Source organism: Lytechinus variegatus, chromosome 13, assembly GCF_018143015.1.
Source record: "Lytechinus variegatus isolate NC3 chromosome 13, Lvar_3.0, whole genome shotgun sequence".
Taxonomy (NCBI): domain Eukaryota; kingdom Metazoa; phylum Echinodermata; class Echinoidea; order Temnopleuroida; family Toxopneustidae; genus Lytechinus; species Lytechinus variegatus.
In genome coordinates this window covers 29,806,891-29,867,916 of record NC_054752.1, presented here as the reverse complement: position 1 = coordinate 29,867,916, position 61,026 = coordinate 29,806,891, and the positions used below count along the sequence as shown (strand labels likewise).

The following is a 61,026-nucleotide window of genomic DNA, read 5'->3' as shown; positions in this document are numbered from 1 at the left end:
TTCTAGATAATCGAAGTAGACCATATTTAGGCTTGGGATATAAAATGTGAATATAAAATGAATGGTATGAGAGAGAGTGTGTTCATTTTTCTTTTCTCTATTTTTTTTTTTGGGGGGGGGGTTGAGGTTCAGTGGTGGAGGAATGCTGTCATTTACTGAAGAAGCTATCAATTTGTTTCCATTTATGATGGAAAGTGAAAATCATCTAAAAATGCTAGCAAGAAAGTTCAATGACAATAAAAAGGACACCCCCCAAAAAATGGAAAGCGCATGGAATCCATCAAGGGTGATGTCCCAGTACAGTAACCCCTATTTCTGTCTCTTAATTTCTCTTTCCACGTCGTATTGTGACGTAATAAATTAATTAGGCCCTCGCTGGTCGATGTTTGGAACGGGTTTATTGTTGCGTCATTCATTGTTTACATTCGGCATACACGATGCGCGTTCGTTGATTGTTACGTCACGCATTAGACTTCGCGGACGTATATTGACGTCATTTATATGTTTACTCTGCTTTGACCTTTGTACATGTTGACCCATATTAATGCGTCATGATGTGGAAAGGAGTTCATTGTTGCGTCATTCATTGTTTACATTTAGTCAATGCGCGTAAGTGGCAGTGCGTTGATTGTTACGTCATGCATTGAAATCAAGGACATCAAATTGTGTTAGTGTATCAACAGTCCAACCGCAAACTGTACACCATTGATAGATGGATGCCGATATTTCCTGATCAAAGTTTTTCATCAATTATGATTAGATGCCTTTTCGAATAAGGTGGGTATATTTCGGCTGGTGGTAATTTCAAGAAATGTAGAATGTATTACTGAATATGAAAATAATTCTCTTGGTGAAATTCGGAAAATATATGTAGGATGTGGGGTTGGCCTTTTAAAATCGATTGTCCGGACACACAACAATTGGGTATATGATTAAATTTATACCCTTTACCCCCCCCCCCCACGGAAATCCTAAGAAAACTGGCATTAGGCTAGTACTTCTTTTAAATCAAAATACAAAGGCCGAATACCAAATGATATGCACTTTTTTATTTGTAAGTTTGAATCCCTACATTGCAAAGGAATTTCTTTGTATTACCAAACCGAGCAAGCCAATTAATTTTCACTGTTTTCTCTTGATTTTATATTTTGCTCACTCGTTTCGCTTTCTTACTATTCTCTGAAAAGAAAAATTACCACTTCTATTCCTAAAACATAACCGCCTCATTCTTATGCCCCATGATGTGAAAATTTTCAAAAAATAGTGCTAAGCTATCATGGAAACAATGTGAAAATTGATTTAGCGTTACATTTTTTAAACAACTTTATAAATTTACATTAGATTATCATGCATCTACCTATCACATACATGAAATGAAAAAAAAAATGGTAAGAGCACCATTGTAATATTTGCCACTTGTTATTCTCGGTGCTTAGTTTTTTCACTCCCCGGCCCCTTCACATGCCTGTCTCTACCGCCCGTAAGATTTGGTTACGATTATAACTCGGGAAGTGGATCTTAATTAGCTCTTTCTCATATATCTAGACACAGATTTCGAAAATGAAGAGCAATCAGGTGATATCTTTTTCTTATGGTGGTGTCACTGTGAGTGCCTCCGATATCAGCAAAGAACAAAATTCTGGGGTGAACACTTCACGCAACATCTCCTTTGATCGGAGGTCGGATCGTTTCCGAACGTCATCGGAAGGATTTCGGGTCCTGGGTGCGAATGACCGAACACTGTCGAAGAAATCCGATGTATCTGTGAATTCGTCAGTCTCTGTCAGGCGACCTCTTCCACCGTTGGTGAAGGTAGAGCGCCCTCTCTATTATTTAACCGACAAACTTATTTTAAACCAAAAAGGACGGGGATTTAATCGTTTCCGATTGCTAAATTCTGTTAATCATTGTTTATTCCAGTATTGCTGTAATTATATGTATAATTGCTTCTGGCCGAGAGTCTACAACAGTCTAAAGTTAGTTAGTATGTTGCAAAAAATGACACAAAAAATCGCCACCGATCAATGAGAAAGGCAAGATAAGGATTTCTCAACGGACTACCTTTTATCAAGACGCCATCAGTGATCAATAGTATAATGCATGTCATTATAGACTGAACTGAGTTCATTTCGTATTGCAATAAAAAAAAATAATAGTAAAACGTATATTTTTATGGTGTGTGTTGACTGTTATTTCTTAGAATTCATGAAAATAGTGTAAATCTCTGCATGTCTTTCAATCATCTTACTTCCATTTTTCGTATTTACAGAACAACACTTGCAAAAGATCAAGAAGAGAGTTGCCGTCATATTTCCCCCTCGTAGTACCAAAGCCTGTTCTGCCACCGATCAACCGAAAACACACGAACCTTTCTCGATTCGGGGAAGAGGATAATGGAAATGGTTTTCATTCTGAGGACAGCGAGCCTCAAAATCGACCAGTAACCATGGCAACCAAACCTATTCTCAATGACGACACAGGCGATGCATTGGACGGGGAGTGTTTTCTTCCCCAATGGGCTTCCACTCCTAAGAATTCTCAAACAACATTACGTTCTAAGAAAAGTCGGCCCCTTCCGACACCTATCGATGTGGTATTTCGGCAATCTTCGGGCACTTCCGATCAGGATACACATTCATCATCGTTTACGAAGGCACTGAGCACATGCGTAACATGCGACATCCATGACGAAGGAGTTCGGCCAACCGGGAAAAGGGAACGTCGAAGATTAGGCCGCGATAAAACTCAAGAGTGGTTAAAATCGTCGGATTTTGCATTGAAGACTGCAGACGACGAAGCACTGTCGTCGTTCGAGACCGGAAGCTTCCAGACACTATCGTCCGTCACATTCAGTGCCGATCGTCCACCGAAAGACTGCAATAAACCAAAGAGTACAGATCATCAGCTCAGAAAGATTGTTAGTAGCCTGAATGCACTGAAACCACCTCCTTTGCCGTTTCGGATCGTCGTCCACGAGCGCATCATCAAGTTCAGTGTCGATCTGCAGTTCCGCGTCCAGTTCATCAAAGATTGGTGGCGGGAAATCAGGTTTCCTCGGTTGCCAACGCCAAAGATAACCATCGACATCGACTTCGCCACGTTCACTCAGCTCAGAGAAACACTTAGGCAGTTTTGCGCTCGACTTCGAGAGAGTTTAAGATACCCCAAACCGATAATCCTCGACCCTCCGCCGAGGTATGTCCACATCCCGCCATCCGCAGTTAATCTTCACGACGCTGCGTTGATAACCGACGAACGCAAGAGACGCAAACTCATGCAGTCGCTCCTGCAATATGATGAAACACCCGGATGCTCTCCTCTCCGAGCTGACGTCACAATGGTTGATGATGATCTCGAGGACAAGGGGCCTCGATGCGTCCTCAAGGACAGGAATGAACGTTATGTTAAAACCGGTAAAGGGCTTCATGTTACTTTTGTAGACGAGCAGCAGGAAGATGATGAGGGTTCGTCACCACGCAAAGCCCCAAGAATTAAAGATGGGAAACCAATGCCTGTGACGAAAAATGAACAAGTATCGGAGGTAAATAGTTTCGAGCTTATTCTTTTGAGCATAATCATGAGGATAATATGAAAAGTAACCTATGACTTGGAAAAGGAATTTGATGATATATGTTAAATACAACAAATTACCATTTGATGTATTATAAAATGAATGAACCATTAACATGTTGATTTTATTTAAAAACTATATTCCTTTACTTTCTCGTCATGCCATGCAGAAACAATTCAACAGCGCGAGGAAAAGACTGGCAGCGATGTTGGAAAAGCTAGACGATCCTTCTTGGTATCAGTGAAACCTGGATTAAAGAAAACGGTACGTACGTTCATAATGAACAACCACAAAGATTACTATGTATAAGCATGATATGGTTGGCCATGTGTGGGGCGCCATCACCCCCTGCCTCCGGCATACACATTTTGAGAACCAAGCTTGCAAGTCCCATCAATCATTATTGCAGTGTGTATAACACACAAATATCCCTTTCACAAAATGCAAATTGCCACATCGCCATATTCCTGTCGCAGAAACATGGTCAGAAATTAAGAACCAACGATGCATTTTATGAACACCGTCCTAAAGTTTTGTTCTTTTCGTATTCTTTAAATGTCAAACAGATCAATTCGAGATGGAATTGAAAGGATTCAACCCAAAGAAGCTTGACCTCATTCGGGCGCTCATCTACGCGATCGAACACGAGCCTCGTCAGAGGTTCATGATCCATGGTAAAGGTCAAGACGTGGACAGTGACCACGGAGCGATTGCGAGACAGATGATGCGCGTACACCAGCAGTTCGCGCATCATCGCTTTGGAATGTCCCAAAGACAGGTATGCGTCCGATCTATGCTGATATTGCCTCGAATAAGATATGCTGAAATAGTTTGTTTGAAATCATGTGAACGATCTTGGTATTGTCAAAAACGTTTAATGCCATGGGTAGCGAGCGTTACCACTTGTCGGGGGGGGGGGGTTCTTTCTAATATCCCCTTACTCATGAGACGAGGCGCCGTGGCCTAGTGGTCTGATTAAGGCTCCTGACTTTACAAAGTGAATGTTCGGGGTTCTATCTTCGGCCGCGGCACCTATCCTAATTCATTCAGATAAATGTAAATGCTATAATAATTCTTCAAGTGTGAACTTGTTTAAAAGAAAAGAAAAAAACAAAACAGATGAGTTTCAGGAAATGAAAAAAAGGCAACACTAACCCTGCAATGGATAAAGAACCCCGGCCATTGGTATCATTGTCAAGATTATCACAGCAATTGCATAAGTTGAAAAGTGTTATTAACAACCACTTCATGAACCATTTTACTCATGAGTGGAGAGAAGCAGATCTGACTAGATACATGGTCCATAATAGGCATTAGAACCGCGGAAAAAAACAACATTCCAAGTCTTATGATTGAAGTGGCTACCCTGGGTAAATAAAACATTATTATATTATTATTAGTAGTAGTAGTAGTATAGAAGTATACTTAGTATTTTTCAGGGTTGGCTACATTTTGCAATAAATAAATGTAAATAAATTTTACAATGTTATGTCCATGGCATATCTTTCAAACCGGTAGTTGTTTAATTATGTATGCCGTATACCACTTCCATTTTTCATGTACACCTGCAACCCCACTGTCGTGACATTAAAGGCAATATGATTCTAATCGTTCTCGTATCGATCTGTCGAATATCTCGGGAACATAAAAAAAAGAATATTTCAGACCATGTTTACGATTTTCTCCCTTTTCACCCATTTCTTTCACCGCGTGAGTACAAGGTCAAAGGTCAATGGACTTTGGAACTTGCCCATGAACTAGCGGTGTCAAAATAAATTCATAACCCTGGCATTTCACCTTGCAATGTATATTTTGGCTCCACATGCAGTATAGTAGTACAGAAAATATTGTGAATTCTATAAACGTATAGTAGCGCTTTGTCTTTATTCATAATACTCGTCATGCTCGTCGGTTGAAAAGTTTGTGCCATATTATTATTGAATTGAATGGAATTGAAATGAATAAAAATGGTATACTATGAAACTTCTAAAGCAGCCATATACGCTGAACTGTGAAATATTTTACACAGTAAAATACTATCAATAATCATAACAATCACATGTGATAATAAAATAATGCTGAGATGTTACGTTTGGTAATGTGAAATAAAAAAAGAATAAGTTATAACAATTTCACACGAAACTATTAAATCATATTTACCATAATAATAATGATAATATAATCTCAATATGGGCAAGTCAACATTTTAAAATAGCAATGGACCGGTCAAACTGTGCACGTTAACAAATAGTAAATCATAACAATGCAATTGGAGATATGTCCTGAATATAGGAGGAATATATTAAGTTCGGGATTTGATCTCAGAGCAGCGTCGTCATCAATAGTTTGAGATCTTTTCAAAATGCACCTTTTCAGTGATTTCAATTTTCAATTTTTTTTTCAAATCTCATTTAAGGAAACATAAAAAGTGAGGGAGGGCAGAGAAAAAAAAGAGAGGCTGGCCTGGAGAGAGAGGGGGGTTGTGAACATGGTGAAGATTAGATTATGATAAAATTGGGAGAGTGGGGACCCGTAGTAAAGGGGGGGGGAAGTTTAGTATAACACCTTATGTCTATTGTTTACTATCTATACTGGAAAAGAAACAATCCATATTCACTGCAATCTCATCAAAATGATCAAGGACAAAATAAAATAAAGGGGTGAAAAGGATTTTTGAAAGCAGTTCACAATTATTCGACACTCTTGCCTCCCTTTTATCATGCCATCGCTATAATTTTCTTCCTGATCATCATCCTTATCAGTATAATCTTTTTATCGCCGCCGTCATCATCTCATCATCATCATCATCTTCATCATCATCATCATCATCACCATTATCATCACCACCATCATCACCATCATCATCATCATCATCATCATCATCATCATTATCTTCATCATCATCTTATCATCATCATCTTCTCATCATCATCTTATCATCATCATGATCATCATCATCTTCTGATCATCATCATGATCATCATCATCAACAGCACCGTCAAAATCATCATGATCATTATATGACCACAAGAACCATCATATATTCATCATCGTCACCATCATGCATTTTGCCAAATTCATTGTAATCTTCATGATCTTCGCCACCATAAAATAGTTTCATTTTTTTTGCTATTATCATTTTCCCATAGTTAATATTTTCCGTTTTGATTATATCCTTCTTGTATGCATTTTTTACTATGTCATTTTCCGGCGCCCTCAATATTTATAATACATTAAAAAATAATAATTTTCAAATGAAGTATTCAACACAGTAAGATGGTTTCAAACAATAAATAATTTTTTACTAAAATCAATCCCAAGATATTATCCCCCCCTTTTCCCTTTCTCTGAGAGAGTTTTATTTGTTTTTCAAAGGTTTTTTTTTTGGTTTCAATGAATAGCAGTGTCACTTTTTATTTCGACGAGAGATATGGAAAAGTTGAACTTTATAAGGATTTTTCATTATAATTTTCTTTAATCATTTTACCAAGGCAAAATCATTGTTTTTTTCACTAATAATGCTTATGGCACTGAAAACAAAAAAAAAGGTGGTTTTGGTCGGAAATCCCTGTTTTGACCAACATTGATAGTCAGTATTTAACATAAAGAAACAGTTGGTCTTAAAGGGTGGGGGGGTGTTCAATCACTAGCGTACACCATGGGAGGGGCCCTTGGGGACCATGGTCACCCAAATTTTTCACGAGAAAGAAAAAAGGGGAGAAAATGAAAGGAATTAAATGGGTGAATTATGACTACTATATTTTGAACTCTGTAAAAATCTATCACAACTGCTGATCGAAGCACCACTGAGAGATATAAAAATCGAAAGGTGAGCAAAACCTGAGCAGTTAGCCGAACAAAATAAAAATGTACTAAAATAAAAAAAAAATCAATGTTTTTTGGCAGTTCATTCCTATTATAATGACCTAATTACTGCACGAATATATCCGTGTATACCTCGTCCTATGTGCCTACTATTTAGAAAAGGTCTAATATTTATTTGTTCATGAAAAAGCAACAAAAAAAAATATAGAAGTATTAGAATGTATTAATGTCACCTTCGCTGGCCAGGAAATATTACGCAACATGCCATGTATAGTTGTATACCCGACTAGCAATACCATAAATACCTTCACGTAAAAAATAAACAACTCAATTGTTTTTTTTCTCGTGTTCCCCACAGCCAAGCACCGGTCTCGGTCCAGCCATGCACCCCGGAGCTACGGCTTATGGAAGCAAGGATGTGGGTTACTGCAGCGTGTCGACCCACATTATGTACACAGATGATCGTGCTGGCTGCCTAGCGTGTCGAGTCCTGAAGGCCGCCCGACGTTTCGGCTGCGAGGACCGTCTCGCATCGCTATTGGCTCGACCCAAGATTGGGGATTGCTTCTCGCGTGAAGGCGGAGCTGGGGGTGGCGTGACTCGAACTAACTGACTTTACAGATAAAAAATCATGTTACAATATATAATGCAGCTTTGAATATCAGCAGTATAGTAAACTGCTTATTACTACCTGTAACAGAATATAACTAAGGGGGAATGGCAGGGAAAAGGTAAGGGTCTACTCTGACACAGAAAGGCATTTACCTGCTTATACTATACAGGTGCAATAAGATGATGATGCAAGTTGTAGCAGTACTGGAATATTGAGTTGAGCCTCGATAGAAACGATAACTACCAGTGTTCTGATTTATTCAAGTCAGTCATCAAATTACCCTCATAAGGTGCTGAATTAATGTCATGTTTTAAAATGAAAACGTAGAACCGAAATAAATGAAATTAAATCAAATATAAAAATAATATTTTTTGTTGTTGTTATTTCCTCTTATGAATATGTGACCGGAAAAAAACCCAGTGAATTTAGTGTTTGAAAACAGATAATGGTAAAAAAAGAGAGATATATTGAAGCAGTTTGAGAGACCCCTCACTTAAAGAAACATAGGCCTATAATTCTTACTGAGAATTTACATACAGTTCCTCAATGGGGAGCACTGTTTTCAATTACTGAATGAAATATGGGGAATTATGCAGGGCCTAGTGTTTATTAGAAAAGAGCTCTTCATAATTTTGTATAGGGTCTATCACATGCCTGCATGCCTGCATAGGAGTAAGAAATTGTTTTGTGGGGGGGGGGGGTAGTACGTCTACATTGTGTTCAATCGATGCATTTCTTTATTTCTCTACTTTCTTTATTTCATCAATTTCTTTATTTTCTGTAATATATATCCTAAATTTCTCTCAGTCAATGGACCAGTTTACTAATTTCATAGATTTATGTTTATGTTTATGAATTACTTATTTTACTGGTACCTTCATGAATTATTTACGAAGCTTTTTGTAAGTTTGCTTTAATTTGAACATGTAACACCGATCCTACGTAGTCTCATTGGCATGATTGGCTTGCGATAAAGGCTCGCATTTTGTTTGAAGTCCTAGCTCTTTTTCAGAAGTGCGTTAGTGGGAATGCGCCTGCTTACCTCTGCATGTGATTTAATTCAGAAATATCAACCCAGTCGAAATCTTCCTTCACAATCAAAAGATCTCTCTGAATTAAATACGAGTAAAGTCCAAGACTTTTGGTGATAGAGCTTTTTGGGAAAATGGCACCAAAATTGTGGAACAATCTGCCTCATAATATACGATCAATAACATATTTCAATAGATTCAAATCTGTGTTAAAGCAAACAAACAAAATATTTGGTATCTTTTTACCCAACAAACATAGTGCATGTTCCCATTTTACCCAATATTGGGTAAACTTTATTTTAGAGTGTGACGAGATATTGAAATAACGCTTAATTACAATATGTCTATATTATCGCGGGTTTACCCGGTCCGTTCATTAATTGAACACAAGTTTGTTCCTGTCCCACAAATCATACCCGTTTTTTTTTAATTCGCTGCTGTTGATTTTACCTAATACGATGTTTGTCTCTCGAAATGTCATTTTATTTCGAATTTGAATTGCAAAATGTTCGAATGAATCTCACACACATATACCTAAAATATTGCATTGGAAATATTGCTTTGCGACTGGGGTAGAAATCGAAGGCGCAAAATTAGTCGTACTGATAATGTCACATATAAAATGTCAAGTGGTAAAATGGCACAAAAAAATGACAGCTACAGTGGAAAATGACAAACATGACAAAGGTAAGGGTTAAAAAGTGCCAGAGGTTAAAGTGGCAGAGGTAAAACATCAGTTCTAAAAAAAGCCAGAGTGAAAAAAATGGCAGAGGTGAAAAAAAAACACTAAAAAAAGGACCGAGGTAATCATGGTAATAATAGTTCGAAAAAGCGGAGGTGAAAGCAGCAGTTATAAAATATGTCAGGGGTAAAAATAGCAGTTATAAAAATGGCAGAGGAGATAAAAGCACTTAAAAAAGGGACAGATGTAAAAATTGCAGAGGTAATAGCAGTTCTACAAAAAAAGCAGAGGTGAAAATGGCATTTCTAAAATAATGTCAGGGGGGAAAATAGTTCTAAAAATGGCAAAATTAAAAACAGCAGTACCAAAAAATGGCACAGGTGAAAAGGTCAGTAGTATAATGGCAGATAAGAGGTAGAAATCGGAGAAGTGTAAATGAGGTACTAAACTTTGTGACATTACGGAGGTAAAATGACAATGGTATAAAGCGAAAATGATAGAGGCAAAATGTCAGACTCGGAGGTAAAAAAATGTCAGGAAAATATAGAAGAGGTAAAAATGGCAAAGGTTAAATGGCAGATGGCAGGTAGAATCGCAGAGCAGGGGTGAAAATAAGGGGCCCGTTGCATAAAACTTTTTACCTGAGAAAACTCGGGTTTGTTTTAACCGGAGTTTTTGCCCTGTGTTAAAGTCAATGGCAGAAATAAGACTAACCTTAGTTTTCAGTTTTTAACAGTTTTCTCAAGTAAAAGGTTTTATGCAACAGGCCCAAGTTCAAATGGCTTTTGTAACATCACAGAGGTAAAATGACAGAGAGGTAAAAACATGACAAAGTTAAAATAGCATGGGTGAAAAAATAATAAGTCAAAACTGGCAGAAGTCAAAGTAGCAAAGGTAAATGGGAGTGGTAAGTTGGTAACAATAGCAGAGGCGATGGCAGCGTGAAATGGCATTGGTACAAATACCAGATGTAAAATGGCAGATGTAAAACGGCAGGATGGCAGAGGTAAAATGGCATGCAGATATAAAAATAGCACAGGAGAACAATGAAAGAGGTCATTTGTTCCGCGCACAATTTTTCTAAACCATGCTTTTTTAGTTTTGTTGTACAATTGAATTTTGTCTCCATTGTGTAGGTGAATTGTTCATCTGCAGGCAACAGTAGGCTTTATTACATACATAATGCCACTGGCGTACAGAGGGAGGGAGGGGGGGGGCTCGAGGGCCATGGAACCCCACAATTTTTTTAATTTTACGACCAAGAAAAAAAAAAGAAAAAGAAAAAACAATCGTGAAATATGATACTTTTTTCTAAATATATCTAAATCTGTCACAAAATTTGAATTTTATATGATAAAAGTATAAAACAAATCGCTCGCTCGCTTCACTCCCTCGCAACGTTTCAGGATTCTTCTCCTTAATGGGGCCTTCGGCGTGAGTCCCTTTATTTCATTTTTTTGGGCTCATATAACGCCTCTGTATAGTGCTAACCTATATGTTGTCAACGCTAATGCACATGTAGGCCTGGCCAAGGGGTCGTGGAAAACCGTGTGCAAAACGTAAAAATGACCATATGATTGTAATTTTTGCATGGTCAGCCTCCCCCCCCCCCACTTTGAAAGCCGTTCCGCGGCCCCCGTGGCATGTAACTCTAATTTATCCTAGGTCAAAGTGACCCGGATATCTGGTCATTTGTGACACTCCCTGATCAACATTGATCCAGGTAAAATTGACCCGGAATAACGTTCGCACACAGCAAAAACTGTGGTGTTAACCGGTGTACATAGAGGACCACACCAGTTATTTTACACAGGTGTAAAATTGGTGGTGTTAGTTTTACACCTATAGGTGTTATTACAACACCTTTTGTTGTTACATTTACACTCTTTGGTGTTATGTTTAATCTCTAGGGTGTAATTTTAACAAGTCAGGGTGTGGTCCTCTATTAACACCAATTGGTGTCAGTTTTAACACCGCAATTTTTACAGTGCATAATGGGACATTCATATTCCATGTACACAGAAAATATGCTCCTCGATCGCAGTCCTGTGTCTCTTCACAGCTGTATAGTATTTGCACAAAGATCATTATTGAGTTTGTAATAATATGGGTTATTGTTGAACCAACGTAACCCCAACACTCTTTTGAAAGTAACTCGGCACAGGGTTCATGAACAGGTCAGATTAGAATTTCCATTCCAGTTTCAAGCCACATATCAGTATGTACATGTATGTCTGTCTGTCTGTCTGTCCATTCGTATGTCTCTGTCATATGGCTACTGGACATTTCTCCATTCTTTCGGTTCCGAATGAACCCCGTCTCAAAACTGCATCGTCACTTTCAAGTTGATTTTCCAATTCGCTCCTTATACGAAATCATGACGATGTTAAAAAGCACATAGCCAATAATTTGATCCCACGTTCGCTATTCCCTCCATCCACCTATATATCTCTCTCATAATTAATTTCCGTTTTACTATCGTATTTGCCGTGATTTTTGACAGCTATATACTACAGCCACCCTGGCGAAACCAGCTTAAGTCTTTAGACGGAATAAATATTTCACGATATCAGACCATTGGCAGGTTGGGTTTGGAGTCACTTTCGGTTGTGTAAATGTCAGTCGTTACGATTGCATTAAGCATAATGCACATCAGTTACGCAAAAAATATTCCTTTCTTATATATTTGATACATATTTTGCAACAGACTTCTATTTACAACTTTTAAAATGATACTTATTTCGTATGGTCGTTATGCAGGGGAGGACAATATTTCTGTGTTTTTCCAACTACCATCGTTATGACGTATATCATGATTTAACGGACAGGTCTATCCAACGATGTGAGCTATAGGGTTATATTATAAGATACCAGAAAAGTTACAAATCAAACTAATAAAGGTACACTGAAAATGTCATGAAATCAGATGTAAAAAATAGTGACATTTGAAATTTTTGCTTGATTTCTTGAAAAATCCGTAGAAACACAGTTTATAGGCCTATACACGAAACGGCGATATGAAATAGCAGAGCAATTAGTTTTATGATTAGGAATATGAAATATTCTAAATCTCTTCCCTAATGTAGAATATGGTTTGCCAGTTCTGCGAGAACATGTGATGTCAGAATAATCATGCTTATTCAGTTATTGTTAGTTACAACAAGTCAATAACGATCTAATTTGTAATTTAAAAAAGTTAGAATATGTCACCGAATGTGCATAATTTATGTTCATCATCAGTGCTGTGCAAATTTTTTTTTGGTTGAAGATGAAGTTTTACATCGTATATTTTTCATTTTACGCAAGCCAACCTGCTGTATCTTAAGTTCTAATCTAACAAATTTCAAAAACTTAAAACATTAAATTTTGCTGTTTTGTACCAAGAAATCACCAAATGATAATGAAAACAAAATCACGTGATTTGCTTTTATTACTATTTTTTCGTCAATAACCTTGCAGGGATGTCTGAAAATCGCTTAGATTTCAACAGGGGCGGATCCAGGATTTTCCGGGGGGGGGGGGTAAATTTTTCAGAGGAATAAGGAAAAAAAAGGTCTTCAACCACAAATAAAGGATATTTCGAACCCGAAAAAAAATGACAAGGAAAAAAAAGAAAAAGAAGCAGAATTTAGGGTATTTCGTACCCCCAAAAAATTACAAGCAAAAAAAGAGGTCTTCAAGGGGAACACTTCTGTTTTCATGGCATTTTTACATTACAAATTTTTAATTTTGCTTCTCAAGGGGGGGGGGCACGTGCCCCTGTACCCCCTGGATCCGCGCCTGCATTTCAACAAGTGTACAGCAAATGAAAGATGCGCATGTCATATGATGCTTTATTGCAGTACGTTCCCATTAATTTTAAATAAATTATTAAAACTACTTTGCCATAAAGTTTTTTTTTACTCCCATACGATTTTGATGAAATTACAAATGTTACGTTTATTCATTTTTTCTCTTATTTGTTGAAATTACCATTTTTTCGTAATTTACTTTTTCATTCATTTATTTATTCATCCATATGTTCATCTATTCATTGTTAGTTCGTTTATTCATTGATTCGTTTTTCAATCCATTAACCAATTCGTTTATCCATTTGCTTACTGACTTGTTGTTATTATCATTATTATTATTATTATTATTGTTATTATTATCATTATTATTATTATTATCATTATTATTATTATTATTGTTATTATTATTATTATTATATTTAGGGGGAGGTAGACATTGTCTCCGAAACATTTTGGGTTGTGTGTACAACACAGAAGTTCAAAGTAGAAATCTGGATAACTGTGTTTATTGTTCAGATTTATATTGCAAATGTTATTTCTCCAACAATGAAATTGAAATGTGTGAAAAAAAAAGGAAAATCCAGGCACACTTTGTAAAAACTGTATAGAGATATTGGATTTTCGTCCCTTGTGAAGATTCTATTCGTTTCTTGAGACGCAGTGAACCTTGAACTGCCCTGTGGGACATCTATTGTCGGTTTGGACGTTTGGTTGGTAGTTACCCACGACTGCATTTAAATACAAACAGAACAAAAACGACCTCTAAGAAACACCAAATGACAACAACCCAAAACCAATGAAAAAGCCATTGATTCATCACGGGGAACTAAAGTTTGGTCACATGAAAATGGTCCCATTGAAAACAATTCAAATTGACCTGCATCCGAACAGTTGCGAATCAGACCAATTTAATACTGATTTGAATTGGGCCTATTATGTATTCATGTGACCACTTCCCTAAGGCCACCAATTCACGTCAAATTTGTATGTTTGAGGCAGGGGCGGATCCAGGATTTTCCAAAGAGGGGGGGGGGCGCATTTCAGGAAAAAAATGTCAAGCAAAAAGAAAGAAAGAAAAGGTTTTTAACCAAAGTTAAGGACATTTGTCCAAGAAAAAGTTTGACAAGCAAAACATTTTAAGGGGGGGGGGGGTTCTATTTTAACGGCATTTTGAAGGACTTTTATTAAAGTTATATGGTGAAAATGGCACCCATCTGCAAAAAAAAACATGAACATGAAATTCAAACAAATCGACAATTTTGAGTCTTGGGTTGATTCCCTATATGCATGCCGTTTGCTGTTTGTTAATACCACAGTTCGTTGACCCTAAATGACATCTGACCTTAGTCATGTGACCTGAAACTCGCACAGGATATTCAGGGATACACGGTTGCTCTTATGTCTAAGTTTCATGAACTAGATCCATGAACTTTTAAAGTTATGATGACAATTTTACAAATACCCCCAATGGTCAAAGTTCGTTGACCCCAAGTGACTTCTGACCTGACCTTGATCATGATACCTGAAACTCATGCAGGATCTTCAGTGATACACCATTACCATTATGTCTAAGTTCCATGAACTAGGTCCATATACTTTCTAAGTTATTATGGAATTTCAAAAACTTAACTTAGGTTCAGATTTCGATATCGATTCCCCAACATTGTGTAAGTTCATTGACCCTAAATGACATTTGACCTTGGCCATGTGACCCTAAACTCAGACAGGATGTTCAGTAATACTTGAATATCCTAATATGTCTAAGTTTTATGAACCAGGTCCATATACTTTTGATGTTATGATTTAATTAAAAAATAACCTTGGTTAAGACCGGGGTTAAGATTGTTGACGACGCCGCCGCCGCCGTCGGAAAAGCGGCGCCTGTCCTGCTCAGCTGTGCAGGCGAGACCAAAATACCACACCCACCTACCCTATAAACAATCTTACTTTCTTGTATTACACTTAGGGGAGAGGCAGGGTCGGCAGCATTTTCAAGGGGATCGATCGACACAGCTCTTTAGTGGACCCAAACCATTTCAATATGCTTCAATTAATGCTTTATTTCATATTACGTTTTTTTTTCAATATGTCACTCCTTAAATTTTATATCATGTTTGAGTGCATGGAAATGAAATAAAGAATAATTTAATTAAATTGAATCAATTTAATTTCTTCCAAAACTATAGTTCTGTTTATAAGTAGGCACATATTATTGGCTTTAGCAGTGCAGCTGTTACGCGCGCTGCGTTTCAAGGAATAAATTCCTGCCAGGTACCCATTTACCTCACCTGGGTTGAGTGCAGCACATTGTGGATCAATTTCTTGCTGAAGGAAATTACGCCATGGTTGGGATTCGAACCCACGACCCTCTGTTTCAGAGTCCGGAGACTATATGGTAATTATGCTGCATATACTCTAGAGCGTTTAGAGAAAGTAAGTGTTAAGCGCTATATAAGCAAGTATAATTATTATATTGTAAGGTCACCCCCTGTGAATCTGTGTTTGTAAAGTCCAATAACATCTGAGCCCTGCCAGCAGTAAAAAAAACACTCCATATATCACATTTTTAGTGTTTCTCTACAAGTTCAAGATCAAATTTGCCCAACTGTATACCCAAGTATACATAGGCCCAACAGGCGTGACATGGCTGTTCATGGTCCGAACTAGGCGTGACAGAATGAGGAATGAGAAGGAAGAAAAAAGTCGCCTTGTATGGGCAAAATCTGCTTGATCATTGTATAAATCCATGTGAAAATAAATATATATTTCTGCATTGCATGAATACTCCATGAATGGCCACATAGTCTTCCAAATCATAAGTTACATTATAGACAATGAAGTAGAATTTTCACACATTATTTAAAAAAAAAGTGAAAGTGTGTATCGTCTCGGTATTAGTCCATGAAAAAGGGGCGTGTCAGCTAAAAGGATGAGGGCCATAAATTTAATGAATTTTCCTTTTCAAACAAAGCATGGCGCACAGTACATGCACACATCTCGCTCAAATTGACTCAAAATGCATGCTTCTCATTCTCAGTGCTTTTCCCATTCACTATACATGCACTGTGGGTGGACGTAGAGAACACGCAGGCACTTTTCCCGTCGTGCGTTTATTTTCCTGTAAGAATTCGAGAGCGGGAACAAATTTCGAGCTCGAGGAAGATTGCATTTGCAAATCACAGTTAAAAATATTGGTATAGAATTATGACGCTCGCACATCATGATATTTTTTTCGCGTTCTCTTGCTATAAGGGGGAAAAAACTCGTATCTGGGAAACACGCACCTATAAGAGTTGAAGATTATTCAACAGGAGTGACGGACCAGTTTGACGCTGGAAAATTTCTGACCCTGCATGGCAGCTAGCGTGATTTGGAAAAGGTAAGAGAGAAGTTTATTTCTATAAAGAATTCAGTTTTGATTTTGTTTAATATTAGGCCTATACATTTTCATACCAATTTCTATTAACTTTTGTTTAGATTAATTATTGTTGGGTCCTAATATTATATATTATTTGCCCTATGTGTAAAACAGATTTATGAAGATCATTATCTCAATAAGAATTCCCTGATTATGGTTTTGAATACTGGTGGTAAAAAAAAAAGCACAGTGGCTGCCAATTGCGTAATGCACTTAGAATAATGTACATTGCAGAACATGATGTGTATTGAATTTGTCCCTTAAAAATAATTTAGTTTCAATCGTGTGTATTTTATTGCGGTTTCTTTCAAATAGACCCTTTTGCATGTCGTGTTGTCCTTGGCCTGCGAATCGGGCTCGGGAATCGGGTCAGAAATTGGATTCTAAAAACATGCTTGAAAACAAACTTAATGTGAAATGAAGGCCTATTGTTTGTTTTCCTGTTTTATTTTAGATCTGGATCGAACGACAAACCTCACTTCGTAATACGCGGACTTAAACTGGAATCATGAAAAATAATTTGGGCGCCAGGATGGACGCAAGTCACGTCAAACTCAACGGAATTCGACTCGACATACTGTTAATGCAAGCAAAAAATGGCGGCAAACACGTAAAAATGTACGTCTTGAAACAAGTATTTGAAGCCTTTCAAAAGGAGAAAAATTCAATTCCGAGGACTACGTTCCATAAACGCTTGAGCAGGCTACACATCGACCGAAAACCGTGCAAATTAAAAGAGATTCATCGCCTAAAATGGCTGAAAGCAGTTCCGAATCGTACCAGTAAATGTTGTCTAATTTCTCATGCAGATTTGCTAAAGCTTTGTCGGTCGTGTGGTGTAGAAACGGAGGCGTTGGAAAGCAAAAGTAACGTCAAAACAAACATCAAATTAAAACGCAAGAAACGCAAGAAAAATGCCAAGAAACGAGAGAGGGATATAGACAGAAAATGTAAAGATGCAAATGAGTATGATTTAGAATATTCAACGTGCTCAGAAAGAATTATTGACTGTCATAACTCGAGTGGTACAGATTATCCGAATGCTTCAAAATCCGACATAATTTTTACCCACGGTAACTCAGTGGACAGTGATTTCCGTACACAACATGTGCGTAGCGGCAATGCCATGCACGGAGAGGCTACATGTAAACAAATGCTGAATGGCCGCGGCATTGAGTATGGCAGTAGCAGCTCCATTAAAAAATCGGTGGAATTTTCGTTTTCTGAGCCTCGCTTTGGATTTCGAAAATGTGAGAGGAGAACTGTGACATTTGACATTCATTCCCAAGCATTTTCTACAGGAGACAGCTCTTTATTTGACGCCAAACGACCAAAGAACATGCGCGGAGAAGCCGAATTTGATTGTCGAGAAACAGGCGCAAACATGGATGATAATAATACAGTAGACACATGCATTGCTATTGAATCAAATGCTAACGTAAACTGTGAGGATATTATACACAGTGAAACTAAAACGGCCGCCTCGAAAGAAAAGGAATATTTTGGATTTACTGGACAGGAGAAAGAGGATAATTCTTGGAAATCGTTTGGCAATGTACCCGACCAAGATGCGGCCGCCATATTGGAGAATACCGAGGAAAGTAATGATGGAGAAATACGTTTTGTGAATGGATTTCAATTTGCCGTCGCAGCTCAACAGATTCGCGTGGGGTGCAATGATTTGGAGAGCGGCAGTGATCAAGAAAGTGAATTGTCGAACTTGGAAATCAACTCGAATCTGTCTGATTTATCGGAGTTATCAGTGTCCAGTGAGTCGTTGAATTCGGAGTCAAGCAGAGACATGGGCGCTGGGGAGATTGGTAGGGGTCGGTGGCGGGCCAGGGTCGGGTCAAATTCAGACGGTGAGTCGGAATGCTCACCGAACTTGAGAAACAGTCCAGTGAACTTTTATCATGGAGCGAATCCAGGTCATAGTATATCGCGTGGGGCTAGCTGCGGTCTACCAAGTTTACATTCGTCACTGTGTAACCCCAGTACATTATGGTCGCATCATTCGGCAATGTATGCAAAGAAAATAAGCGACTCTATGCGAGCCAAGAATGATAAATCCTTGATAATGCAGGGGCGCCATAACAATTGCATTAGGAACATTCAGCAGAAAGCTCGTGAAAATCATGAAAACGAGCGGACCACTGAACACGAGTGCGGCCGAAACTGTAGGGAGGTTACCGCTGCTGAGTCGGGGGAACACCAAGACACTGTAACAGGTGCATCGGGACTGGTGTTGAAAAAGAGCCAGAAATCGTGGCATGTCTCGCCACAAAAAGAAGGGGAGGAGACCTTAAATGGGGAGATCAAACTCGGAGAAAAAAGGAAATCGGGCGTACGGACAGAAGAATGCACAGAAAGTAAATCCCTGCCTCACAAGAAAAATCACAAGAAAAAGAAAAAGAGAAAGAAGAAAAATACACGATGTAACTTTGACGGGGAAGGTGTAGAAAAATGTGATGTGAATGGGAATTTCGTGAAACGGGCCAAAGGTTCGGGTACGCGTCTTGCATCAGAAAACAAGCCAGAAATTTGCCATAAGAAAAAACGACACAATGAGGAACGGGAACCAAAGAAAGTGGCGGAATTAAAGCGAAAACTGGAAGCCATTTCTAACGAATTAGAACGCCTTCAGAAAAGCAAGGCGAAGAAATCGATCGGTAAGGGGGTCAATTGTAAGCAAGACAAGACACGGCGATTGAAACCGCAAGAAACCAAAAGAAAGCCAAGGGGGAAGCGGAAGAACAGCGGACCCGACCCCAAGATAGCTACTTTCAAGATGTCCGAGTATCTGTTATTACCCCCTTCTTTGGTTGTTGGTGATGGGGACTTGAAACCTGCCTGCAGCATGGCTGTTCCAAAGGGTGTCAACCCTCCCAAATGTCACCCTGTTTGGAGATGGAAAATTGGCGGTACACCCCTTCCAAGACCGAAAAATAGGCATAAGCCTATACCACATGGTGCTATTACTACTAGGTGAACAAAAATGTTTTCCATCTTGAAATTATATGTTCTATTTGAAATGTATTTTCAGCTAAAGATATGGGTTCATGAACTATTCAGTGACTGCCATTTCAATTTTTTATTGTACAAACATTGCAAATCATGTAATGGCAAAATCGTTTAAAATAACCAGAATAATGTGTCTTTAACATGTTCATCAAGAATTGATATAGTATGCACTGGTCAATTGCAAAGATTTGATGCAATTGTCTCCAAAAATATTTTTTTAAGTTTACATTATTGCATTGCAAGTTTATACCAAAGAGAGTTTGAATCACGGAATGAAACTCGCCATTTACATATTTTGTTTGTATTCCATTTACATTAAACAATTATGAATACATGTAAATGGTAATCTCGATAAAATTCTTGTCAAATATGGGTTTGAATTAAAAGAGCCGAGACGCTAGTGGAACTGGAAGTTATGTTGGAAAGTGTGAAACGGCAATGTTATTTTGGTTTTACATTATGTGTAGTGATATTCCACATGCGTACATGACTTACCACACACATCTGCGTGTATGGGAAAAAGTTTAAATTGTGTTGAAATTACTTTATGACAGAGAAGGTCTGTATTTATCAGTTTGCTTACATGAATGATCTAAATCGGTATCGTATAGTTATAGAATTTTATGGACACAGGGAGAACTTCCATTTTTAGGATTATTCCATTATGTACAAAGCTTGTGATGAGATATGCAAAGAAGTGTTTTTTTTATGAATGACGGTTATTTGAAGAATCTCATGATCCTAGCCATTTTGTTATATGAGCAGAGAATCAGCGAAATTTGTTTTCCTACTGTATTTTTTGCAGGGATCATTTTTTCTTTCTTCCTGCTTATTAACATATTCCGATCGCTCTATTTCAGAGAATTACGAAAAATCAGGACTTGTATTGAATATTGCAAGAATGTTGCAACATTATATTGACATGAAAGCCAATACAACGAGCATTATTCTCTGCCCCTTGTTTGTTTCACATGTAATCATTTCTCATGAAAATGTCACCTTACATCATGGGCGTAGAGATGGGGGGGGGGTGTTTTGCCCTCCAAATTTTCACAACCAAGAAAGAAAAGAGAGAAAAGGAAAGGGATAAGGGTGAAACATGATATCATTTTCCAAATATTATGTCAAACTCTATATCATAAACTTGACTTGTTGAAATTTTTGCTGCCCGCAATATCCTATTAATTTTATGCGATACCCTATGGCGAGCCCCCTCAATATTTTTTGGCTCAATAATACGCCACTGCCTTACATGTACACTTCCTGGCCCATTTGGCAAACTTCATGCAGGCGCGGGCAAGTCTTATTGTTTTGTATACATGTACCAGTCATCTATGCTCGTCTGCGTAAAATTGCGCAGGAAATATTTTTTGCAATGTTTTCAGGACCATCAAAATGTATTTTGTTAAATCAAAAATTTATGTGGAGCTGGATTACACATTGAAGAATAGTATAACACAGAATATCTGCATTAGGAGAGAATTGAATTATCTTTTTATATCAGATCTCCATATTTTTTTGCTGATAAATGGTTACCGATGTAAAGTTACGCTGAATTGTACATCTTCAAGTGTAAAATTGAAATTACACGTATTTAAAAAAAACAACAAATTGTTTGAGCCATCTTTACGAACTGTGTATTAGTTATAAGGATAAACGTAACAATACGTGTTATATAAGCTCTGAACCTCTTTCTGGCCTATATCTCTTCTACCTCATCAGTCTTCTTTCTAATCCAAAATCTCTCTCTCCTTTCCTCATGTACGTGTTCATTTGCTTTGAAAAAAAGATATTGTAAAGCAATCCATTGCGTTGGTGAATATTGTGCCACCAAATTATTGGTAAACATGGTAGTCTTGGTAGAGATTGACAGACATCTATTATTGTTATTGGTTAAACCTACCGAATTTTGGTTGGTTTCTATCATGTTTTTGTCGGACATAACTTATACAGAAGTTTACTGGACTTTTGGACAGAACTTGATTAACCAACTCAAACGTTAGTTGAGTCGACCAACTGTTAGATTAAAAAAGAAGAATCATAATTCTTTTTGCATGCAATTAAAACGCTGTTTGAAATTTCTATACAATTCTGTTTACTACATCTTACACCATGTTGCTTACATCTGCCTCAACAACCATGCTTAATTCATTTAGAATTCAATATCAGAAATTTAACTTTGTTGTTTAAGATTTTAAACACGAAAATTTATTACTCTGTTTAAACAACTTCTGTAAGGTTCATATATAAACACTTTAACAGCGTTGTGGGTAGGTTCATGTTTGAACCAACTTACAAGGTTGGTTTAACTTGTCTGAGATTATAGTGATACAACTGCTTCACAAATCGCAGATGTTTGATTGGTTAACGTGAAATAATAATATTGACGATGCTACATGTAGTTATGTTTTTTTTTAATTACCTACCGTGGACGATTTTTCACACGATTATTTCAATTTATTTTGGATGATTTTACACTTTCATGTTGCATTGATAGGCCAATGTATACACGATATATATATATTTGTTTTTACTTCGAAAATGACATTCCTAAAATCTTCTATATGCAGCATGCACGCAACCTGTCTATAGAGTTTAGATGATTTAGTACCGTTAACCTAAGTTTGTTACTTAATAAATGACTTGATATTGGACGTAAGGCTATCCATGTTTATGATGTTGTTATGAATAATCCTTCTTTCCGACGAGCCTTCCATTATTTTACAAAGAATATAAACTGTCATTCACATGCATGCATTTGACATTTTGATGCATTAAGACCAGTTTATGGCTGTATAGTGAATAGCGGGTTCCCATATTACATGTAGATGTATCGTTCACTGCCATTACTTAGTGTAAATATATAAGTAATTTTGAAAACTCAGTAAACGAAGTCGCTTCGACTATACCATCCCCGAAAAAAAAACAATCTGCTTGGCCCCTCCCTTCCGCCACTGGAAAAATAAGAAGTGTGGAAAGAATAGCAGCTTGTGATATCAAAATTTTACATTTCTTGGTTACATCAGGAACATTTTGATAATTTTTATTGATATTTTATTATTGTCAACCTCTTTTAGCACCAACAAAAATGTACATTAATTCGAGTACCTTGTCATTAAAGGATGTTTGAAAATGTAACAGCTGGATTATCCATGTTTCTCATGAACATTATTTTCGAGTGTTTCCTTATTGTCGATTTTTCATTATTTCTTCAGGATCGCATTTACACAAATGTACATTGTAAATTCTCAGGGACTTCACGAGGACAGCAAACCTTAGATATCTGTATCTGTTATGTAAACCTCTAGCAGTTGGTTGGGACATGCAGTCATAAGATCAGTTATCGTGATTTACAAATTTAAGATTTAACCAGCAAAGTCCAGCATGGTTTTTTTTTTGCATTCTATCAAACTTCATGGCATATATAAAAAAGAGAATCAATGACAAACAAAAATATAGGAATGTTATGAGTTATAACTCATTTTTTTTAAAGAATTACATGTTTTTTTTTCTCTTAAAAATACTCCAGGGGGAAAAAATAAATTTCAAGACCGGATGTGATGACGATATAGCACATATGCAATTATTTTTTTACTTTGTCATTAATTGTAGATATTGTGATTTATCATGATTGTTTTTCAATAAAACAAAATAATATATATATATATATATATATTGACTCAGTCAGGTTCAATATTTCATCTAGTATCACAAAATGATGCATCACACCATGTTCATCACGTTTTTATCTGGTAGTGATCACCGTAACGGATTCACGTTATAGATTTGTAATACATGTAATGGGGAGACATTCACTTTTGGAGAATTTACCAAAACTTGTTTGACAAAACGAAACGCCGGCCGAATTACACCCAAGCTTATCAAAAACAGAGTTTATTTTATTTTTTTATATTATTTGTTTGGGAGTGACGTAAGACGTAGTCAGATCTACCATAATAAACAGTTGAGTTGGAAATAAAATGCAAAAACAAAACGAGCACTGAAAAGAATAATTGTTATCCAATTCTTATTTGGAATTGAATTTACTTAGTGATAAAAAATGGGAGGTGTAATGTATGCACAAGAGGGAGTCAACAAAATATTCCTCCAATGATATTGGAAGAATATCCTCGTGGATATATATATATATTTGAAAAAAAAGAACATGAAAATCATGGGCTTGTTATTTTGCTGTTCGAAAACTCGCATTGCTTGCATGATTACCCCCGCGCGGCAATTTGCATGTACAAAATTGGTAGAGTAACAAGATTGAGAAATAAAGAAGGTTAATAAATATTCATGGCCAAGGCAATAAATAAAAGAAAATAACTGAATGTGAGTACGAGTCCTCAAAGTAAACACTCGACACTGAATTGCAGTCATGATGATTGCAGACAGTGATCTTATTACCTTAAACAGGGAGGAAATGTTATTGGAAACCAATACACATGTTCATTTAGAACTGTATCTTTCTGTGTAGGGCTGACATATGCTCGTGAACATGGCCGACATACTCTTCGCGTATACCACACCACACTGTGACTGCCTACTCGAGTTATGTATAGGGCCTTTAATTTAGTGAGTGTAAACGAACACAAAATTCGTAGTTGTAACTACCGATTCAACATAGGCCTACAGTAGGCCTACATTTATCATTTTCTTCATCAAATATATCAGTTGGTGACCGGTCAATTTTAAGATAACGATTCCGTCTGTGTACATGTATGTATCTTTTGAAACAGCACGCAAACATGGCCGACGTGCCACTGCTCAAATCCTTCATTGAAATAATCAGCGGCTTGGATGGCTTCATTCATTCCGGCATTCATTTTACCCCACTGGTGAACTCTTGTAAACCCGCTGAAATTAGTCACAATCTACCGAACCTGAAAAAAAAAATCAATGAAATGTTGTTTGACATTTTCCAATACAGGTGTTTCGTTCTACATTTGGGTTTATCTGCCATTTTTGAAGTTACATTTTCATGGACGTACTATCTAACAGATTCGTTTCTTCTGCGCACAGTCTTTGTGTTATAATTGACCTTCCACAATAAACATGGTAAATGGTTTCTTTTTTCTGTTGTGATATACAATAACGAGAATTCAATTCCAATACCAGTATTATACACGTAGGCATACACAATGGTAAACGTACACCAGGATCGCAAATCACAACCCTATTCTTGCACTGGTATTTTTAAGGCATGCTTTATACCGGCTTTATATAGGTTTCTCTGTGCTTTCTCGAAATATTATTTTCATTAGAAAGTATACAAATCTGAGAACGTGCAACTTATATTTTCACAACAGAGGAATCCTTTTTTTTCAATCACGGGTTTTATTTGTTTTGCAATCACAAACATAATCACAATATTTACATATCATTGGTATAAATAATGGGAAAAACAAGGTAATAATGATAAGCAAGAAAATAGCAAAAAGTGACAAGAACAAAATACATTTCGAAGAAAAGAAAAAAAATCAGCCAGCCATATCGCAGATTATCCAGCATAGAAACACAAAACACTAACTTCTACTTAAATTATTGAAAGATAAAAAAAAACACCTTTTTTCAAACTTTCATTGGGGGCAATTGCCCCATGTCCCCATTGATGAGTGGAAATAATTATGATTCCCATCTGACCGGAAACCGACTCCAATACGACCGATGGTATTACATATATTCAAATGCTTTGACAGGCCCGGATTCGGTTTGTTTGGTAAAGCTTATTGCGATATACCAGTCACATGAAATGTTCCATTTTCCTGATAATTCAGGATTCCTTCAACTATTTAATTTGTGAATCAATTTAGCATAGAACGAAATATACCGATGCACTGGGGATGCATTCACGAAAGGATGGTGGGGGAGGGGGAGGGTATGATGTAAGCAAGACAGCTTGAGATGAACACGAGAAAAAAAAAGAATTATAAATACAAGAAGCTAGAAATACTTAAACAACATACGTGATGCATTGGAACTATATCGTATTTTACTAAAAGGTATTCCTTATCTTTTGATGTACAGTATGAAATGACATGTACATACTCTAATTTTCTGAGTACAGAGATGACGATTGATGTTATATTAAAAAGGGCCTTTCAAGTATTGTTGCCTGATTTTTTTATCCTGAGCCTATTAAATTGTGTTTAAACGAAATATAAAAGTTATGATGTGGATGCATGATGTTTTTTTTTTAGGAGAAGTATACCCAATATTATCAATGAAGGGCGGTACGGAGGTGGAGGCGGGGGGGGGGGTGGGTGACCCAATACAAAAGTGACTTGAACTTATGTTTTTTAAAATTTAATTCAATAATCAATGTAAAGGTATTGCTAAGTTACACAACCAAACCAATCGTATCCTGTCTTTCCTCTTTGAGAATCATTCTTCTCTTTCTTCGCCCTCCATAATCATAAATATTCATAAAATCACGACTCCGCGCCCCCTGTTGAACCGCCCCCGAATGTGCGTTTTAATGATGATGCAAGTACAATAATTACGATTTTATTTCAAGGAAGTGTGAAGGAGAGATGTGAAGGGGGGGGGGGTAAAGATGTATGAATGACGAGACGGAGTGGAGGGAAAGAGACAATATATTCTTTTGTAGTGGGTGTCAATTTAAAGCCTTCTCCTTTATCTAGAAAACCACACAAATTCAAAATTCTCGTGATTTAAATTCATTTTGTCGTTGACATTATTTTATTTTAATTTCACCGACCGGTGAAAATATATCCCACTGTCTTCACGATGAAATTATATTTGTCCTTTCATAATTTTATGAACAATGCAAGAAGCTAAACCCACATAAATCGTCATGGAATGAGAAATATCTGCACTTAACAAGGGGGAGAGTTTCTTCTTTTATTCTGTTTTAGTACGTTGTGTGCTTGCATTTCATAAAGAAGAATGTAGTGTTTCAATCGATCTTTTCATGACTCTACGACTGAAAAAGAAATATGTTTCAGATAGAAATATAATAAAATGTAGGGGTTATGTTTGGAAGATTTTTTTTAGTTTATATTAGCTAATTTTTTCACACATCAATGTATCTTGAAATGAACCTCCACATTCTTGAGATTTTTTGTTTAATTATTATATCAAAAAGTAAAAACAAAGAAAAAAAAATTCTCATTCCCTATCACAATTTCATTCGGTTCATATTATCATTCAATTCTTATTATCATAGACCGGTGAGGGCGCCATATCAAAAGGGTGATTGCATGCGGATTGAATGATTCCTCACAACTTCAGCGGCATGCAAAATTTACGTTTGGGTAGTTCGTTATTCTCCATGTGATTATTGTAGTATTATATTGATCGATTGATTCAAAAATTAATGAATGAATAATTAATGATGCCGGTAGGCCCTAATGGTGTTAATAGGCATAGGCCTACACCGAAGAATGATTCTCTCCAAGCTCTTCCGCGTAGAATTGAAAAATAATAATACAATGACTTCATTTGGTTGCATATCTTTGGGTTGAATATGAACTTTGATTAGACTTCGGTTTTCATCAAAGCATGATCATAATCAAATTCTGAAATCATCTTTCATTCTATGGTCAAAAGGTGTGATTGTGTCCGGGCGACTGTTTCTATCATGAGATAACTCGTTTATGCGGTCAATGACCATGGTCTACTTCCATGGTCTAGCGCCCTCTTATGTGTTTACAGAGTAGAGAATCGTTATAATTTTTACATTCGTGCAGAGGAGATTGTCCCCATCCATGCCATCTTGTCTGCCAATCCCAACCCAAGTATTTATAACGTACATGCTAACATATGTTCTCAGGAAAAAACAAAAATACAATCCATCCATCCTCTCCATCACTATCATCATCATCATCATCATCATCATCACCACCACCACCACCACCGTCATCATCATCATCACCACCATCACCATCATCATTATCATCATCACCACCACCACCATCATCATCATCATCACCACCACCACCATCATCATCATCATCTCCATCATCATCATTACCACCACCATCATCATCATCATCACCACCACCGCCACCATCATCACATCATCATCGTCATCACCATCATCATCGTCATCACCACCATCTTCACATCACCACCACCACAATAATCATCATCACCATCATCATCACCATCATCATCATCACCACCATCATCATTATCATCATCATCATCACCACCACCATCATCATCACCGCCATCACCACCATCATCATCATCATCACCACCACCATCATCATTATCATCATCATCATCACCATCATCACCATCATCATCATCACCACCATTATAATCATCATCGTCACCACCACCACCACCACCACCACCGTCATCATCATCATCATCATCACCACCATCATCATCATCATCACCACCACCACCACCATTATCATCATCATCACCACCACCATCATCATTATCATCATCATCTCCATCATCATCATTACCACCACCATCATCATCAGCAGCAGCAGCAGCACCACCACTATCATCATCACCTCACCATCATCATCATCACCACCACCACCATCATCATCACTACCACCATCATCATCACCACCACCACCACCACAATCATCATCATCACCACCACCACCATCATCATCATCGTCATCATCTCCATCATCATCATTACCACCACCATCATAATCACATCATCATCATCATTATCATCATCATCATCACCACCACCACCATCATCACATCACCATCATAATCATCATCATTATCATCATCATCACCACCACCATCACATCACCATCATCATTATCACCACCACCACCATCATCATCATCACCACCACCACCATCTTCACCGTTATTATCATCATGCCCACTTTCATCATCATCATCACCATCATCATCTTCATCATCACCCAACTATTGAAGCCTATGAAGACATTTCGGTCAGGTAAGCCTATCTCTCGAATATCTTGGGTATGGTCATAATATTCGAGTAAATGCCACCGCACACCATGGTCCATGATCCGATTTTGGAAAAATCGCAATTTGCTCGGTTTCTGAAAATGTTAATCAAAAGTGTCTTTTTATTGGAGGTTGAAGCTAATTGACAGAGTTATGATTGCGACCCTTTTTTTTAGAGTAAAGGCCAAATTAGTTTCAAATCATAGCCAATCGTAAGATCGCTATGAGGTCATCACAACTAGTTATTAATTTCGCTTTTATTCTAATAAGGATGATAGCATAGTCACAGATTTGAACATAGGTATTCGTCCGATAATTCAAAACATTTACACAGTAAGTATATATCCACTATCATTATTATCATCTAATTCTACTACGTTTTATCCCCAAATCGGGTCGCAATCAAATCTGTAACGTCATTCTCACTGTCGTGCCACCCTTTGGGAAAGCCATGATTGGCCTTTTGTATCTGATTGCAAAAATTTTTGAACCAATACAATATTTTCTACGATTACCAAGACTGATCTGATATGATTTGATACGACCAGATAAAGATCACTGCGATTACTCCACGATTGAGTATACGCCATTTGAATCGTGGTGCAAATCATGAAAGTGGGATTTATGTATCAAGGGAAATGAAACCTTTGGACAAGTAGGCTTGTGTCGAATCAGAAAAATCAAAGAATAAGAATAAAGAAAGTTTGAGAAAAATCGGACAAATAATGAGAAAGTTATAAGCATTTGAATATTGCAATCACTAATGCTATGGAGATCCTCCCATTGGCAATGCGACAAGGATGTGTGATGTCACATGTGAACAACTTTCCCTTTGATGGACTATAAAATACCCTCAAAATGTCTCTTTTCGCTTTTTCTTATTGTGATACAATCTCTTTATCCATGATGTATATCCTTCAAAATACGTATTAAATGCCCTCCTCTAGAAAGAATACATGATCTACTGATAGATGCGATAAAAGAGGCAATTTAAGTGAAATATATACTAAAGTAGTGGGGAGAGTTGTTCACAAGTGACATCACACATCTTTGTCACATTGCCAATTTGAGGATCTCCATAGCATTAGTGATTGAAATATTCAAATGCTCATAACTTTCTCATTATTTGTCCGATTTTTCTCAAACTTTCGTACATCTGTTTCTTTGGTTTTTATGTTTTCACACAAGATATCTTGTTCCAAAGGTTTCATTCTCCTTTAAGTAACCGCAGGAACTGACGCCGATCATGGTAGAACTGCATAAACAAAGAACTGCATAAAACACCAGATCTTGAGATCAGTCGTGGTAATTGTGATGACCTTAGAAAATAATTATCGAGCTTTTTACGATTCGCCGCATCAGATCGCATCTGATGCGGTGTTAATCCACACTTTGCCACTCTCCACCCAGGTGTTAAATGGGTACCCGGTAGGATGTGAAAGCCTATATGTAGTATGCCTAGCAATTGAGTCTTGGAACTCTTGTTGGAATGCTCCCCAGGGAGTGGAGAAGGTGCATACATTGTATGCGGACATATGCAAAGATCCGATGACCGGGGTAATAATATGTCTGTAAAGCGCTTAGAGACGTCGTTCCGATGTATTAAGCGCTATATAATTGCGGAATATTATTATTACTATTATCTCATCGTTATTTAAGATAGGAGATATTGGTAAATACGTTTAAACCTCGGATACAGACTCTGATTGGTCTTCATACAAGACTGGCACAAATACCTTTTCTGTACCAGTCACTGCCGGGGATCTTAGGCTGCATGATTTATTCAGACCACTCTTTCTCGAGTGAAGGGCGGATTGTGCAACAACTATGGATTTTCACTGCGAATATCGACGATCTGCAACGATTTGAACCCATTTACATACAACCTAAGACACCAGAAGAATAGAAATGACAAAAAATGTTTCTTTTCTAATGACCCTTTAATCCAATATTCGCAGATACCCTAATTCGTCTTGAACTAGGGAATTCGATTTTAAGTCAACACTTAAAAGAATAGGATTAACATTGCACCTTTGGAGCATGAACTGTGCAACTCTACACCTTTCAGAGAAGGGTGCAAAGTTGCACCTTTAAATGTGTTAATGGTACTCCCCCTTTCTGAAAGATGCACAGTTGCAAACTATTAAGGTGCCATCCCTCTTGAAAGGTGCAAATTAAGTGCGAAATTGCACCTTTAACATGTTTAAAGGTGTTTCCATGTAAAACGTTGGCCTGTACTTGTCATGATGATAAAAATATCGTGTAACTTTTGAAGGTTTCTGCGGCGAAGAAGAAGGTGTGCAGTGGGTTTCGCGGTATACCATGTATCTTTCTTGGACAGATAGATATACAAAATAGATAATAAAAATATAATTATGAAAGGTGCAAACTGGTGCCTATTTTGAGGGGGTGAAGTTCGTTTGACCATAGAGCTATTAATAGCTCCATTGTTTGACCATGGACCTATACCATGGTTTGACTATGGACCTGGGGAGCGTTTCATGAAAGGACTTGTCAGACGTTTTATCCGACAAGTCCTATTTTTTCCGACAGTTACTATAGTAACAGTGCTTCTCAACCAATCAGAATCCAGGAAAGTTGTCAGATCTGACAACTTGTCGGACGAAAATATTGATGAAACGCCCCCCAGGTTTGACTTTCGTTTCGGTAAGACAATCTGGACAATAAAAATTAGACGATCGAGAAATCGTAATTATTGTCGGCACTCGGTCCTAGCAGATGCAAGCGATAGCTAATGAGAGAAACATGTGACTTAGAGATGAACCTAGAACAGCGCCTGGATGATTTAAAGATTTTATATCTAGATCGTCAAGATTGAAGATTGAGATAAGATGGAAGGAAGATAAGGAGAGGGTCGATTGTGAAAGAAGATTGCAGAAGAGCGAGCGGGAAGGGTGTAGATGTGCACCCCCTTCCTAGTGATGCGGGTTGTCCAAGAGGGAAAGGACCCCCACCTCTCAAAAACCAAGAACTTCAAGTAAAACCCTCCTAACCGCCCATTAATCCTCATCAATCGGGATGACCCCTCCTCGACGTATGAAGAAAAGTGAATTTTACACGCCTCACGTGCGCAAATTACTCCCCCACCGGCTTGTCCAGCGCTAAACCAGTTCAAGAGGAGTCGGCCAGCCATCCATGTCCACTCCGCTCCTCTCCTCGTCATCTCACAATCAATCGATAATAAGGACAAGCGCCGTTGCAATGTCTTCACCCTTCCCACTCTCTGTATTTGTCTTAGGGTCGGAGTACCCGGTCATGTCGAGCAGGCGAAGAGAGCCCAGACATGGCTAGCTCCGCACGTGCACCAAAGTCATTCAGCTTGGATCAAAATACAATAACACTTGTAAAGAGAAATAGACAAGCCCTTAATTGATTGACACAGTCAACTCGTCTGTAATTATTTCCTTGCCATCGCTTTCGCCTCCATCATCCGATCTAAGAAGTTCCTCTTCGGAGACATTGGATGAAGGCCTCAAGTTCATAAAAAGAAAAGCGAGAAACGCATTAAGCGAAATGGACGCTGGCGATTAGATGACGAACAATGTCATAAAATATTAGTGAGCGCTAGTGGTAAATTAGAAAATGAATTGAGAATCAATGAAAAATTATGTGGTCAACTAAAGTATGTATTGATCGATATGGTATCATGTATTTGATCTTCATCAGCAGCAGTAGAATTGAAATCATATATATAATTATAGACTTTATTATTGTTAATTCATTTCTTTGAACAAACATGCTTGGTATTGTTCTTTTCTTCTCCTCCTTCTCTTCACCTTTGCCTTCTCCTCCTCCTCGTCGTCGTCCTTCTTCTTCACCTTCACTATCATCATCATCATCTTCTTCTTCTTTTATTTTCAAAGTCGCTTTCCTGCTCCAACTCATTCTTCTACATCCACATCCACTGCCTCCTCATCGTCCTCCACGACGACCACCACAACCACCACCAGTACCACCATCAACACCACCACCGACACCACTACCAATAATACCACCACCAACACCACCACCATCATCATGATTTAATTTTACTATTTGTAGCACTTCCCAGCTAAAATTTGTTTGATATATTGCTTCTCCATGCAACGTCAACCCTCATCCTATCTTGCTTGCCTGTCACAAAGATGCAGCGCTTTTCGTTACCATAGCAACCATCAGGTTTCCATTCTACCCCCCCCCCCCCCTCCTCAATCGCAGATCAATAACCTAACCACAGAACCAAGTGAGTAGAATTCAAAACAATAACGCAATGTATATCAACGGATTGGTAGAATTTGGTCTACCCAGTTAGGACACCAACGCGCTCGCTCACCATAAACATACTTGCTGTGTATGTCAGCAACTCCGCGTTTTTTAATTAAAATCGCGTTCGTAATTAATTAGCAATCGTGTTTCCAGCACGCCTGCTTGGCTGTCTAGTGGTGGATCAGAGATGTGGAGCATCAATGCAGGGGGTCTTGACTGACATTTAAATTACTTATTTCACCTCTAACAATTATCTTTCGTCCGTGTGAGTTCTCTTTCTTTCCCCAAATTGTGCTTTTTGACTTCGTGGATGAGGATATGATGCGTTGGCCGACTTGGATACAATGTTTATAATTCATTAAGATTCAGAGCCTGGGACGAGTTTTGTCCCAGCATGCAACCTAACTGATCAAAGCTCTGGCGACACAAACCCAGTTTCATTATTTTGGGGTAAATCGTCTTGTGTGCTATGGTCTACCTATTGATGTTGTTAATGTGGTTTTAAAAATAACTATATAAAACGCAAAGTCTTCAAGATGCAGCAAAAGAAGTCTGAACACGGCAACAAAATGATATAATACACAATTTTAAAACGCGTTTGAAGATATTAATATTTTATAAAATAAAGTAGATTGTGGCTTACTGAAGGAGTCAGATTTCAAATTGGAATTGAAATGATTCACTAGTAAATTAATCATTTTTATCATGTAAATAATGTAGACGAACTTCCTGAATGGAAAAATAGATTTGGCTGAAATAATAATAATAAAAAAAAGGATTTATGAAGAATGAGCAAAAGTCCCTTTAGTCCCTTTTGCATGAAACGTATCTTGGATTTAGTCTCTTGCAAAAGAAAACGTAAATTTCAAGTCCAATTTTAATAAAATTCGTGAAACCTTTGCGAGATGAACTATGTAAAAAAAGAGATGATATGCACTCCTTGCTATTTCAGTTTGGGATGGCGGTGGTGGGGGTCGAACACAATACCAATAGGAATCTCATCGAAATAAACACAATATTACTATTCTAGTTTAAAAAATAATCCAAATATCATATGACCTTGCTCGTGCCGACACCTGTTGGCACATTGGGAAATTTGACACAATTCTGGTCAAAATGACGATACTTTTGTCCAGCAATTTGAACTCTGAATTTGTGCTAGAACTGAGTAGACTTAATTTTCGTGCCCCTATGATCTAGTTTTGAAATTATCTGAGTTACTTTTCGCTCTCTCTTTGTCTCTCTTTCTCTCTGGAGCATGTCGAATATACCCAATTTGATCAGAATCTTACTTGTCAGTCAAATGCAATTAAATCGAATTCTCCATCATCGACGTGAAATACATCAGAATATTTGATAACCTAAAGTTTTGATCAACAGTTGAGTAATCATTTACAGTGTTGGGTAAAACGGGAACATGTTTGTTTGGTCGAATATATGTTAAAACAAAATATTTCATGGATACATGTTTTACCCAACACTGAGTCATAAGCGGGGGTGCTGAAGTACCCCAAGATTTTCCTCGGGGGTGCTGCGTGTACCACAGGCAACACCCCATGGAATTCTGGTAGGTGTTAAAGAATGGAGAAATGCAACGAATTTGGAGTACAACCTTTTTTTTCAAATTTACAACAGTACCCCAAGTAAAAAAAAATAATCATTCCCAGGGCCATGCACTGAGTACAAATTTGCAAAGTATTTGGCGCTATTTAACCAAACGAGCAGGCATGTTGGATAAAATAATCAGCAACAGCAAATGAATGCTGCCAAAAACAAAACCATGCCTCTCAACGCTCACGACGCTATAGGGTGCTCAGGGAGTAGAAGGGATCCAAAGGTCGAAGTCATATATATTTATCGATATCATAATGCTGCCTGTCGTGCCTAAAATAGATCACATTTGTAGAATTTGTCGAATTACAGACATTTCACAAGACTCCAATAACGTAATAACGGATTTATTCTTTATAGGGCAAGAAAGAAGGGGGTGGGGGTTCCTAATCTTTTACGTAAATATGATTTTAAAGTTGTCATCGGCATTGTGTTAACACCCTTGCCAAATGCCATCGACATGCTGCAACTTATTTTTTTTCTTCGAGACCAGAAACATATATATTAACCGAATAAAAATCACTGAACAAATTTATGATAAAATTGCTTTGAAACAAAATGACCCTTTTCAAGTCATTTACATTTTTAAAAAACACGAGAAAAATACTTGGTGCATGCGCAGCATAAATTGTAAGTCTCTTGAATATCTTACTCATAATGGCAATTTTTAGACTCACATGTCATAACGAATTCGTTGTGTTCGAGTCTTGTACAGTCATAAATGATATCTTAGATATGATCTTAGATATGATAAAATATATCAGCAAATTCTAACTAATAACTCCAAGATTGGGGAAACTTGAGAACCCAACTCCATTTAACCATGGGGCGCCGGATCTGGACTTTCACTAAACATGATAAATTAAGAAGAAAATAAGAGTGCACAAAAGGGGCGCTGATAGTTTTGTAATTTCTGACAAAAGAAATGAGTTTAAAAGCCCTTGGCGGGGAGGGGGCATTGATAAAAGAGGAAGACACGCACATCATACATATATTTTTATCAAGGGGCTTTAGTATTTATCAGCCCTTTAACGTACATTAATGAAGTAACGACAGAGCACTGTGACGGAAAATTTTCTCGATATGATCAACTTTTAAACGGAGTTCATGTCATGGCAAAGGGCAGGGTTTCCATTTCAAATACGATGTGAGTGATGAACATGATCACAGGCAAAGATGCGGTGGTATTGAGATGTTAACATTTTATGAGAGCGAGTCAGATACTCCGAGTAAAGTCATTAATTAAGATGGGTTGTAAAATTTTATTCAGATGATTAGCAATATGAGTATAAACTGGGTTAAAAATTAATGTTATTTTAACGCGTCAACTGTTTAACACAGGAGTTTTGATATAGACGTAATCTATGACAAGATTTGTTTTACGAAAAATTATGTGATGAGAGATGTTATAAAAGTGAATGTTCCGATTGAAAATGGGTTTAGGGGGGTCATATCACATACTTTGCGTTCATGTTATGTCGTTTTTCACTTTTTATATATGCATCAAGTATACTTGGTTTTATAAATCTTTTATTTAAAAAAATCAAAAAGTACAGCAAACAATTATGTTTCAATTCTGTCTCATTTAGTAATTTGTTAAGAAATTTTCGACATGATATCAATATAGATTAAATTCTAACATGACTTTTTTCAAGATTATTATAAGATTATAGTGTTTCACTAAGACTGCATGCAGACTGATACTCTTTTGTGAAACAAGACTTTTTATTTTCAAAATAAACACACTTCACCGTGTCGGGCGTGATGTGGCTCAGTGATTAAAATGCCTGCTTCATTAATGGAAGGTCATGGGTTCGAACCTCGACCGATTCATGCAAAGGACTCGTGAAATGTATGCTTCTTTAGCATTGTTATAGTATACAGGTGTAGCAGCAAATGAATGTGCTTTGTTAAAAAAAACTGATTTTACAAAAAAGAGAAGATTTTGCAGAAAGCGATAACAGAATCATTCTGTAAATTCATACAACAGGAATTTTCCTGCAGTTTAGCAGAACAGGTTTGTTTAAAATGGGGAAAAGGATGTATTCTTTAAGGAAATTTGTAAGGTTACATACACCAAATACCAATTTCCTGTAAGATTACGCAATCTGGTAAGATTTACAGGTGTTCTCGAGACTCTACTGCAGGAACTTCTTTTATTTTAAGGATAAATTTTCTAACAATGTGAAAGAGGGGCAAGTGTCGCTATGGATCTTGTATTTAGAACCAACTGCTCATGCTGGCTGGTAGGAAAGTTTTGTTATTAAAAATATTATCGTGGTTATCGCGATTGTTATTTACAAAGTGAAAGAATAGAATTGGTCTTGATAGGAAAAATATTAAACATGTTAGAGCCATTAAAAATAATAAGATGCTTAATTGGTATCTCGTAACAGACGGTGATTATCATAATATACGTAGCGTTGTGGCACAGTGGATTGGTCTACAGACTTTGAAACAGAGGGTCGTGGGTTCGAATCCCAGCCATGGCGTAATTTCCTTTGGCAAGAAATTTATCCACATTGTGCTGCACTCGACACAGGCGAGGCGAATGGGTACCCGGTAGAATTATTCCTTGAACGCTTTAGCGCCTATTAATATGGCGGCTCAGCTACAGCCGGGGTAATAATGATACCAAGTATCAAAGCGCAGTTGAGTATATGCACAAAGTAACTGCGTTATATGAATGGACTTATTATTATTATTATATTCATTTATTGCACCGTACATGAGGGACAAATTAATATTTCTTGTATACAGCCAATATCATATGTAAACGAAGCATGAGCGAGGGTGCGACAATGAAGCTTGTTCGATTACGTTATGTTTTTAAGTCATGTACTGTACCTTATTATAAATGTTTTTGAACATTACAAGAAACATATTACGTTTTCATCAAAGTGTGTACCATCCACCATGTTAGCAAAACATCAGTGTCTCAATCAATATTTGCGAGAATGGTTTTATGATGATGTGATAACGAAAATAAAAGAATAAAGTCGTTGATTGGATTAAGTGATTGGTAGTAAATTGATACTTTTTGTAAATACTTTTTTTTTAATTGATACGATTTGTTTGAAGTATCATTATATTTTTGTCCTACTATGTGGATTGATCGAGAGGGATCGTTATATTTTGATGTTTACCCTCCCCCAACCAACCTCATCCAACTGGAAGTTTTTTCCCCAAATCGTATCACGTGATGAGGTAGCCCACGTGACCGATGAAGAGGTACGATCAAGGGGGCGGAGTGCGGTGCTGTGGGAATACCCTCCACGCGAGCCACGCGCCGAAGAGATTGTTCGCTTGTTTAACTTGAGTCGACCAATTCGTCTCCTAAAATAATAGAGAAAGAATAAGAGAGTGAGAGGAGATAAAACAAACCATAACACCTCAGTAGCTATAGACCTTGTGAGTAGGTCGATCTTTTCGCGGCCCAGGCGCTGGGAAAGAAATTGTTGAGAGTTTCTCACACAGCCACTTCCTTTTTTCAAGACCAGGGCAGGTTCATGTCTACTTTTTGCCCTTTTCTCTGCACCCATCGTACCCCTCAGTCTCACTCCATCGATTTTCTGCCTCCCTTCCTTTCTCCCTTCTCGTAAACTGATTTTATTCATTCAATTGATATTTTAATCTATCCCTTTGATATTGAACTTTGTATACAATTTCAAACTGTGTTTTGATTTCTCATTTCTTTCTTCATTCTCTTTTAACTTTCTCATCATCATTTTGTTATGTTCTAGAAACAAAACCTGCAGAACTTAAAACTTGATCTTCTCTATCCTTTTCTCTATATTGTTCTACTTCTCTCTCTATATTGTTTTAGTATTATTTCACTCTTTCCATTTCTCTTTCGGCTATTTTGCTTTCTCGTTCTCCTTATCGTTTTAGCTTACTTTTCATTTTCTTTTTATTTCATTGTTCTATTTCTATTTCCCTCTCTCTCTTGCTCTTTCTTTAACCATAAAAGTTCTTTGAATAACTTTATGTAAATCCTATATACCCCTTTTCTCCGGATCTCCATACATTCTTAATTCTCTCTTTTTTCTTTCTTTATATATTTTTTCTCTCCCCACTTCTCTCTGCCAGTCTTTTTGTCTAAAATTTTATTTTCCTTCATTTGTCGTCCTTTTTTAAACTTAGATTTTGTCAATTCACCTGTTTCATTAAGAATGTTAATTTTCTACATCAACATCTCTTTTCTCCCATCCCTTGCTCCTCTGCTAATCAAATTGTTCATATCAATTTCATATTTGTTCTCTTTTTTATTGTTCTTCGTCCTTTTCTCCCATTCCCGTCTCATTTTCTCTTTTCTTTCTCTCTTGCTTTCTCAAGCCATCCCCTTATTGTGTAATCGGGAATACTATAGTTTTTATTTTGACCCCGTTGGGATGGTCTTTTCTTGTCCCGTACACCCTTCAAGTTTAATACGGGTTAAAGTAACCCTATGCAGCACGCTCACCCGTCGCATCTCCCATTCAGGGAGGACAAAAGCCCGAGCTTACACGGAGGGGACCGTTTAAAATATTAATACATCGTTCTGTTTTGTTAGAGGTGGTTTCTTTTATGAGGCTGGCAATATAAGCATCGTATGCGGTTAATATGCACTTGTGCTACCCGCTGACCAGGCGAGGAGCGGGGGTTTACCCGGACTAACAGCTAGACAGGGCGTGCAGTGAACGAGGGGCATTCGATGGAGGGATGGATACTCGCTCCTAGCGGAAAATGGCCTTAATGATAATTTTATTCATACTTATTAGGATGGTCACGAAGATAAGATCTTCTATGAGATATTTTTTGATTGCTTTCAATGAATTTAACGGATAGTTAGTGATGCACTGATCAAGAATATTTTAGGCTGTACATGAATTAATTGGACCACTACCGACATCTTCATCATCACCAAATCACCATTACGAACCAGACCAACCTCCTACTCATCATCACTACCACCACTATCGTCATCATCACCATCGTCAGCACGAGCACTACCATAATTATCATCATCATTAACATTATCGTTATAATCACCACCACCACAACCACTACTGTAAACGTCATCATTATCGCCATCATCAACATCATAATCATCATTACCACCAACATCACTACCACCACCATCATCGTCACCATCATCATGATCCTCATCACCACCACCACCATCATCATCATCATCAGCAGCAGCAGCAGCATCATCATCAACAACAATACCATCATCATCGTCATCATCACCATCACCACCACTACCACCATCATCATCATCATCAATACCATTATCATCGGCATCATCACCACCACCACATTCATCATCTTCATCATCATCATCATCATCATCATCATCATATCATCATCATCATCATCATCATCATCATCATATCATCATCATCATATCATCATCATCATCACCATCACCATCATCATCATCATATCATCATCATCCTCATCATCACCACCACCACTACCACCATCACCAACACCACCACCCTTATAGCACTTCCATCTGACTATCATCACCATCATCCCAATTAACACCAAGATCATATCCCCACATGGCTCATACAATTTACACTATTCATGCACGTTACAAAAGAGTAAGTTTTAGACATTTCAAAATCCGTTTAGGTTTCCTAACTCTTTTTGTTTTCTATTGCCCTTTATTTCATTTTCATTCTTCTATTTCTAGTTTGACTCTCTGAACTGCTGAATATGTTTCAATTTTCTCAATTCTTCCACTCACTATTTTCTCCCCTTTTCTCTTACCCTTCCCCTTCCCGACATGACCCAGTCTGCGCCCATAATTCCACCTGTTACCCCTGCGCCTCTTCGACCAAATCATATTAATAATTGTATGCGGTTAAACCACCAGAAATAACGATCCTTCTAAACGATCTCCATCTCGTGAATAAATTATATCACTAAAAACATAGATGATACAGCCATCTATGCTTCGTACATAGAATAGTCGAGTACGAATTATTGCGGTAAGACGAATCTATTGACCGTTATAGGGGAAAAAGTCTGATGGCATTAAGAATGGAGGACGCCGATCTGTTCGATCGCTTTATAATCATAATAACCATGAAGAATATCATCATTTGTTTTCAAGAAATATTTATTTTCCATTCAATTATAAACATTACAATAATATGTAATAATTTGAGAGGTTTTTCTTCCTCATTTCTTAAGATTACAATTTTATATTCTCCGGTAATTTATAGTTAATAGTCAGAAAACTGAGCGCTTAGAAACACCTGAATTATGCGCCTTTCCATTAATGTTATAATTAACATGATTATTATTAAGCATGATTAATAAAACATTATATAAATTGTATTATGTCACATAATATCAATGACAAAGTAATAATTGATTTCTGTGTATACAGAACCTGGAAGAATTCTTACTCTGATTTAGAGAGTAGAAAGAAACAACAAAATGATGACCCCTCTCCACCATTTTTTTTACTCCTTTTAATCATGTCTATCCTCTCTCTTTAATATATAATAATAATAATAATGATAATAACAATAATAATGATTATGATAATAACAATAATAACAATAAAAATAATAACAATGATTATAATAATTTATATAATTAATGATTAATTTATGCTTATATAGCGCATAATCAATTAAAACGGCTCTATGTGATTTACATAACATGGACAATTTTTATTTTCATATTCGATAACTCCATGATCAAGATTATGATAGTTTTGACGTGATCTTAGGCCAATCAGCAAAAGATATTACAAAAGTCAATATATTCTAATAGCCATATACATGACATAACGTTATACGTGTTGATTTCCCCGTCCAATCTTGAAACTTGTTTCTTCCCCTACGTCAATGATCAAACTCGAGCACAAAGTAACCGGACTAAATTCGCAATATATGCCGTAACTTCTCACTTTTATTATGGTCACCACATAAGAGGGGGGGGGATCTACAAATGCGACATACCTCACTACTGGGAGCATGGACCCTACATGCTGAAAGTAAACGATGCTATTGACAGTATAATATGGCAATGTATTAATCTCGTGAGCTTTCAAATTCTATCCCAAGTAACCATGCTTATACTGAATGAGTGATCTAAATCCAGACGGGGCACCCTGGCGGGCGGGCGATCGTTGATGAAGAGCGGGCAATACATTGCACTAATATCAAATCGTTTCTTAATTAAAATCATGAAGAAAGTGTATCATAATACTTTGACCCGGCCCACATATCAAATGTCAGCATGCTTTTACATGATTGAAGTCAGCTGATATGGGGATGGCATCACAGACACCCATTCGCGCTATCGATATTACTGTTAATTAATTTATGCTATAGTAGTGCAATAATGAATGTGCAATGTAGGTCATCTGTTATTTAGCTTGGCGATCAAAGACCCAGATTTTTACTATACTTTACTACAATCATCCAGATATTAATACTATCGTATTATGTAACACCTGTTTGGTTTCAATGCTGAAATGCGGGAGAATTGGTCAGAATCGGTGACGAACACTTCCTCCTCCGTGCGGACCCTTTTATTACCCCCCTCCCCTTCTCCTCTTCCATCTCGCGTTCCAGTTAAAGATGCCATCTCGGATGTTGACATTCTTCGCGTGGCGCCTGAGCGATGTCAAAAGGCACACTCTAACTCCTCAAGATGCTTTCATCCCGTTACCATGACAACATTTGGAAGTAAAGATGCGTGCTCGCTGGATGTTTCCGCATCGGTCACCGTCACGAAGCGCGTTCCATGGTTCACTTTCCGACGTTGCGGATCAAATAAACACGGTTGGCAGTCGTTGGAAGATAGTTTATATCACATTTGGGATGTCGTTTGTAAGAGAGAGACAATGAGAATGAGAGAGGGGTAGAGATAGACAGAGAGGGGATGAAAGGAATGAAAGAGAAATTATGGAAAGAGATGGGAAATAAGAGCAGAGGAGAAGGATAAGAGAGCATGGGGATAAAAAATTAAGAGAAGCAATTGTAAGATAATAGAATGTACATTATAAGATAACAATTTTTTTTAAGAATTAGATGATTTTCCCAGAATTACGTTCATTCCTTCCTTCCATTTCTCTATTTTCCTCTTTTACTCCTCGTCATTCTTCCTTTTATTCATCTACCCTTCATCGCCCCACATATACCCATCTCCAAATCTGCGCTTCCCTCCCCCCTCTCTCCCTCAGCGACCCCCTCTTTATCCATCAAATTCCTTTTCTCTAAACCCTTACCTTAATAGGAATATTTGAAGTAAACTCTCCCCATCCTTTTCCTTGCTTCGCTCACAGATATCGTTTTGTCTTTAAAGAACAAGTCCACCCCAACAAAAAGTTGATTTTAATAAGAAGAGAAAAATCCAACGATAAAGCAAAATACTGAAAATTATTTTTATCAAAATCAGATGTAAAATAAAAAATATATGACATTTCAAAATTTCGCTTGATATCACAAAACATTTATCTGCCCGTCTGTATGCAAATGAGGGGAAGTGATGACATCACTCACTCACTTTTCCTTATGTCTGAAATATGAAAAATTATTATTTTCCCTCTTTGTCCTGTAAAATATTATTCTATTTCTCCCTGAACATGTATAGTTGACATTGTTTACACACTTTATGGTTCAGTCAAGTTGGTCATTATTGCCAAATCTGTAAAAATTAAAACATTGTACAATTCAAACAATAAGAAACAAAAGAAAAGGTGAGTGCGGGACATCATCGACTCTCTCATTTGCATGTCTAGATTGTGCATATAACTGAAAAATAAGCGAAACTTCAAAATGTCATAACTTTCTTATTTTACATCCGATTTTGATGAAGTTTTCAGAATTATACTTGTTTGATTTTTCTCTATTGTTTCAAATCAAACATTTTCTGGGGTGGACTTTTCCTTTAATTTGCGCAGAGTCCGGTCGCAGAAAAAAATCGAGAATCACCCAGCTTCAAGCCACTACCTCAGCAGGACCCATCACCGGCACGTGCTTTGCCCGCGGCCCGAGCTCCCCCGTGGTATGACTCTTACACTCCGCTCGCTGACAAGGGGTGGTGCTTAACTATTGAACAACGTCATATAAATGCATTTTCTATCAATTCCTCATTACATGGCGCTATACCATGTCATTTAACTGTTGATTTTGTTTCGTCGTCCTAAGTGACGTATCGGGGGGGGGGGGGGGGGGTGGCAAGGAGGGATGATACGAAGGGTGCAGCCTTCAGGGGAGGGGGTGTGCCGGGGTGCAAAATATTGTAGTAGAAGTAAACTTAAAGGAATACGGAAAAATAACGAACAGGTATGAGCTATTTACAAAAGAGACCAACAGTGTAATAAAATGGAGGGGGAGGGGAGAGAAAATAGGGTATGTACATGTACTGTAGTTGTCATTGGATTACGAAGTTACCATTTGATTCAATTCAATATCAATTTCGTTTTATTGTCCACATGGACATTCGTTTTGCTCACATTATGAATATTTGTAATAAAACATTATTACATGATTATATCACATGCATAGATACAAAATTACATTAGAAAGCGACAAATACAAGGGAATTTTTCCGGAATAATGTTAGTGTTTTTCCAATAAAGATGGCGAAGTTAAAAAAAAACATAGGCCTACAGAGGGCGGGGCCCCAGACCGTGTGTTGTACGGAGGTAAACATTCGGTGAAATAGTGATGAGAGCCTACTTGATAGTGTCAAGAAGTACTTACCCAGTACACGGGTTTGGATGGGTGAAGTGAGTGCTTGGAGGAGGGCCTGAGGCCGAGATACAGGTGCTTCCAGTGATTTGATGATTCGAGCAGCCAGTCGAACTTGTATACGTGATGATATGATGATGCCGATGACGACGAGACGAGAGTGAAAGAAACCCATGAGCATGATGATGAGGACGATGGCATGGGACTCCGGGATAATTAGCATGATTAGAGAGAAGGATTGTTTTTCTTACATGAATTATACTAGGTAAGTCTTTGTTGCTATAACACCAGCACAAGTATCGTGATCCTCGTCATCGTCGTGCTCTTCATCATTCTCCTCATGATTGCAACCATCGTAGTCGTATCGTCGTATAGTCGATCTGATCAGCAGGTAATTTTCATCATCATCATCGCAGTTAATGACATCAACACTTTTTATGGTCAATATCTACACGGTGATCGTCATCGTCATCATCAACACGATCACATCGTCGTCACCATCGTTGGTCATCGCCGACACCATCTTCATGATCATCTTTCATTTGTTATCTCTCTACTCTTTTCTACTTGTTATCTACATGTATTTTCCTGGGGGTTTTGGTCTTCTTCATTTTATTTCCTTTACCTTTTTCCTTCCCATACCGATTTCCAACATCATTTTCTTCTTTTTATCATCCCCTTTTGGTCTTACCCCCAGTGCTTCTCACATCATCCATTTTTTTTTTATTGAACCGTAAATACGTTATACTTTCCAGAGCCACAAGCGCCATGATGGAATTTCCCAAAGTTGAGGAAGGGTCCTCTACAACCAGATAACACCCCATATTAACACGAAACAAAAAGACATGCCATTCTTTCATTCTTCAGCTCCTGCGACTATTGCTCAAGATTAGCAGGCCTACAACGATAATGAAGAGAACAAGTTCATTAAGAGGCGGGGTCATGCCCCGGTGTTTATACATCAAGAAACCCCTTGAAAAGAGGAAGCAGAAAAGAATCGCATTTCAATTAAAGCAAATCATCTTTCCAAAATACCCCTGGATAATACCAATTGTAAGGCCTACACCATCTTTTGTAATTTCTATTCTACTGTACCGAGTGGCTTAACGAGGGTTCATGTTTGTCCAAAGGACGTTTACCTCGTTTTTTTCTACCAATATGTTAGATTAAGGGAGATTATCATCTGTTGAGGATGATCTAAGGTTTTAAATTTCGTAAGTGGATTACAAATCGATGTGTTGTTATTATGATGGTGTTTTGCTCATTCAAAACCCTGGTAGCGCGGAGATATGCGTATCAAGATCGAAGCAAGGAAAAGATATAAAAAGGCAAATGTAACGACTTCAAATCATGCTCAAGTTTGATTTTGATACAAAAAACAAATATCAAATGTACCTGTGCAGGTGGCTTTGTCGTGTTAATAGGCCTAGGTCATTATCAACGGGTGTCTTCCCGTATCGTGATTTTGTAAAAAATGAATGTATATTTTTAATTCATAAGATTTATTTGTAGATTCCCTAATCAAGTTTTAAAACTATATGAGTCACTCTTTTCAATATTCTCCCGATGCAACAATTAGAAGATTTAATGCCCGTGGTCATACCTCTGGTATGTGTCTGGCTATATAGGCTCATCGATCGAAATAGTTTAGAAGATATAATTTACATCTTCTGATACCCCCTCAGATAACCTGTTACCTGCTTATTGTGGTCATTAAAATCTTTATAAGCAGTTCTTGTTTGTTCATATTCTTGGTTGTCCGGTGTCTGGTCAGCCGCTTGTCAGTCAAATTGGATCCTTGTTCATAATCATTCCTTCCTGAAATCATCGTTATTTCTTGAAAGAAAATGAGAGGATGTTGTATTAAACGGTGAGGCAAAATAGGAAGATTGAGAGCTGAAATAAATAGGAGGCTTCATTCATGGTTTGATAGAGGATGGAATTAAAGATGAAGGAGTAAAAGGAGAAAGAAGAATGAAAAGAAGAAGAGGATAAAAGAGAAATGATAGGAAGAGATAGACAGAGTCTGTGAGAGAGTGAAAAAAGAGGAAGGGTGCAGAAGCAGAAGTAAAATTGGGGAAGAATCTTTTTCTTCCGTGGTTAGTATAGCGAAGCCCTTCAAATCTATTATTTTTTATGTTATGTAATCTAGCAATTCTTTGACAATCCTCTCACTCATGAAGATTTGTCATCATAGAATTGTAAAGTGTAAAAAAATATATATAGAATATATTAGCCATGAGTCACAGAACTGGATGACTCATCGTGCTTACCTGAGATTCGGGGTCATTATACTCTCGGAAATATATGTTAAAAATTACTGGATATCGGCAAGTTACAAAAATAGTACCTCGGCAATCCAATTAACTTACATTACATTCGAATTTGAAAAAAATTCAGTTCGCAAATTAAATTAAACTCTTGTTTTGATTGGTTTAATTAAACTTGAACTTGAAGTCATACAAAATGTTTGTAAAAATCATTGAATTTAAAATCAACTTTGTGGATTGCCATGAATTTCACCCCCCCCCCAAAAAAAAAAAACACCCACTGTCATGACTGTAAGATCGCCCAAAACAAAGTTAAAACAATATTGAATACTTAAAAAACAATACGTGCACACGTTGGTATCAATAATACATCAAGCATTTTCATTTACTTGGTGCAAGATAAAAGAGCAATCTAGATAAAATTGCCTTGGTCAAGTGCTGTTCCGGAAATCGAACCCCGGACTTTCATAGGGTAGTCGGGTGCCTTAAACCACCAGGCCACGGCATATAATGATAAATCGAGAGGCATTTCGATTATTCAGGGAAGTAACATCAGGCAGGAATGAAATGGAAAGCGAGAGTATTGAAGAAAATTGGGTGATTAGGAGAGGAAAGTTGAGTAAAAGACGATGGGATGGAAAGAAAGGCAAATAATACACGGGGAGAGAAAGAAAGAGAGAGGTGATGACATCTAAAAAGATAGAAAGGGCGCGTAACAAAGGAATGAGAGGCCAAGAGATGTCGTGTTCAGCCATTTTTCATTTACAATAAATACGAAATACATGAGAGAAATAAGATAAAAGTGCGAGAGGAAGTATAAGAGGGTTAAAGAAAACAAAAGTGATAGAAAACGAAAACTGACCAAAAAAAATATGAAGAACTGTTTGAAGCTGTCGGGACCAGACGGTGTAAGCGGCAACTCGTATTGTTGCGCCGGGGGAAGGGCTCGACGGCTTTGGAGTGTCCTCTGCTAATTGATACTCAAGTGGAGACACTATGATACGTGTTTGTCCTCGTACCTCGCGCCGCGTGTGCTGTAATTCATCTCGTGTTTGATTTCATCCTCCTCGCCAATCCACAAAAAAAGAAAGAAATGATAGTAAAAAAACTTTCCCATGATATAAATCTCGGCAGCATCCCTCGTATCTTCCCATTCAACCTTTCTTTCCTCAACTGTGTGATTAGCCTTAACCTAAATGTTTCGTATCTCCGTGCCATTGAGGTCGCGCGGTGTGCGTTGGGAGTTGAAACTTCTGTGCGTTCATGTTCAAATACAGAATGTTGTGAAGGTAAAGAGGAGAGTGTGAGAAGAGAGATGGAGAGGGAGAGAGGGAAAGTCGGAATGAGAAGAAGAAAGAGAGAGAGAGAGATTAGGTCGAACGAGAGAGAATGAGGAAGAGAGAGGGGAGTGGGACGTGAAGTAAAACAATGAAACAATTTTTGAATCAACTTCAGCAACAGCTGACATGCTTTTTTTATATTAAAAAGAATAGAAGTCTCTTTTCATCAAAAGCTTCTATTTGCTCTCGGATACTTGGTTTCAATAAAATTATAAATTGACGAAAATCGTTTAAACCCAGTTCAATCTAAGGGCAACATTAATTTTCTCCATATTCGAAATTACAGAACAAAGTTCTGATACTGTTTTTTTATAGATCTAATTACTACGTCCTATACCTAACGGAATGCAGTTAAAACAAATCTAGTGATGTTCATTACCGTAACGATCATGAGTATTGTCAGTTAAATTGAGCAAAACTGACCAGGTTCTCGTTACACAAAGGTTTGCAGTCTTTCGCAAAGTGACAATGGCCAATGACGATCGTTGTTGCAATCACACCTATTTTAACATGATATTTTGTTAGCCAATCAGAGTCGTCGTTTGAAATATACAAGTGATCGAAAATACACGTGTTACCAGTGCCATGAATTCTGGTAAAAGGGTGTGACAAGAAAGAACATCAGATTACCAAGTGAATGTGACCCAAATTCAAGACCCTAACTTTGCTCTTCGACATCTCTGATGAAATTTATGTCGACAGAAAAATGGAAGTCGATCTCACACTAGGAATTTGGAAATCGACAACCCGTGTCAACAACTCTTCGATTTTACAGCTCTACTGCATTTGTTTGCATTATAAACACAACCATCGCGCTTTAATATACGGAATCAGAACTTAGGACTCGACTTTACTCCATTCCGTCAACTGTATAGAATTTATACAGACTTTGATTCGTTAGTCGATCTTACATTGAACAAAAACAAGTAGTCAGAACTCATAATCGAAAAGAATTGAGTTCTGATGTCCCAAGCTGGTGGATTCTGTACACGAGAATCGAAATACAATCTCACATTGAAACGGAACTCAGGACTCAATAATCATGGCCTTGTACGATTACAACTCCTTCAATGAGTTTCAAGAAACGCAAACTCAATTCCTAAATCGACATCACACTAAATATATACTCAGAACTCAGCCATACTTGGTTTTGTTATGAGCCATCGATGCATACTGTCTCAGTTGAGAGATTTCCTGCTAATATTAACGATAACTCAACACTCAGGACTCAACCTACTCAAGCTGAGAGTAAGCCTTTGCCATTCGGCTCATCTCAGGAAATTCAAATTAACCAATCACCACCCTTCATATACCATCACGTGACCTACTCAAACCCAAATGGTGATGGTGACGACGAATCTCGTCAAGCATGTCACCGAAGCCGAGGGCGGACGCGACAAATTATCGAACATAAATTGTATTTTCGTGCAGTGATATTTACAACGCCCATGTTCAAAAGGGGAGAATATAAACAGAGATTCATGGGAAACTCGCATGTGATGCACAAAAATGATATCGATTTCAAATTACACAAATATTGAATGACACCAATGGGAACGTGTGCACAAGTGGTTACTACTCTACGCAACAGATATCGTATTGCATCATGCATATCATGCATATGGGAGTGATAAAAGCAAGTAAGCAACAGGCCATTTATGTATAATCCTTTCCTTTATAAAATGCACATTATGATAATCATCAGTATTTTGCACTAATCATGCATACAAGTAGGCATACTTTGCTTATTCTACACTACTTTTTATGATGGATTTCTTTTTCTTTTTCATCTTTCAATAAGGAGTTTTGCATCGCGACGCTGAACGTTTTTACGAACGAACTTTATTTTCATATGTCCTTCTTGACAATGAGCAACCAAGAAGTCTCTGTTGAAAATGGGTGAATAAAATGGGTGAATCAAGACAACAGCTTAGTCCTCTACTATGTTCAAACAACATAAAACGTCGTTTGTAAATTTTAAAAGATTAATTGAAATTGTTAGTCATCTCGGAAACCTATATAGGACGATCAGCTGCTCCGGTTCACCAATTGTCTTCAAAGACCTCCGAGCTGTTCACTGTCATTTGACGGGCATTTCAATACATTTTCTGTGCTCTTGAATTTGTTCTCGCTTCTACAATGAAGATAAATCCAATAATCATAAGGGTGCACTTTCCTGTTATAGTATGAAAGTTCACCCTTTTAAAATAAACTTAAACAAGCAAATGAAAAGGGAATTTCCTTCGAAATGTGATGGAAAATCTAGTTAGATTATATGAATTCGTTGACTTGATTGATTTTATTTGAATTCATTTTCTACAAAAACAAGTAATAATACAAATGAAATAACACATATTTGATTAACAAAATGAAAATGAGCTATTTTTAAAAAAAACAAGTGCACACTTAGCTAGCAATAATGCATATAGCATTTCCATTTATTTGAAAGCAGGATAAAAGAGCATTGTAGATTAAATGCCTTGCTCATGGGCATAGGTGCCACGGCCGGGGATCGAACCCCGGACTTTCCATGTATAGCCAGGCGCCTTAGACCACTCGGCCACGGCATCTCTATCGGTTATGGTGAGCTATACTCACCATACCGATCATGATGATGCTTATCGTTGGCCGATTTTTTCTTCCAAAACTTTTCCTATTTTATTATGAGAACAATAATAATAATATTTGAATATTATATTATCAGAACATTAATTATGTTTGGCTAAGTGTGGAATGTGTAACATTTTAATATACGAAGTGTCGTTTTATACCGTAGTTTGGCATTATTATTACAAGACTGTACACCCCAATACACCGAAACTTCGAAGGTCAAGTCCACCTCAAAAAAATCTTGAATTGAATCAATAGAGAAAAATCAGGCAAGCACAATGCTGAAAATTTCATCAAAATCGGATGTAAAATAAGAAAGTTATGACATTTCAAAGTTTCGCTTATTTTTAACAAAATAGTTATATGAATGAGCCAGTTACATCCAAATGAGAGAGTCGATGATGTCACTCACTCACTATTTCTTTTGTTTTTATTGTTTGAATCATACAATATTTCAATTTTTACGAATTTGATGATTAGGACCTCCTTGCCTGAATAACGAAATGTTATATAATGGAATTCCACGTGTTCAGGGAGGAATAAAACTTCATTTGACATGACAATGAAGAGAAAATCAAAATATCTCATGTTTCATATAATAAAATACAAAAGAAATAGTGAGTGAGTGATGTCATCAGTTCCCTCATTTGCATACCGACCGAGATGTGCATTTAACTGTTTTGTGAAATGAAGCGAAACTTTAAAATGTCATAATTTTCTTATTTTACATTCGATTCTGATGAAATATTCAGTGTTATGCTTGTTGAATTTTTCTCTTTTTATTCAAATCAAGTTTTTGTTCGGATGGACTTGACCTTTAAAGAGGATTTTGTCTGTTTCATCATAATTATGTTAGTCATAATCATAATTAATATACGAAACGTGTTTGAAAAGTTTTGATCCATCGCTTATTGATATTCTGATTCAATTTTTGATATGCGTGTTTACGCATGAGTAGAATCAAGAGTCATATATTAAGGAACTATACCAAATTTATTTGGCGGGAAGTTTGTAAATTTTAAAGAAAAATATATATATTTTACGAGAAATTCAGTAATTTCTTCCTTTATTAATAATCAAAGTTGTATTATAAACGATTAAAAATGAACAAAAACGTTTTCGTGTACTAAAGCGAAATCACAACTAGGTTTCTCGAACATGTCGAACGTCTAAACGTATACAATCACAGACGCCCATACACATACGCTCCCAATATAAAAAAAATACAGTTTTTATTTCAATATGTATATCGATCTTCCTACGCTTTATGGGATGGTGCGTGAAAAATTCTCGCCGGGGCAGAAATCGATAGAAATTGAAAAATACGGATGGGAAAGTTCTCTGCTGGTGTTTAAATTGTGGAAAAGTTAACAGTGGTTAATAGGACGGTAATATATCAGTCACGCACATTTTGGGTAAAGATCATTGTGAAAAATTGTGGGAATCAAAGCCTTTGAACAATGAACATATAATAATCTGAAAAGCACAGTTCTTTCGGAGTGTATTGAGGAAGATTCGATAAGATGGTGAAACAGTTTTTAAATGATGATTGGATTTGAATGAATCACAGGGAGTTCGCTTTCTTCTTGACATGCTTTAGTTTCCATCCCTCCAAAAAAAACACGTGTTATACCATACATCGGGGATTTACCCGGCATGCTAAGGAAATGTTAACGGTGTGAAGAGCACGGGCGTGGTCGCTTTTAACATTAATGAATTTCTCCCTCCTCATCCTCCCCCTCTCATCTCGACCCCTGGTCATCTGTTTGCCGCCCAAAACGCACCAAAAAAAGATGGAATATATAGCAATTGTTCCGTTGGCATGGTAACGATCTTTGCTCATGTCTGTGGACTGTTTGGACCCCTTGGCAGATTTCAGGCGACGCCCCTTCATGTGAATTTACCAGCTGATCGGTTGCAGGGGGGGGGGGGTCGCTCTTCGATGGTGATGGTCCCGCTCTTGTCTAACTTTACTCGATGTAGTTGCATTTTCTGAAGGGGCTGGGCTAGTGGTTTTTGTCGAATAACATAGGCAAGTCATGAGACTTTGTAAAAAGACTACTGTCGCATGCGGATTTGGTTCAAAACCCTAACCAGGGGCCCGTAACACGAAGATTAGCAATGATGGTAGAACATTTTTCTACGATTGATTGCATTGACTACAATGTACAATCAATCGTAAAGATCAAGCGTACAATTGATCACCAACCTTTGTGTCACGGGGCCCAGGAACCAATCATGGCCGCTCTTTCATATTTGAAATACATCGAAAACCTTTGTGTTGCGAGGACCGGGTCCTACCGGGTCCTGTTAACATAGGGAGAGTACTGTTGTCGAGGGCCATTTGGGAACCGAGAGCGTGAGAAAAAATATACATGCTATTTGTTGTTTGGGATTAGGAGATCTTCGTCAGTGGAACATACTGCTCTTAGTATTTGATCAGTGAGAATCCTCTAATGAACTTGATGATGGTGCATGGTGAGGGTCATGACGCGCAGGGGTCGACCCTGGACCAAGATCTTATAATTATTGAGGAGCTAGGGCACAGAAAGTAACTGTTGATGGTCTTTGTTTGGCAGGATCGAACACCCCATGTCTTCACCTGAATAAAGGGGGGGGGGGTGCAACTTTGTTTGGTCTAAGATGGGGAGAAGGCCCATTCTCCACTGTTAGAAAATTTATCCTTAAAATAAAAGAAGTTCCTGCAGCAGAGTCTCGAGAACACCTGTAATCTTACCAGATTGCGTATCTTACAGGATATTGGTATTTGGTGTATGAAACCTTACAAATTTCCTTTAATAAAACACCATTTCACCCTTTTTTAAACAGACTTAATCTTTTAAATTGCAGAAAAATTCCTGTTTTATGAATTTACAGAATGATTCTGTTATTGCTTTATGCAAAATCTTCTTTACTTTTTTTGTAAAATCAAGTAGATTTTTAACAGTGTCCCTTTGGCCCAGGATCAGTGCCTTATGTTAATGAATACGGGACTTAAAAATGATGATGGAAAAATAATAGAATGGCATAAAGGGGTCAATGGATGAGAGGGAGGGGAGAGTGAGGGGCGGAGAGTGCATGGTGGTACATCAACTAACATAAAATAATTTATACAAACTTGAAAGAAGGAAGGAGAATGGTATTTACTTTGTCAATCGCCGTCAAGATTGTGAACACAAAGATGACACTCGGTACACATTAATGAGTGCATGATGGGGCCACGCCCAAACTAAAACTCCCGAAACAGCTTATCAGAAGAGAAACATGCGTGGCAAACATGGAACATCCAAAGGAGGAGACGGGGGGGGTGATGGAAAAGTTGGTCAAGTCCCATTGTCATGGCAACATGGTAATGTTGGTTTCATGGATTAATAGAGTACAACAGAACAAAACAAATATAAGAAGTGAGCAAGTAAAAAATACATTGCGATGTTGATAAGTTTCACAGTTTTTCATAAAATGTAGAAAGTATCAAAATTCTTGGAGTTATTATACAATCTGATTTGAAATGGAACTTACATGTCGATGACTTGGTTAAGAGGTGCAATAGAAAATTATATATGTTAAGGAAACTGAAAAAGTTCAATTTACCTTTGAAGGATTTAGTGACAATATATATGGGTTATATACGACCAATTTTAGAATATTGTGCTCCAGTTTTCCACAGCAGTCTTACAGCAAAACAAAATAATACTATTGAAAGAATACAACGGAGGGTATGTAAAATTATCTTAGGACATAATTACATTACATACTCAAATGCATGTCAGGTATGTAATTTACCAACACTTGAGGAGAGAAGACTGACACTAAGTAAAAAATTTGCAAAATCTCTTTCAACTCATCCATTGTGTAAGACATGGCTACCTCGAAAAAAAAACATACAAACATATCTCTTCGTCGTACAAACAACTATCAACAGTTTCCAATAAGAACAACAAGATTTAAAAACAGTCCATTGCCTTTTTTGGTAGACATACTCAACAAAAGATGAGTGTGTAGACTAGGAAAGGCAATGCAAATGGTCATCCTCACCCCATTATGAAATTATTTTTGTCATTTAAATAAGTGTCAGTCTCCTCTCCTTCAAGTCTGCCATTATCATATTACATTCACTCGTTTATCATGTTCATTTTTTATGCCTTATTTAAAATGTATTTACTTTTAAATGTATAACCGTTTTTAATGCATTTTACTATGTATTTAATAATGTGCCAAAACCAACTTGTAAGCATGATCTTTCCAGCTTTTGCTGTTTTTTCATGTTTGATTATCAATAAAGACCATTTTTTGAATTGATTATAGCTAGGCAGTATGCAAATTATGGTAGGTGTTTAGATGACGATTACCAGCGCTCCTCGAGATGACTAAATAGTTTACCAGAATTCGGTCAATTTTTATGGCTATTGCCCTTAGAATCAGATTATCTTGCCTACTTGCTTTGAAATAATGTTTTAAAACAATACTGCCCAGAGCGAATGTGACGAGATTTGTTTTATACAGTGCGTATCAAAAAAAAGTTTAAACTTGGAAAAAGCCCTGGGAATTAAAAAATATACAATATGTGGGTAATTTTTTCACATATAAACTTGGGTTTGGGTCTCATCTTTCCAATGAAAGTAAAATTTTTGACAGAATGTTACACTTGAGTGAGCACTCTCCATTTTTGTAAAGCTCGCAGAAATCTGTTTGCGCAGAAATGCTTGTTTTCATGCTGTGTCAAGGGGAAAGGGCGAAATCAAACTTACCCTGCGAAGCGTTTCTCATAAATTTCCCTTCCACTTTTAGCCAATTGAAATAAAACGGATACATTCAAGCATTTTGTAACAATTTTGTAACAATTGAAATTTCAACACGTAGTAAGCACAACCTTTACCCTTTTTGTGCCAGCTGGATCTGAGGACATAACTGAATCTGAACAAAAGTTAACATCAGACATCTCCAGCATTTTTCACTAAGTTTTTATCACTTAAAGTGGGTTTACATTTCATTTTTCATTTAATACTTGTTTCTCCACATATTTCCCAAGCTTGACAATGATTAACAAAATGAAATTCAATCCAAAACCATTTCATGTAAATCGCAGCTCAGTGTAAAGCAAATATCTTCACGATGGCCTCAGTGTGTGGGGGAGTGGGGTTGGGCGCAATGCACTCTTCGAAGTGTTTTGGGCAAGGAAACAAGTTTGAAAAGGTAAAAGATATCTTCAAATCATTTTTACTAGCTAGATTCGACGTGTTATTCATGATTAAGGTCTACTTTTATTCGCATAACTATTTCATAGTTCTGCGCAAATCATTTTTCACTAACTTTTCAAAAGTAAGTGGTGCTCACTCAAGCGGAAATATTTTTTGGCAGTTACATCGTCATTTGCTTTCATGGATCTGTACCAATGCTAAAATGTGGAAAAATCGTCAGGATATAACAAATATATAATTTTACAGGATTTTTTCTAAGTGTAAACTTTTTTTTGATACGCACTGTAGTGTAGCTCGATTTCTTTAACCTTAATGCCATGCTCAACAAAGATAATCTAAATTTGATAACAAGGTAAAACTTCCAGCTTGCACAAAAACACACATTTTGTTTGATTTCCGATGGGTTATGACGCCATTATTACGTCAGAATGGTCAGCTATCGCTCGTTTTACCACCGCACATCAGCATGATCAACAAAAATATGTGTAAATTTTGGATTACTTACTGGGCTCGCGTGTCGTTCGCGTGCCCCCCTTTTATCACCTGACTACCACAATTTGGTACATCTTAAATAAGAACTTTATAAGGTACATGTTTATCCAAGAGCTCCTGGGTTTGTTGTTTAGACAGCGAGAGATAAACGTTTTGTTTGGAGGTGATTAAAAGTAACTTTATCTAAACTCAGTGGTAAGGAATAGTATCAAAGCTTAACTCAAGAAATAACGTAGTTAATTAATGAACACAACTAATGAACAAAGGATGAGTGTACCTACTTCTAAATGGATATTAAAACAATGGTTCATTTAAAGTGATTTTAAATTCTGTCTTTAAGAATATTTTGTGAAAATTACAGAAATCAAAGCGAAACATATACGGTGAAACAACCATATGAAATTGCTTAGCTTACTATTTCGAGTCAAAGATAAATGTTTATTCCTTTGTTCATGAAACTTGTTAATCAATTCAAGTTTCATTGTAACCAAACCCATGCTCATTAATTTTTCATCATCCTTGCAATCATATATTTTATTATTAGTGGCATTCTGACCATCATCATCATCATCACCGTCATCATCATCATCATCATCATCATCATCATCATCATCACCATCATCATCACCATCATCATCATCATCATCACCATCATCATCATCATCATCATCATCATCATCATCATCATCATCAACATGTACTGACATGGGCGGTTTTCGAAAGTTGCTCCCCTTGAACTAAATCATAAACATTTTATTTTTGCATTTTTTGTATTTATCATTGTATTGAATTATCACATCTATGTAGAATCTACTTTGATAATTGACCAATTTGACTTTTCAAACGCCAACAAAATTGTAAAAACGATCAAATTCGGGGCTCGCTCGCTTCACTACATCGCAAATATAAAAGTGCATCTTACTAAAATTTCGGCTCCTCAAAATGTTTCCCTCTCAACGTCACTGATCTTCATCTTTTTCAGTGTTGAGAGCTGGCTACTCTATGTATAAAGAAATCTTTAAAAAAAACCGGTAATGCTATAGTCACAAAAATACAATGTGATCACATAATTTTTACATATTCACTTGAAATGTAAAACCTTTTAACCTAGATAATATATATCTTTATGTAAAAAATGCATTGTGGCTAACCATCGATTTTTTAATATGAGTAGAAATTTTAAGCAACATTAATTTTTGTACAAACACTGAGTATGTTTGCCTTTCGATTGAAATCCAACACGTCCCGTGTTATTAATTTTCAAATTCTTGATTCAATAAGCAATTAACTTTCAAAGAAAATTGTGATTTCAAGCCAGTGTGACATTTGACAAAGAACAATTAAATCTTAGAAAACTAAATGTTCTACAACCAGCGGCTGTTAGAATGTGTTATTTTTCTGTCATTGCTTCGGGTTTTTTTCAATTTAAACTTTCCTTGCAATTGAGCAAGGGCCATTTTCACGTCGGCGTCGCAAAAGAAGCTATATTACCCGTGAAAACCGCTATTTGAAGAGATACAGTATTGGCCTGTTTTTTCTTCTATATTTCCACACCCTCTCCACAAAAGAAAATTGTTCGACACAATAAAAGGTCATTATTCAAAAGGCGATTCAATTGGGGAAATCAAAGTTATATAAATGGACTAAATAAACATGGGGCATCAAGTTGTGTCGCACCGCAGACCATCGGGCGGTGGGGGGAAAGGTTGATATAAGGACGTATCAATAATTTCATTATAGAAATTCAGAGAGGGTGCGGTCAGGTTTGCTTTGCTGGCCAAGTGATGAGTGAAAGGCGTTACCCCCTTTAATAGCAATTTGATCCATCTCGATGCGTTTGGGGTGAAATTTAGATACATTTCTGAGCAAATACTGGACTATTGTTCCACCGAGCACGACTCTACTCCTCACTACAAGCATACGCACGCACTTCAACTTCGCTCACGTGTGGTTTATGTTGGACGGCGATTCTGCGCGCGAGGGGGCGTGTCGTCGCCCTGATTGGTCAGAACGGTCTGCGCATGAGCGTTTTACGGAGTATCTCCAGCAAGGGTTCGGTGTCGGATACCGGGGCCTCGGATGCGGACAGAACATCTCAGCGGCTCCGCTATAAAACTTCGCTCTCGGAACTTCTTCTGCATTTCTATGTCCAGGGTTTGACGAAGAATCCAAGGCAAGGTGCCCTGGGAATTTGGAATGGGATCGACACCCATTGGTACCAAAACATATCATCCATACATCTCTTCATGCTTTCTGGCAACCTATCTCATCTCAACAAATTTCAACCGAAACACTCGCTGCCCATAAAACTTCTAATAACAGTTTGAAAATCCACCTGTGCACCTAACCAACTCAAACTTTTCCCAAACCAACTTCAGGTATTCACTTAGTGGTTCACTATGGAAAATATTCACTATGGTCACGAAACGCTTCTGTATCACCACCAAACATCTTATCATCACCAGTACAGCCATCCTTACGAAAGGAACGTCTTCGAGCCTCTTAACCAGACCTACGGACGTCGGTCCCTCCAGCATGAAGGGGGTAAAACGACAAGGAGAAGGAGAAAACCAAAGTGCCCGACGCAACAGGTCCGACAGAGACAGGCTGCCAACCTGAGGGAAAGGAAGAGAATGTCGTCTATCAACGATGCCTTTGAAGGGCTTAGGGAACACATCCCAACCTTGCCTTACGAGAAGAGACTGTCCAAGGTGGATACCTTGAGACTGGCCATAGGATACATCAATTTCCTTGCGGAGATGATCGAGAACGAGGGAGCAGAGCTCGAGTCGCCGGCGACAACTCCAGAGGAGACGCAGAAGAAAGTTATCATCTGCCATCGAGGTGAGTTTTACTTCTCAAAGTCATTGTCATCTTTCTTCTCCTCTACCTCTTAAACCCAATCTAACTTTGTCACCACCACCACTACCACCATCATTATCATCATCATCATCATCATCATCATCATCAACATCATCATAATCATCACTATCATTGTCATTATCATCATCATTATCATCATCACCGTCGCTTTCGTCATCATCATCATCATCATTTTCTTCTTCTTCTTTTTCTTTTTCTTCTTCTTCATCTTCATCATCATCATCATCTTCTTTTTCACAATCAATCACCTCCATACCGTTATAACCAATCCATTGGTTCTATTCTCATCGACCTGTTGACCATATTCTTTTTTTTATTTGTCCATATTTTACTGTTATTATCAATTCAGCATTTCACCAACAACTTTTTTCAATATTGCAAAATGTAACATATGGTCAGATTGTCGAAATGTACAAGTTACTGCAGCTACTATTTTCCACACTAATGCTAATAAAGTTCGTAAAAATAATATCAAACAAGCAAGTGGTGAGGGGTTAAGATAGGTCATAAATTCCAATAACCTTTTCTTCAATAATTTATATGTTCCCATTGTAAATTGCACAAAATTCGTTCGCTTTTACACCCAAGAATGATGTTCATGACAATATCACCAGGGCAAGCTAGCTAGCACAGTAAGATATATCAAGTTTGATAATAACATTTCGACAACTTCTACAAAAATGAGAGCAGCTACATGGCTAGACGGAAAACTATTAAACTCTCGCTATATGTAAACCTTTATGATTTTATATTAGTTTCCATACAATAAAAAAAACGTGTCAGAGAAACTGGAATAGGATATGATGAATTTAAAAAAATAATCGTAGAGAGTTTAACATGGGTAGAAAGCGCGAGGGGATAAAAGGCAATTATTTTCATGAAACGAATTTTTTCGTCAGGTAGGATCTTACAGTAATACAATAGCAGAGTAGGATCAGCGACTTGCATTCAAATAGAGAATACCTCTGTTATACCTGAACGGGAAGGATTAATGCATTAGCCATAGTTCTTGCTGGAATTAACAAGGTTCCCTCTGGCCGTTTGCGCCATTGTAATCGGCTGGAGATCGATACTTAATCGATAACGGTGATGCGAGAAAGAAAAGGCAAGGAAAAGCCTAGGGTCTCGTTTGACACACAAGACAGCGCAATCGACTGCAGAAAATGAAAGAACTATTATAAGTCGACAGAGAAAATTGTAGCTTGTGTATTTTGTACAGAACTCAAACATTGTTAACGCGCCTCTCTTATGTATTTTCCTTTCAAATCTTATCCAACTCTCGCCGACATGATGTCTTCATTTTTTCCAGGACCAATTGTCCTCGACTCTATTCGATCATTATTTATTCATCGATGATATGTTATATTTATCCTAAGTTATAGGTCGAGTCGAAAACGAGAGCCAAATATCGACAATGTAATAATAACTGTCATTGTAGGAGCATAGAGGTAGATAACTCTGCAATGTCTATATGCTTACGTTACCACTCTTTGAGTTGTTGCTTTACGATTACAGGCCCTATTTTTTTTCTTGCGGCGGCAACCAGGCAACAGCGTCATGTCCCATATTTTTTTTCAAATATAACTTGCAATCAATCCCAACTTTAAGAAAACTTTAGAAAACGTTCCTCTTGGTCAGAATCAAATGCATTTGTTGCAGTAGCAACTACACCGGTTATGACGAAAGTCTGATGAAGCTTTCGGGTCCACAGGCAAAACCCGTTAAAACAACGATATTTCTTGGTTTGTGGCGAAAAGAATGAGTTACGCAAAC

The 61,026-nt window shown here is 37.4% G+C and overlaps 4 protein-coding genes across 4 annotated transcripts in view; all 4 read left to right on the top strand.

Moving 5' to 3' along the window:
• The first annotated feature begins 1,560 nt into the window (after window positions 1-1,560).
• LOC121426002 lies at window positions 1,561-3,828 on the top strand. The gene is made up of 3 exons (XM_041622130.1): window positions 1,561-1,812; window positions 2,270-3,541; window positions 3,741-3,828. Exons 1-3 carry the CDS (start codon window positions 1,561-1,563, stop codon window positions 3,813-3,815), a joined length of 1,599 nt encoding a protein of 532 aa, XP_041478064.1. The 3' UTR covers window positions 3,816-3,828.
• Window positions 3,829-4,145: 317 nt separating this feature from the next.
• Window positions 4,146-8,338, top strand: LOC121425851. The gene is made up of 2 exons (XM_041621931.1): window positions 4,146-4,349; window positions 7,755-8,338. Exons 1-2 carry the CDS (start codon window positions 4,149-4,151, stop codon window positions 8,007-8,009), a joined length of 456 nt encoding a protein of 151 aa, XP_041477865.1. The 5' UTR covers window positions 4,146-4,148; the 3' UTR covers window positions 8,010-8,338.
• An 8,235-nt stretch (window positions 8,339-16,573) lies between these two features.
• LOC121426113 lies at window positions 16,574-23,090 on the top strand. The gene is made up of 2 exons (XM_041622281.1): window positions 16,574-16,892; window positions 17,386-23,090. The coding sequence occupies exon 2, from the start codon at window positions 17,440-17,442 to the stop codon at window positions 19,918-19,920; it is 2,481 nt and encodes an 826-aa protein (XP_041478215.1). The 5' UTR covers window positions 16,574-16,892; window positions 17,386-17,439; the 3' UTR covers window positions 19,921-23,090.
• Window positions 23,091-58,429: 35,339 nt separating this feature from the next.
• Window positions 58,430-61,026, top strand: part of LOC121426314 (pancreas transcription factor 1 subunit alpha-like) — a 6,049-nt gene continuing 3,452 nt past the window's right edge. The window contains exon 1 of the mRNA XM_041622568.1: window positions 58,430-59,214. Within this exon, the coding sequence (XP_041478502.1) occupies window positions 58,770-59,214 (445 nt within the window). The 5' untranslated portion in view covers window positions 58,430-58,769. The remainder of the gene's footprint in view (window positions 59,215-61,026) is intronic.

What these genes read in the sequence shown, in the direction of transcription:
- LOC121426002 (XM_041622130.1), top strand. Translation starts at nt 1,561, where the DNA reads ATGAAGAGCAATCAGGTGATATCTTTTTCTTATGGTGGTGTCACTGTG. An exon ending in CTCTTCCACCGTTGGTGAAG is followed by an intron (nt 1,813 to 2,269) that starts GTAGAGCGCCCT and finishes TCGTATTTACAG; the next exon opens with AACAACACTTGCAAAAGATC. An exon ending in AAAATGAACAAGTATCGGAG is followed by an intron (nt 3,542 to 3,740) that starts GTAAATAGTTTC and finishes CATGCCATGCAG; the next exon opens with AAACAATTCAACAGCGCGAG.
- LOC121425851 (XM_041621931.1), top strand. Translation starts at nt 4,149, where the DNA reads ATGGAATTGAAAGGATTCAACCCAAAGAAGCTTGACCTCATTCGGGCG. An exon ending in TTGGAATGTCCCAAAGACAG is followed by an intron (nt 4,350 to 7,754) that starts GTATGCGTCCGA and finishes TGTTCCCCACAG; the next exon opens with CCAAGCACCGGTCTCGGTCC.
- LOC121426113 (XM_041622281.1), top strand. Translation starts at nt 17,440, where the DNA reads ATGAAAAATAATTTGGGCGCCAGGATGGACGCAAGTCACGTCAAACTC.